Source organism: Emydura macquarii, unplaced genomic scaffold (genome assembly GCF_026122565.2).
Source record: "Emydura macquarii macquarii isolate MOO-44397 ecotype Brisbane River unplaced genomic scaffold, CSIRO-AGI_Emac_v2 contig_1253, whole genome shotgun sequence".
NCBI classification, from domain to species: domain Eukaryota; kingdom Metazoa; phylum Chordata; order Testudines; family Chelidae; genus Emydura; species Emydura macquarii.
The window spans coordinates 36,048,150-36,120,238 of record NW_027131390.1 but is presented as its reverse complement, the minus strand read 5'-3'; the positions used below and the strand labels follow the sequence as shown (position 1 = coordinate 36,120,238).

Below are 72,089 nucleotides of genomic sequence, written 5' to 3'. Positions count from 1 at the left end.
GACTTGTTGATGGTGCACTGATTTGGAACTCAGGAGATCTCAGCTCAGTTCCCAGGTCTCCCAGGTCCTGTGTAAACTTGGTCATATCACTTAATCTGTGTGGCCACAATTTTCCAAATTGGCTAGTGATTTTGGGTGCCTTAGTTTCTGGTGTCCATCCTGAGACACCTTCCAGGGGCCTGGTTTTCAGCAAGTGCTGAATGCCCACCCTTTGAAATCAGGGCCCATTTAGGCATTTCAAGTGGGGAACTCACAGTCACTAGTCACTTTTGTAAATCTTGGCCTTTGTGCCTCAACTCCCCATCTGGGGATAGTGATATTCTCTCCCTCGTGGGGGGCTGTGAGGGTAAATCCTTAATTTTCATTACACGGTGCAATACCATGGTGTTGGGAGCCAGAGAAAAACCCAGAGAGAAAGGAATTCCCAGCTCACTGTGAAAATCATGCAAATACTATAGGAAGCATGAAGCTCTAACACAGTGTGCCAAATAAGCACGTAACATGCCTTTTCCAACTCCAGGTACAAAGCTACAAATTTTGCTCTAAGTTACTCCAAATTTCCCCCGAGAACAGAACGTTGTCCTGTTGTTCAAGGCAAAATTCCACTTGCATTTACACTGGTGCAAACCTGCTGTTACGCTGAAGCAACATTGGTATATCCATGACTCAAAGAGGGCCTGTTAGGGCTAATTCAGCCTTTGGCCAGATGTAAAGTAACTGGAAATGGTATGTGCCCATCAAACAGCAGCTGGAACTATAAATGACACAGTAATCTGCATTGTATTTGATCATTTATTGCAGCAGGACGTTAGTAATAAAAACAATATCAGTAGTTAGCCGGCATCCTGGCCAGTTAGCAGGGATTTTTCCCAGCCTCCTCCTTTGCACTCCGTCCACCATGGTCAATCAATCAGCACTGCAGTCACTCCCTCCTTCTGGACAATCTGTCTTCCCTCGGCTTCTGAGTCGCTAAGCTCCTGATCCTCCTCTACCACCGCTCCTCTGGGGACATTCTCCTGCCTTTTGCTCCCTGGCAGGCTCTGCTGCCAAGCTGTGGCAGCACAGACTTGAGTGTGGGCTAGTCTCTCAAGTAATTACCCAGGGGGTCTGGGCAGGTGAGTAGAGCCCATGCTCCACTGCTCTGGTACCCGAGCTAGCGAGATTAAAATTAGCTCAGTTCTGTCTACACAAGCTGCAGTCACACCCTGACAGCAAGCGTGCTCAGATAGCCAGATATCGCTCTAGATGGTAGCAGTAAAGGAGAGGAAGGATGGTTCAATGGTTAGGGAACAAGTTGTTGCATAAGGTGACCAGGTTCAGTTCCACACTCTACTGCACACTCCGTTTGGCTTCGGGCAGAACTCTTAGGCTCAGCTATTCAAAGGCATTGCAGCACTTAATTTATAAATTTCGATGGATATTAGGTGCTTAGTCTCTCTGGGCCTCAGTTTTCACATCTGTAAAATGGGGCTACTAGGACAGCAGTGGTGTGAGGGCAAATACAGTAGCGTGCGAGGTGCTGTGAGCCTGTAGTAGTGAGAGCCAGATCAGTGTCTCACATAGATAAAGCTAAGTGAGACTGCCCCATGAATGCTGGCCACCGTCGCCCTCCGTAATCCAGCTGCTGGATGTTGTGTTGTCCAGAGTCAGTAGGCCCCGGCACTCCTTCCCCACCCCGTTGCAGGGAGGCCCAGGCGGGCACTCAGCCGAAGAGGCAATACACTGTTTACTGTCTATTACTTAAACATTAATCTTGTTTAAGCACCACTTAGGCGCTGGCTGTGCTGTGCTGCATGGCTGTTGGTATCTTGAAATAAACGACCCTTCCTCCTCTCCCTCACTTTCCCGGGGTCTTTATTGCCCCAAATAAAAACTCACTCTGGCTAATAGTTAACTTTAATTGCCCAGCCCCCGTGTTGGCTGTTGGATATGGCGCCATCTGGGAAGCTTTAGGGATTTATAATCGACAGATAAAGGCCCAGTTAAATGGGCTAAATCTCTAGTTTCTGTGCAAAGACTCTGCTGCTGCTCAGGACGTTGACACTGGTCGTAGTCACCTAGCCATTGTGATAGGCACTGCACAAACATCCACATTGCTTGTGTCTCTCCCCTATCTCCCAGCAGTGGCTGAACTGGGTTTCACACTCTTGGGGTGAAATGGGTCTGAGCCAGCACACTGGAATTTCTCTTTCAGTCCCCCCCCTCAAAGACAAAGGGTTCCATGCTCCTTTGGGCTTAGCTGACCCTAAATGAAAAGCGTGTGTCGTTCAGCAACACACTGGGTGTTGCCAATATTGTCTTCCAAAAATGCAGGACGTGTATGATGGCCCTCTGTCAGCATCCTGAATCAGTACAGGAGGCCTTTCAGCCCACATTTCAATCAGGGGCATAGTGCTGCACCAGACCAGTACAGTGCTGAGTGAGTACAGGACAGGCCATTTTTTATTTAAATAAAGACTCTCTCTTATCAGACAGGACTGTTGGCAAACCTCTTGAGGCGGAAACGTGGAAAGCAGGAGTGATTGCTGTCTTGTGTTAGGAGATTTGGTGAAGGGTCCTAACATGCACACGTTACCATTCCTGGTTGACTAGTGTGGTAGTGGCTTCCCACTGCAATTCCTAGCCTCTTGGTACTGCAGCGCCAGTGACTGGTGGCTCAGGTATAAATAAAACACCCAAGGCCCCATTTGGGACCCGATTGTTCTAGAAGACACTGTACAAACTCCGATGCAGACTCAGTCCTTGCCTGGAAGAGCTTTCGATCTTTAGAAAGTATTAATGCCATGCTGTGAATGATCTCACGGCTATGGGGTTCTGGGCCATCACCTGGTGGTGCCCAGACAGCGGTGTAGCCAGAGCAGCAGTAGCCACCAGCTGATGGCCGTCCCCCACTCAGTTCCAGAGATACCTGAATAACCCGTTAAGCTGCTGTCTCTTCACAACGCAGTTAATTGTGTTTTCCTAAGTCAATGGATAACTTTACAGCCTGGGCCATGAAAACATCAAACAAAGCAACCTTGGGGAGATATTTTTTTGGCCATTCGGTTTGAAAATGAAATTGTCCTAAAATGGTGCATCTGGCATTGCTATCTGGCAGACACCCACAGCCCTGGAATGTAAAAGGGCTGTTAAACAGCGAGCAAGCATCAGAGCACGGCCATAGCTGAACACTTGTACCCTGCTGCCTTCCGCTGGATTCTGCGTTCTGCCAGGCAATGCCCTGTGGGGGTCTCTAAGAAGTTTAAATTCACTTTAGAGCCATGAATCTGGGTGCACTGAGCCTGTATCATGATACCGTGATGATACTAGCAATTTGGCTACATGGGGACATCCAAGAAAGTTAATCCAAATTAACTAAAAATGTGAATTTGAAATGGATTAGTTAAACCGCATTAAATCCCTGTGTGGATGCTGTTATTCAGAATGAAAGTGGCCTTAATTCAGTGCAGCTTAATTCACTTTGGAGGTAAGGCCTGGTATACACCTAAAACTTAGATTGACCTAGTTACATCACTCAAAGCTGTGAACAATTTTGCATCTGTGCAACATAGGTCGACCTAAACCCCAGTTTAGATGTAGATATGTCAATGGAAGAGTTCTCTCTGAGACGTGGGGTCCCTACATCCACAGAAAAACTTGATGTAGGCAACGTCTACACTACAGTAGCACAGTTTCAGCACTGTAGAGCGAATCATAGAGTTGGAAGGGACCTCAGGAGGTCATCTAGTCCAACCCCCTGCTCAAAGCAGGACTAACCAGGACTAACCTCAGCTAAATCATCCCAGCCAGGGCTTTGTCAAGCGGCACCTTAAAAACCTCCAAAAATGGAGATTCCACCACCTCCCTAGGTAACCCATTCCAGTGCTTCACCACCCTCCTAGTGAAAAAGTTTTTCCTAATGTCCAACCTAGACCTCCTCAACTGCAACTTGAGACCGTTGCTCCTTGTGCTGTCATCTGCCACCACTGAGAACAGCCTAGCTCCATCCTCCCTGGAACCCCCTTTCAGGTAGTTAAAGGCTGCTATCAAATCCCCCCTCATTCTTCTCTTCTGCAGACTAGTTGTGCTGCTGTGGTGTAGATATACCCTGACTTAAGATAGACTGAATTAAGGCCACTTTCATTCTGAATGAGCGTATTCCCACAGCAGTTTAATGCAGGGTAACAAATCCACTTGAAATTCACACCTTTACTTAATCTGGATTTATTTTCCTGGATGTTCCCATGTAGATAAGCCCTGAAAGAAAAAAGCGCTGTGCTCAGGGAAGCCAGCCTCATTCCTCAAGGGAAAAAGAGGGGCTGGAGCTGTGTAGAGGAGCCTCCTCTACATCCATCAGCCCCTGAGCAACAGAGGAATGGAGGCTCAGTTTTTGTCATTTGGGCCTGCTGGCCCACCAGCCAGGCCTAGGTCCCGATTTTCCCAGTTCTCGATGACGTCAGGGCAAGCTATAGGTGCTCAGCCCCTCCAGGAAACACACAGCCATGAGAGATGGCATTGTTCAGCGCCTAGAGTGCTACCCTGGAGACCTGGGTTTCATTCCTGGCCCTGCCACTGATCTACTGTTTGACCTTGGGTGAGTCACTTCCATTCCCAGCTTTAGCTGTCTTGGCCACTCAGTCTCCAAGCTCTTTGGGGTAGGGACTGTCGTGTGTGTACAGCACCCAGCACAATGGGGCCCTGATCATAGCTGCAGCCGCTAGGTGCTACAGAAATGCAGAATTACCCTAGACGAAGAGTAGGGTGGATCCACTTGGAAATGAGCCCTCCTTCTCCAAACCAGTCCCAGAGTTTCTGGGCTCTGTCTTCCCCTTGGAATGGATGCCCTAAAGAGTTAACTCAGCTCTGCCAATGCCATGCCGGGCTGTGGTCTTCTGCTGTGCTGCTCTGTCTGCCCCTGGTATTTGCCTTGCTTTTTATGCCTTCTCCAAGCCCTCCCTCCCTGTCCTTGATCGTTCGAGCCCTTGGCATTCCTACAGCTTTAACAGCCTCATAACCGCTCAGATCAGTTAATATTATTGAACTAGGGGTTTTACAGCAAGCGTTGCTTCATCACCGAAGCACAAACAAAGCCAAGAGGGGAGTGCAGCTCAGGCTGCAGATTCACAGCAGGTGGTGAAAGTCGTTGAGCACAGTGGGGGCCATGGGACATCACCGCTGGAGGAAAAAGGCCAAGCGGCCTGTGATGAATTTGCCATCACAATGCTGTGTGCATTGGGGTGCCTAGCCTCTGGGTCACTAGGACACTGCTCTCTGCTGGCTGTGCTATCAACGCACCCTCTCCATAGCGGAGAGGAACCAGAGCTGGGGAACTTGGTGGCGCTGATTGAATCCATGTATCCAGAATAAGGCTTTGTTTAGATTGAGGATTCCAGCCATCAATGGGCTGCGTCTTGCCCCAGTGCAAAACCCTTCTTGGAAATAGGGGAAACCACAGTAAGCTGCTAGTGGCCCCCAGGGGAGGGCTAGAAACCGGGGCAAGTTGCACCAGTGCAAATTGTGGCCGATAGTGGTTTAGCCTGGCTACATTGGGGGGGGGGGGGGGGGTGGACTGGTGTAGCTACACTGAGACCCAGCCCCAGCAGACAAGGCCTATGCATTACCCTGAGCCTTTGTCCCAATTTAAGCCAAGCTTGAAAGGAAACTTTTTGAATTTGAGCTGGGTTTTTTTCTCCCTGTATTTTTCAGTGATGAGCCAAAGCCACAAATGTAGACTCCAGCTCCAGCTCCAAACGCTTCTGTAGCGCAAGGATGTTTGGTTCCAGCCTGTCTCCATTGTTTATCACATAGATCCACCTCTCCTTTTCCTGAGCCCAGCTGAGAATAGAAGCAAAACACGCCCAACACCCCAGCCTGATGTTTTCACTGATAAGCCAGACCACTCACAAAAGAGTTTGTCCTCATGAGATTGTTTTTGGACCAGCTTTCAAGACAAAGAGGCTCAGATTTGAGGCAGTGTCAGCCTGAGGCTAGAAAGGCGCTTTGAGAGCTGTGGATGACATGGCTCAGCTCTTTTTATTTTCCAAATGGCCCCAGACATTTGATGCGATTGAAAGTCACCCATGGTGAGCCCGGAGTTTGAATCCTTTAAAAGCAAAGCACTCCCACAGATCGAGGGGGTGGGCTGCACCGGAAACCCCTCATTTTGCCATTCCTAAAGGGAGCTTATTTATTTCCTGCACCCACTCCACCCCCAACTCTCTGGCCCTATGTGATGAGGTAATGTCCCTTGCTTTTATGACTGTTGTTGAAAGGTGCCAAGGCCACCCTCTTGGAAACGCAGCCTGCTGGGCCTGGCGATGCAGAGAACCACAGATGCAATGGTGCTGAGTGTGTATCACAGTTGCCCGGCTGCCATTCTCCCTTAATGAAGCCAGAGCAGCAGCCGGCTCCCTGAACAGAGGTAACAGCTCCCAGCTGAGCTTCCAGGGAGTTTCCAGCACTCCACAGGTTTGTCCAGGTGACTCACCGTCCAAGCCAATAAGGGGAGCACAGCCCAGAAGGGGCATGTGGGACTGTATGAACCAGGATGTCATGGGACTGCTGGGTGCTAAGCTTCTGGGACTCAGCAGCACATGGGTATGTGGAGAGGAGGTGCAGATCTCACCCTCCTCCCAGTCCAGCACTCACTGAAACAATGGTCTTTGAGTTCAGTAGGAAGAGTTCTTAGGGCTGCTCCTAGAAGGTTCAGCCTCTTACATAGCTGTGGGCCATGCGAGCATCATGGCCGCAGGCACCGGAGTCATGCAGGACAGTTTCAGATCTGGGACTGTGAGGTGTCGCTGCAGCTCTCAGCCTCTAACCCCGTCAACCTGCCCTATCAGCCTCCACATCTTCATCTTCTAGATCAACGGCTCCATGTCTACCTGGCAGCCGGTAACAAGCGGAGTGCCCCAGGGGTCGGTCCTGGGGCCGGTTTTGTTCAACAGCCTCATTAATGAGTTGTATGATGGGGTGGATTGCACCCTCAGCAAGTTTGCAGATGACACTAAGCTAGGGGCAGTGGTAGATACACTGGAGGGTAGGGATAGGATACAGAGTGACCTAAACAAATTAGAGGATTGGGCCAAAAGAAATCTGATGAGGTTCAGCAAGGACAAGTGCAGAGTCCTCCACTTAGGATGGAAGAATCTCATGCACTGCTACAGATTGGGGACCAATGGGCTAGGCAGCAGTTCTGCAGAAAAGGACTTGGGGGTTACAATGGACAAGAAGCTGGATATGAGTCGGCAGTGTGCCCTGGTTGCCAAGAAGGCTAATAGCATATTGGGCTGCATTAGTAGGAGCATTGCCAGCAGATCGAGGGAAGTGATTATTTCCCTCTATTCAGTTTTGGTGAGGCCGCATTTGGAGTATTGTGTCCAGTTTTGGGCCCCCCACTACAAAAAGGATGTGGACAAGTTGGAGAGAGCCCAGTGGTGGGCAACAAAAATGATTAGGGAGCACAAGACTTCTGAGGAGAGGCTGAGGGAACTAGGCTTGTTTAGCCTGCAGAAGAGAAGAATGAGGGGGTATTTGATAGCAGCCTTTAACTACCTGAAAGGGGGTTCCAGGGAGGATAGAGGTAGGCTGTTCTCAGGGGTGGTAGATGACAGGACAAGGAGCAATGGTCTCAAGCTGCCATGGGGGAGGTCTAGGTTGGATATCAGGAAAAAATTCTTCATTGGGAGGGTGGTGAAGCACTGGAATGGGTTACCTAGGGAGGTGGTGGAATCTCCATCCTTAGAGGTTTTTAAGGTGCCGCTTGACAAAGTCCTGGCTGGGATGATTTAGCTGAGGTTGGTCCTGCTTTGAACAGGGGGTTGGACTAGATGACCTCCTGAGGTACCTTCCAACTCTAATCTTCTATGATTCCATGATTCACTTCCTCCCCGTCCCGCTTTCCAGCTTCCCTGACCATCTCATCTGCACCGCCATCCAACTTGCTTGCTGCTGGGGGCAGAGAGGGATGCAATTGCTAAAAGGTGCTGCAACATTTGACAACCTGACAGTGCAAAGCATGATGGGATGGCTGGGCTTTACACCTATAACGGTATAGGCGCTGGGTTCGAATCACTGGGCTTGATTCAATGCTCACTGAAATCAGGGCCAAAACACCCTCTAGCCTTGATGGGAGAAAACCCAGCCTTTTAGTCCACTGCTGTCTGAGACAGAGAATTGGTTATGAACCCTACACAGCAGAGTGAGTGATTGGCCATGAGGGTGGCTGTACTCAAGCGCGACACGAAGAGAGCAGTAGCCCAGGGAACGGTGTAGGAGCCGTCAGCATTTACTGGCACTAGCGCCTGTAACAATAGCGGTCGATAGACAGGCTGCTACACCCTTTGCGTGGCCTCTGGCCCAGAAACAATGATTGATGCTGACAGATAACGCTGACAGCCCTGCACTTTTAGCCGCCAACTGTTGAGCTGCATGCCATGTAGGCTAAACAAACAACCTGGCTGGGTGCACGCACCTGGGCTCAGCTTTCTCATGCCATTGCTGTTCGCGTTCGCTGGTCCTTTCCTGGAAGTTTAGCTGCCAGCTTGCTCTTCCTAAAATAATCTGTGCAATGCCTTTTGTGTGACCGGGTAGCCTGGAGCATGGTTGACTCACGGAACTGTAGCGCCAGCAACAGGGCCGCTGATGGTTTGTACTGGAGACGGGGTTGAGCCACCACATCTGAATTCCTCAGAGCTGGGGAGCTGTTTGGCTCCAGGCATTTGCTTTGGGACGATCTCCAGCTGATATATTTTCAGAGACTGGGGCTTGTCAGCCCTGGTGACTGAAATCTCTATTTAGCCACAGAACAGGTACTGCACAAGCTCCCCCTTCCCCACTTCCATGCCAATGGGCCTCAAACCTGACCTGGAGAGACACCCCACTTTCCCCTCTCCTCCCCTCCCCCACCGCACTCCCTGGGCCTGGGACCAGAGTTCAAGGTTCCTGTGTCTCTCTAGAACCAAAGCAAAGCATGCAGCCATCCAGGGCGAAAACTGCAGTGAACTGAATTCCAGGGAGACTCCTTGGAAGAAGGATCTAAAGGGAGTGTGTGTGCAGTAGGGAATCTGCCCACCCTATTGTTTACTTTGCTTTGTTAGGCCTGGCTTTTAAAGGTATCTGGAGGATGCGCTGCTGCTTGTTGCAGGGCCTATGTGACATAACTGGCTAAGGCCCCTTTTCAAAGATGAAGTAGGAGGAGAGCTGAGCAACTTTTTTCACACACAAATATTTTAGCAAAAACACCGTCAATTCTGCAACACCGAAACATACATTGATTTTGCCGAATTTACTCGGTCAGCGGGAAGAAACCCACAAAAAAGTTCCGAAAAGAGTGACGCCTTTCAATTTTTCACTTTGCAACAACTTTTCGTTTCAAAATGGCCATAAATTTTATTTAAAAAAAACCAACCAAAACTATCAAAGAATGGTTGACATCAACAGAAAACATTTCATTTCGGTCAAAGTGAAACATTTAGTTTAACCCCAAATTTTCTTTTCCCCGATTTGAAGAAAATTACATTTTTTGGTTCAATCTGAAAGCTTTTTGGGTTGGATTTGCCAAGGAACCAAAAAAATCTGTTACTCACCCCTGTTCTCGTTAGTAGCCTTGGCACCTGATATCGGGGTGATGGCACGGCGAACTGGAAGACTGGTGAAGCATTGTGGCAAAAACTGGCATCTCCACTGCCCGTGCTAGGCCTGCTTTGTGGCTAAACAGAGGACAAGAGATGGCCCCCAGCGCTGTTCTCCAGCGTAAAGCCACATTTCCTGTGCTAGTCCTGCTACTCCAGGGCTGGAGTTTTCAAAGGCCATCTTAAACACCCAACGACTTTCAATGAGTTGGGTGCCTATCGCCTGGGGAAACCCCAGCTGGGGCCCTTCAAGCGCCTTTGCTTTCACACAATTATGTGAACATCGCAGCTGCCATTTTCAGCTCCTCCCTAGTGATGCCAGGTCTGGCTGTTGTAGCCTTCCTACATCAGGGCCCAAGGGCTCACATATGCTATTAGAACTGAGGCCTCAGGTTTTTCCACACTGGGGCAGAGGGAAATGTCCATATCCCTGTCTCCAGGCTGACCAGAGAAACGGCTTCGTGGCAGGGACTGCCCATCTCACAGTGGCGCTGTTCTCAAAGGCTCTTTTTGTTCAGCTGCACAGTGAAAGCTGGAGGAAATGTGTGAGGTTTCACCTGCTGGCTCACACACCTAGCCAGAGGGAGCCATTGGCAAGAGAAGGCACAGAAAGCCAGCTCTCCACAGCACAGAGGGCTAGCTTCCCCTGGATGGGCTCCCGTTGTTTTCAATAGAAGGCAGCGGAGCAGGAGCAACTTCATCCATCTCAGTAGGAACTGCTAGATACTTCTGAAAAGCTGGCTTGATCCTCAGCCATTGCCGCTGATTTCAAGGGACATGATTCTGATTATTCTACTCCCTTGGCCCCTCAAGTACACCCACTGACAGGAAAGGGAGACCTGGAAGAAGGACATAGTTCTCAACATCCAAAGTTGGCCCAAACAGGAGCAGAATGAGGTGCCAGCTCAGCAACTGAACACCCAAGCCAAATGTATGCACCCGTACCCTGGGGCATTTGGATCCTTTCCATACATTGCAAGATGGATCTATTCCAAATCCCCAGTAAACCAATCAAGAGCCAGAGGCACACAAAACATTCTTGCCTCCAAAGTGAATGCATTTCCAGGCTTCCCAGGAGGCTCTTCAGAGGATGGAGTGAGTCAATTTCACATGCGATACATTTCACCCTCTAGACTTTCTTTGGGTCACCTCAAACCTTCCAGTAATTTACTGGCCCTTAAGACGTTGCCAGGGACAACTCTGGTTCATAGCCAGAATAAAACCAGCAAAGGATGTGCTGTGGTAAATGTCAGCCTGAAAGGGAGGCTTGATGTAGCACTCGGGAGCATAGGCACGTTAGCGCCCCTTGCTGGGTGGGTCAGACTCAGGCACATATTTACCAAAGATTAACGTGAGCAGCTTGCTCTGGGGGATCATGTCATAACTTGTCTCTGTAAATGTCATAGAGAAGAAAGCTGGCGACCACGTCAAAAAATCACTTAAGCTAAATAGTAGCTTCAGACAGGACAGTGTGGACATTTACCCAGGCTCTTTCCTCCCAGCTGGGTTTATATGATCATCCACACATGGCACCCAGGTGCTTTGCGCCCTTGCTGCCCCATCCTTGCTGCTCACATCAGCCCACTGCATCCTGTTCGCTTCTTCTAGACCAGCACAAGCTGCTTCTCTCCTCTTCTAGCCCCCCCACCACACTTCCTTCATGAGAGACACAGGGTGATAGCGCTCGGCCCCAGAGCCTGCTTTTCCATCCTGGCGTGCCCGGGCATATGCTGCACTGTGAGACACAGAAGCGAAGCAAAGGGCGGATGACACCAGCTGAAGCCAGGCATAGACAGGGGTTGCTGACCATGCCATGCAAACTGTACTCATGCAGCACCTCTGTCCTGCTCTCCAGCAGCCATTGTTGGTCTGCTAATTCAGCTCATTCTTGACATGCAGCCTCCCTGCTCCCCAGCTGCTGGAGTCCTAGGACCTGCCCAGCTCTGGTGAGCTCCCTCAGTCCTGACACACAGCACTTCTTGCTATCCCCCCACCCACCCACGACTCTGCCACTTCAGCTCAGCTCAGCACCCCCTGCTGCTCCTGGCCGGGTTTCCCCTGAGCAGAGTTCGTGAGCAGTGCAGCCTATGGGGGAGGTGTCCAGGAAGTGTATAAATGAGACCACCAGAACACATGGATATAGACTGGCCATCAGGAAGTTTAGACTTGAAATTAGATGCAGGTTTCTAACCACCAGGGGCGGGAAGTTCTGGAACAGCCTCCCAAGGGGAGCAGTGGGGCAAGAAACCTAGCTGGCTTCAAGACTGAACTTGATAAGTTTATGGAGGAGATGCTATGAGGGGACAGCCTAATTTGGCAATTAACTGATCTTTGACTACTAGCGGTAAATATGCCCAGTGGCCTGTGACGGGATGTTAGATGGATGGGTTCTGAATTACCACAGAGAATTCTATCTGGGTGTCTGGCTGGTGAGTCTTGCCCACATACTCAGGGTTTAGCTGATCACCATATTTGGGGTCAGGAAGGAATTTTCCCCCAGGGCAGATTGGCAGAGGCCCTGACGGTTTTTTGCCTTCCTCTGCAGCATGGAGCACGGGGTCACTTGCTGGTAGATTCTCTGTACCTTGAAGTCTTTAAATCATTATTAGAGGACTTCAATAACTCAGTCATATGTTAGGGGCCTATCACAGGAGTGGGTGGGTGAGGTTCTGTGGCCAGCGTTGTGCAGGAGGTCAGACTAGATGATCATAATGGTCCCGTCTGACCTTATAGTCTGTGAGTCTAAGAACCATTGTCACCAGTTCATCCTCCAGTGAAAGGTAAGTGTAAACTCACATGCCACCTCCCCAGGGATTCAGCCCTGTCTGTTGGCCTTTCCAACTCTGAGCACAGATAGAAGCGCTTTCCCACCTTTGCTTTCTTCCAGTTTTTCAGCTTTGCTATGGAATCGTAGGGGGTAGCAGTTCAAAACCTCCACATGATCCTGTGCTCCGTTGAGACCTCTGCCCTAGCCACAGGCAGCCCATGCAATCAAAGAGCCCTGTGGGCTCAGTGGATAGCCTCCAGTTGCACTCTGGTGCTGACTTGGCTGTTGCTTTGGGAACTCCAGGGCACTTAGGAAAAGCAGGCTGGGAAACATTGTTACAGATAAGAGAGGCCATCAGAAAGAGAAGAACTTTGATCATGGAGGATTTTAATTATTCAGATTCAAACAGTGATAGCACAAACACACAGATTCCCATGATGGGACCTTGCCTCTGGAAGGAACTCCATGATTTCTTTCTTATACACTTTGCTGAATAGCTCCAGTCCTCCCGTACCAGCAAAATGAGAGGCTATGTCTCTGCTGTCTGAATGCAGCCAGTTAAGCACAAGCCTCCGTGGTTCCCCTCTCACCAACCAGGACTACTCAGATCCTGAGAAGCAGCCTTGAAACCTACCAAGAGCAGAGCTCCTGGCTTGAACAGAATTCTCTTCAACTGATCTTCTTTGCAAGCTCTCTGGCCAGATGTTGCACCATCACATGGTCTCTTACCGCCAGCTTGTCATGACTTAGCCAATCATTCCAGTTCACACTGCATTTTGCATCTATCTGGCTATGTACGTCAGCAGCCATCCCATGGGACCTAGACACCATGCATATGTCAGAGCCAGAGCACATTCTTTACAAAATAAACAGTAGGATGTAATCTCTCCGCCCCACCCCCATTTTCACAGCTGTCTTGAGTGAGAGCATTTAGGTTTCATCTTCCTAAAGACACAGGCCATTTTCAAGCGCAGAGGCTACGAATCTTGCACCATCTCCTAAATATAGCATCACATTTCCCCACCATTCATATGACCATAGTGAGGCCAACATGACAGAGTAGAACATAAATCATGAGGCTCATTCACTCTGAGATGCTCACACGGGCAGGTGTAAGGACACAACTAGAGGATTTTTGACTCCGATCCCTAGAGGTATTGAGGCATCTAGCTCCAATTGAATTCAATGGAAGTGAGAAGCCTAAATCCCTTTGAGGATCTGGCCCTTTCTGATTCCAGGAAATTGACTGTGCCTGACTTGCCTAGCTCCCCTGCCTACCTTGAACTGAAAGAGGCTCCCTAAATCTTTATTGCATCTCCTTCTCCTGGAGTCACTCTGCAAGTCACTAGTCAATCTGGAAATAATACCAGCAGAAAGGGAAAGACCAGAAGAAAAAAAATAAGGCAACAGAAAACTATAAACAAGACTATTAAAGCCAGAGGTGAATATTCTAAAGCTTCTTTTCACAGCCTCTTAAGAAGGTTTCCTTCTAAAACAACATAAATACTAGAGTGGCTGAAAGTTTTTGACTAAAAAATCGTCCCAGTGCAACAGTGGCTTTTTGGTCAAACATCTACATTTTTGGTAGGCAAATGTTGAGTTTTGACATTGTTTTCTGATTTGTTTTGACAGGCAACTTCAAAACAAAACATTTTGTTCAGAATCAATATTTGGACATTTCACAATGTGAAAAATACCAAAAAATGTTGGCATTTGTAAACCAAACATTTGGCTTGGATCAAAAAGGGAACTGTCGCCTGACCAAGCAGTCCCATCAGCAGGGGTGGATCACAGCTGGATGTCTGTGCACAGGGAGCGGCTCTCCTCCCTTGGGCTGAGGGCAACCAGAGATACAGCGTGCGTCGGGGCTGGACTCCTTCAGGAAGCCGTGAGTGTGTGGCTATGTTTAAAGTTCTTCTATGGCCCCATTGCTGTCGTATCTGAGCATCTCACCAAACGCTAATGGATTTTAGCCGCAGAACTCCCCTGTGAGAGTGGGCTGTGTCAGTATCACCATTTTACAGCTGGGGAAACTGAGGCATGGAGCACTTAATGCTAACATTTTAAAAAACAGTATTTTAGAGGGCCTTCATTTTTGGTCCAGAGCATCCACAGTACCCACCAACTTCAAATTGTGTGGTGGGTACCAAACACCTCTGAAAATCAGGCTGAAGGGGCATCCAGCTGGGCACCCAAAAAATCAAGTGCCCAAAAATCTCTGGAAATGTTTGGTTTAAATGTCTTGCCAAGGTCATGCTGGCAGTCTGCAGCAGGTCTAAGAGGCCGCTGGAGTCCCAGTCTCACCTAGAGACATCCCCTGTGCTTGTTCAGAAATGAAAAAAACAACATTGAAACCATTCCGACATTACCTGAGACCATGGATATGCCTAGAGTGTCATCAGAGGGTGTGATTACCACTTGAGTAGACGTAACGCAAGCAAGCTTTTAGCTAGCTCAGCTTCCAGAGTAGAAAACATGCCCACCCAGAACCTTGTGATTTTGGGTACATACCCAATAGCTCTGCTGTGCTCACTGACTGCAAGCAGCACCGACAGCCAGACCATCTACATTATCTGGGCACTTACCCGGCACCCTGAGCTTGGTGCACCACGCCGTTGGGAAATTGACTAGGAGAGGCACAGAGAGAGGTGCCATCAATAGCATCAGTGTGTTCCAGCCAGACAAAGCAATCACAGAGAACCAGCAGGGGAAGGAAGGCGGCACTCACAGAGGGCATGGTTTATAAAGATCTGTTTATTTCATTCCTTTTTGTAAAAAAAAATAATAATAATGTACAAGTTGCATTTAACATCCAGGACACCCGTTACATCGTACACCCATCAGCTCACGCTTGAGCTCTCTCTTTTTTCCTTTTTTTTTTTTTTCGCTCAAAAGAGGGGTTTTATTCCCTCAAAGCTCCTCCCCGTCAAAATCCCCCAATAAAGAGAGACGCTTGGGAGATGGCTCCTGAAACGTCACCAAAGGGCTTCTAGGAGCCAGGGAGAAGTTATGCCTTGGAGGTCAATGTTAGCAACCATGCTTTGTCTGGGTGGCAGGTGTTTCAGAGGGCTCCAGGAGGGAACCTAGCCTCCCCGCCTATATGCTCACTTCAGGGCACGAGGGGGCCCAAGTCTGGGGTGACAGTAAAATGCTGATTAACCCTTTAGCTGCCTTTCCATGCTGCACATGCTAACAAAAACCTAACAACACTTGTAGCTACACAAACTAGGCTAAGGGTGATCAAGTATCATGTGTCAGGTTGGATGATGATCACCTGTGAAGAGCCAGAGGGAATTCTTTCACTTCCTTTTTCCTACACAGCTGTTGCTCAGGGAGTCACATGCATTGGAGGAGGAAAGCAGTTCCACATTCCTCTGAAGAGTCAACTCCAGGCCATGGCTTAGCCAGCTCAACGGTCTGAGGTACCCTGTGTTTCAAAGGGTTAATCTTTTGCAGCACCAATGCACATCAATTTCTCATCTAACATGATCAAAAGCCCCTTTTGGCTGTATTTTTAATAAAAGGTAAAATCTAAACTATCCTTTGGATCTCCCACTCTACTCATTGCTGGGCCAACATCAATTTGCACTGAGGAAACAGCGACTCCTTTATGTCGCTCCTATTTTTCACCCGGTTGAGTGGAACAGCCCACCCCAACCCACTTGTAGAGAGCAATGAAGTTACTACAAGCCTTAAACTTGCTGTCTCGTAATCCTGGGGACTTGTCCAAGGGGAGACGTGCCAGCAAAGTGGCTACGGTATTTAAGGCAGGTAGCAAGAAGCAGGAGATGGTGCCGGCCTGTGATGGCATTTGGAGTGGGGCTAGATGAATTAACATCCCTCCCTGCAGTATAATTTTATTACAAAATAGCAGATGAATTAATATTTTTTAAAAGTAACAAAAAAATAAACCTTCCACCCCAGTTTTCCAGGTCTCAATTTTGCCTGTGTATTCATATTATACAATAAACAATTGCTTAAAATCCACATACAAAAAGATCTGTACAGCATTCTCTACTATTTACAGAAATCCTCTGCTGTGTTACATGCTCAGAAGCATAAATGCCGATGAAAAAAGGACATTTAAGCCCCAAGATTTTGTTCTGAAGGAAGCTTGGGAAATCTAACCAGTGGGTCCGGTGTCCTGAGGTGCTTAGACTATTGAAATAAAGCTCATCCCAAACTTGCTGTTGATCCACTGTTCCTGATGCCCCATGACATGGCCATAGGTTGCGGGGGAATAATAATAGATGTGCCAGTTGGCTGTGATAGCCAAATACCCTTGATAATGATGCTTAACCTAGCAAGCAGGCACTATCCAAAAACCATTCTGGAGTACGCTGATTCCTCAAATGCTATCAAGCCCCATACAAAGACCCATCACAGCTCTCTTAGGGATCATGCAAAAATGAAGGGTAGCGCATTGTTTTGATTAAAAAAAAATGGCTTTGACCAAAATTTTTAAAATAATAGATGATTTCTATTTTCTTTCACAAAAATAAAAATAATAGAATCCAGCTATTTTTCAATAAAATATTTCAGTTTTCAATTAAAAATTATATTCAGTTTTCTGTTTTAAAAAATGGGTTTGGTTCAGTTCTGAGGGAACACTTTTGATTTTTGAAAAAGTGATTGAAAAAAAAACCCAACAGTTTAAAATCAACAGTTTTACTGACCACCGGTTTTCAAAAACAAAAGCTTTTTTGCCCCAAAAAGGTGCATCAGGAAACTTTGAAAGCAGTGACACTTCCTGCAAAACAAATTATATTGTCAGTTGTTGACCCACTCCAGTGAACTGGTAATTACTATCAGCGTGACGCTGCGTGGGTGTGAGCAATTTAAAAGGGAAGAAGAGATTGGTTCTTATTCAGCTCGAAAGCCGGGAAGTCCAAGGCATAAAATATTTCACATTTTGACCTGCTTTTCTTTTTTTTTGGTGTGAAATTTTCCTTTGAGGCTGTTGAAATTTAGCACTGGAAAAAAAAAAAAAAGAAAAGCACACCATGCAAAGTCCAATGTTAAGCCTGCTACAGCAAAGTCCTTTGCAGGTAAAGACTTATCATTTCCTCCTTGCACTTATGTGGTGCTTTATCAGAGGAGCTGCCACCAGCCTTTCACACTGCACTACATACTCCCAGAATCCAGAGACAGACTGGATCTTCTCTCTGTGTCAATGAAGGTTGCACACACAGCTATGCGGTGGAAGGTGGTCACACATATGGGCCTCAACACATAGGCCCAACAGGGTTGCATTCTATGGGGCTATTGTAACTATAATGCTAATCACTAGAATCCTGTGGTGCAGATTTTTGGGGTGTGTGCACATGGGTGGGGGAGTTTAATGAGCAATGGAGATGGTGGGAAAGAACTTGCATTTGCAATATATCGCAATGCTATGTCCACTGAACCCAAGCCAACAATGTGTGGGTTGAGTTCAACAGGCTCTAACATGACTGATTTGGGTTCCCACCCAATCCATCAATCCAGCCCTAACCGCCAGGAGATGTGACTGGTTAAACATGTGTTGTTGTCCTACAGTGAAATAGCTTCCAGTGTAGATAATCCCAAATGACAGAGCCTGTGTGTGTGTGCACGCACATGCGCACCTGCAGTACTGAAAGCCTGAACGTTCTCAACAATAAGACTTCTCTCAGTGCACAGGAAACGTCCTCACCCCGCAATCACACAGGGAGAGCCACATGGTGAACCGCTCTCTACACACAGATGCATGCTGGCACAGCTGGCAGAGTACAGATTCAGTGGGAAGCATCGTGTTGGTGGATAAATGGCACATCGAGCCCACAAAATGGCATGCCTGGCATTGGGCATACTCCGGTGTGATGGGGAAGAAGGGTGCGCTGGCATAGAGTTGGCCTGAGCTCCGTAATGGGGTTTCAAGGTTAGAATGCTTGGTACAACGCTTCGTTTTAAAGCAAGTCATGAACTAAAAGGGAATGAGCCAGGTACTCAGAGAGTCAGAAAGTTGAAAAGCAGAAGGGACCCCGAGATCTTCTAATCTGACCTCTTGTATACCCCAGGCCCACTAATGCCAGCCTATACACCTGAGCACTGGATAATTAGGACCACCACCTCACTCCCATGGTCCTGTGCACACCAGAATCTGTGCCAATGAAGCAGATGCTACACACACACACACAATACACACATATATATGCACACGTACACACCTATTTGACAAGGTACATGATAAAATAATATATTTGTTACAGCAATAAACATGACACGCGTCAATTCCCCAGGGATCCTTGGTTATAACAAGGGCCTTTTATGAATTAAATGCAGCCTCTGCCAGTGGCACATGGAGGATGAGAAAGGGGCGGGGGAAGTGCACAGAGTTGTACCCTCGGGATCCCTCCCTTGTTTATGATTATCCTCTCGGACTGGCTTTGGAGGCCCTGACTAGGGAGGCTGCCATTTATCAGGGTCCAACCAGAGGAAAAGTGGGGCAGACGGGCATGGAACATGCTGGAGAACCACAGGCACTAGAGCTCCCCGGACCATTTGGCAAGGAACTCAGGCGAGCCAGCAAGCCCAGGGAGTGCAGCTCAACAAGCCAAGACATGCGCCGTATCCCTGTACACAGACCTAGTGCCAAGCTCTGCAGAGACTTCTCCGCTCCCAGCTCAGCTTGCGTGTCTGGAGGTCACTTAAATTTAATCCTAATGAGTCATTGCAGTTGGGTGATTTCCATGGGCTAAATGGTGCCATGCCCCCTGGCAATCTGCTTAGAAAGCGCTGAATTAGGGGCAGCCCAAACACTGAGACACCAGTGAGCTTTGTCAGCAGCTGCCAGGAATCCAAGGGCCACACCTACTGTAATGCATGTGTAAACCTAACTCAGTTACAAGCCCTGACATCTCTCCTCATTTGTATCTTCCTGGACAGACATACAGGGCCAGCTATGTTCACCAGAAGTTTGACTGGCTTCCTTCAGAGGGAAAAGGGCAGCCATGGGCCACATTTGGCTGCAAGTGGGTTTAAAGTTTCCAAAGTCTCCACAGCCTGCATGGTTTTGCCTTGGTGTTGATTTTCTATCACATGTCACCATCTATACATTACTTACATTGGTTTGCCAGGAAAATCACTGTTGACTATGCTAGGCTGATTACTTTTCCTGATTTATTTCTTATCTACTACATTGATGCTGTTTCACTTGGCAAAGCCTATTCTTGCTCTGCCTACGTTTAACTTTTCATATGCTTCAGGGGTATCCCACGTACGCTGCACATCAAGGCATTCTAAGGAAGACAAGTGAAAGCTCCTTAAAGAGCGTGGGGCCATGAACCTGTGAGGTAGGTAACATGATGACAGTTTGCACAGCGGGATTGCGACAAGTTTCTTTTCAAAGCTGCTCTTTTGAACTTGGTAAAATGCACAAATGGCAACTGCACAAAGTGGTTTGGGATGAGCGGTCTCTTGTGTTCGAGGCCTGACGGGGGCCCATTCAATGCAGTCTGGAAAAATCAAAGGCACAATGCATTCTGGGAAACCAGTCTTTTTTTTTTTTTTTTTTTTTCCAATGGGGATTGGCCACTTCCTGCCTCTGAAAGCCAACCTGGTTTTCATAGAGAGCAGAAGCCAAAACCATCATCGAAGCAGAACTGCACAACATTGGAAATGCCTGGCAAAGAAACATAGGAATTCACGACCCAAGCCGACTCACTGCAGGAAACACCAGATGGTCTCAGCGGAGCATGAAGAACAGGTTTGTTGTCTGCTTTGGATCTGTCCCAGTCATGGCGGCACATCTTGGAGGTATATTTTCCTGCCCTTGTTTCTTGCATCCACAGAGATCAAGACTAAAGGACTTGACTTTCCACACAAGCCGTGAGCACTCACTGCTATTCTTCCATGGCACGGATGTCCTGTGTGCTACACAGCTGGTGGCAACTTGGTCCTGGAATAGATCAGTCCATGAAGCCTCCACAAAGAATGTAAGAAAGCCCTCCGGACAGTTGGCTAGCCTAGCAGCCCATCCTCCCAACGTATCTCTGCTCATTCCCAACAAGAGGCAGACTCTGAAAGGGAAGAAAAGGCTCCAAGGAGTTTGAAACACAAGGGAAAATTGCTTTGGAGTGAAAAATAAATAGCAAATTCACTGGACGGGAGAGTTCTGGAGTCTAAGGAACACCTCCTGGTCAGTGAGTGGGATCTTTGTCAGGATAAAGATATAGTTTTAATCATCCTTTAACTAAAAGTACTTTGGTGACAGGGCACAAGGAAGGGAGCGTGCACAGAGCCCACACACTGCCATTTGATCACAGCATGCTTTTGTTCCTATGTACAAGACGAATTATCCATCCAAGAGGAAGGAGTTCCAGCTGCTCCTGAAGGGGAGACAAGGGCAGGGCAGTTCTGCCGCTAGTTCTGGTGTCTCTTCATATGCAGGGCCAGGTGGTCGGAGCGGGAGAAGCAGCGCCCGCAGGCTACGCACTTGAAGGGCTTGGCGCCCGTGTGCTTGCGGTAGTGCCGAGTAAGCTCATCCGAGCGGGCAAAGCGCCAGTCGCAGCCTTCCCAGGTGCATTTATATGGCTTCTCTCCTGCAGGGGCAATGGGCCAGAGGTTACAGTCTGCACCAGAGGCAGCACACCAATGTCCAGTACTTATCCATGCATCCATCCATTCCCCTCTAGCTATCCATCCATCCCTTCCTGCTCACATATGCCCCACTCTATCCAACCATCCACCCTTCCCTACACATACCCCTCTAGTTATCCATCCTCATACATATTCCTCTGTCTATCCATCCAACCCTCTTCCCAAACACATACCCCTCTAGCTATCCATCCATCCCCATATACACACATCATCTATCTATCTGCCTCACACTCTCCAGACTGTGATCTTCCCCTCAGAGATGAGGATCTCCCTCTGGCAGATGGGTCAGACTCAGCCAGATCAGACTGTAGTGCTTTGAGTTTTGGTGAAAAGTCAAAATTTTCCATGGAAAATTCCAAATTTTTTTGTTGTTTTCAGCTAAATTTTCCATGGAACCCTGCCCCTATCCTGCTGCCCCAACCAGCCTGATGTTGGCCCTTAACTCTGTGACATTCTGCTGTGCAGAAAAGCTACTGCAGGTCCTTTTCAGAGTGTTTTTGTGACTCGGTGTCGCCATCCCATATATACGGAAGATCAGATGGTGAAATGTTTCAGCCAGCTGGGAATGTGTACAGAAAAGCCCATGCCAGCCTCACCCAGCCCCTCTCCAAATCCCCACCGGCTGCCCGCACTCTGCAGCGAGCTGAGCTGAACTCTGCACTGAGTGCCAGGCTGCGGCAGGGTGTGGTCCCCTCAAATATTAGTCCTCGCTCTTTAACAGCCTGAACAAGCAGGCAGAGTTCATGGAATGTGCTGACTTTCCCGACCTCAAATATTTACCATTTCATTGGCCAATTATGGAGAACTTAACAACAGCTCAAGTGCACGTACACATGCAACACACATGTGCCTGCCCTGGGGTGGGTGCACATCATATGTGCCCACAGACATAGGCATGCACCCACGAGCATAAACATATGTGTGCATGCACACACACACAAACATGAGTTCACATGCAAAGCTATTGCATGATGCATGCATACACAAAGCTGTGCATGCTAACACACAGACTTGCATCTCTGGGCATATACAATACAAGCTCATAAACATTCCTGTTCACATGCACAGAAAGCTTCTGTATACAGACATACAAACATACATGCCCATTTGCAGGCACCCACATTAACTTTCCATGCATGAGCACACACAAACAGAGGCACAAACGTAGCAGCAAACAGTACATGGAGAAATGCACCTAGCTGTCGGCCAGGTGTGAGAAATATGTTTATGGCTCAGGTAAATAAGAGTTTAAGCTCCATTTACAAGCAGCACACTGGAAATTTTATGGCACTCTCAGGATCACAAGGGTTTGTGGGCGTCTTTATTAGTTTTCTAAGCTGAAAGACAAAGGCAAGGTTTGCCCCGCTCATTGTCCCAGCCAGGTCATCTGGCTGGGTCAGCCGCACCAAGGCCTTTTACTTTCAAACAATAACAGGTTGATCTCCAGATGGAAACAAAATGCTTTCCATTGTCCCACAAGCTGGCTCCTTCCCCCAGGACAGCACGGCAGGCCAGGCTGGAACAATGGGCCCAATTGGCATTCCGATCCCCCGGGAGGTGGGTGAGTGGCCAGTGGTTTATATATTTAATCTCACAATGGCGCCGGGGCAATGAATGGCATCCCCTGGAGACTGAGATGGGCTAGACCATAGCAACGGGCAAACCACAGGGGAAAGTGTTAGTGACTGGGCCCGACAGACTTCTCAGGCTAGATCCCATAGGGTGGTTTATCCCACATGGCTTTATTAACCCTTCAGCTGACTGAGCTAATTCACTGCCAGAGTGCAGTTACTTGTGGGATGCTATGGTTCCACGTGGGTTAATACTCTGGCCTTTCCACTCTAGATTTCTGGATTCTCCTTCGGCTGAGGTTAGAAGCTCAATGACCATGGTGGCCTTGAGCTTGTCAATGGGGAATGTTTGCCTGCCACATAACATTCCACTATAGCTATTAGTATAGGCTCACCAACGGCTTCCCCTCCACCATTCTGTCTTGCCCCCTAGCTGCTTCCAACAATACTCATGCCAGTTCAAGACACATCCTCCTTTGTCTCTCTGCCCAGGAAGCAGGGCATCTTGAGGCGGGTGGTGGTTTGCCTTATTGGGTCACTGCACAATGGCTTAGGCAACTCGTGAGCCTTTCACTTTTCTAGTGCAAAGGGCTAACGGGGAAGGGCAGTGTCCTGATTGGAGTCAGGAGAAGAGATCTTTATTTGTAAAGAGGGGATGGTTGTTACCATTTCCACATCCTGAAGCTCCTTCCCTGGGGACTCAATGCCTTCTGACGGAACCCTTACTACTGTCTGCCCATGGCACAGCTCCCTGCCCTGCTTTCCTGCCACCTCCTTCTGAGGCATTCAATGGTATCTCTATGGTGCACGGCCGAGAAAATACTGCACCTTGTGCATCAAGAGTATGCCTTGTTCAGGGGCCTGATAAGAGGAAATAGGAGCAGAGCCAGGTGGAAGAAATGATTCTCAGGCCTGGGATTTGCTTTGTGTTTTGTTCGTTGCCAATAAAAAAGAAAAGTGACCCCGGGACAGCTTAATTGCACACAGTAAAGATCAACACTTCTATAAAAGAGATTTATGAGGGGAGCTATGGTTCTGGGACTGGCCAAGGATCTGATAAGAGCTCAGGCTGTCCTCAGAAGAGTCCGTAGCCTCCCTGCGTTGGGAGGGGCCAGGGGCTGGTTTTATGCCAGGAAAGCTGGGGCACTGTTGGAAATTTTTTGTTTTAATTAAGTTCATCTCATCTTCATTCGGGGCCCAAGGCATCGAATCCCAGGGATCTCCCCTTGGGGCTAAAGGGAAAACATTTCACAAAAGAGATGGCCCTTTCCCTTCTGTTTTCTCCTCATATGCTGCATATAGGTGACCAGATCACTTCAGGCTGCAATCCCATTGGCTAAGCAGTGTCAGGCCTGGTTAGTGCTTGGATGAGAGACCTCCAGGGAAAAAGCAGGTGGCACAGGATGCAATGGGAGGGCCTCTTCTCTGACTCCGCATTGAAACAATCCCCCAACCGGGTGCAGAAGGTCTGTAAAGGTAACTCAGGGCATGTCTACATAGTGGGGTAATGTGCAGGTATGATTTCCAAAGCACACTGACGTGTCGAGCATTAATTAGTCCTGCTGGTGTGCACTAAAAGCTTCCTAGTGCGCTTTAATGTAGTGCTGTTTGAAACGTTGGGGAACATTTAGTGCACACCAGCAGGGTCTACAAAGACTAATTTTTGTGCAACATGTTAACGTGCTTTAGAAATCAGACTCCTGGTGTGCACATTCCTGCACTGTGTAGACTAGCCTATGTGTAGCAGTTAATGGGCATCACATACACAAGCACGCACAGCAGTGTACAGCTATCGATTTTCTTTTGCAATTGGTATGACTTTTGTTCTCCCAAACACTGCTAGATCTCTGTGATTGGTTCCTGCACAAATGCTGCTAGATCTGTTTATCTAACTGCATTTGTTGTGTTAGTGATCATATTGCACCTAGCATAATACCAGTGAAATTAACAGTTTCCACTCTAATGATGGGTATGGGATAAAAATACCATGGCTAGAGAGATCCTAAGTATTATGCCATACTCAGGTGTGCACTTACCTGTGTGAGTTCTCTGATGTGCCTTCAGGTGGGAACTCTTGGTGTAAACTTTTGTGCAACCTGTAAAAACAGGAGAGAAACCCCTCAGTGAAAAATGTCCCATTCTCATACAGATTTAAAATACATACACCCTGGTTATGGCGAGCTGCAGCAAACCTGAGTTGCCAGAGGGAAAAAGGATTGAAAAGAACTGTGGGTAATAGTTTGCAAATTAGTACATGTGTGAGGCTTCTTTCTACAGCAGCTAAACAAAGAAAATTATTCAGATTGAAGATTGCCTGTGTCAGCTGAGGAGGACAAATTTCTTTTATCCACAAATTGAGAGTTCTTTGCAGCAAGGAATGCACAACAATGGCAAATTATTCAGGCAATAGAACTGTCAACCTTTCTAACAGGACCCCCGTGTGACCGTCCTTAGCATGATCCTCACACTTGTGTGTCTCGACTGGGGATGGGGAACCAATATGAATAAGATCAAATCAGACCCAATGTTTCATCCCAAGCTCAAACTGAACCTTTTATATACGTGGCATAAAAATGTTCACTTTTGCATTGTTAGTTGACGGTTTTGTGTTGCCTCTGACTTTCTGGATTTCAGAGAACCACAGCCAAAATACTGCAAGAAAGGTTCTTTTTTATGGTATTCCCAGCTCCAGCAGAAGATGATGATGTATGAGAAAGCAGAAAGCACTGGCAATTTTGTGACGCGCTAGCCCAGTTTTCAACATTCAAGAGCAGAGCAGATTGAACATTTTTCAGAGGAACAGTTTTCAGTCAGAAAATGCAGTTTCATCTAAATCAACACATTTTGCAGAAATGTGTCAATTTCAATGATATTTTTGAGGGAAAGTGTCAAAATGAATCATTTCAACTTTCTCGTTTCCTTTCTATAATTGCTAAATGTTTCGCTGGGATAAGATTAAAATGTTCCATTTTGGCTTTATTATTTTATTTCATTTCATCTTCTATAGTATAATATTAATTTTAATATCGCATTATATGTATATATTGTATTATAATGTTTTAACGTTATCAAAACACGTCTTTAATTTATTGAGGCAAACTGATGCAACATAATTTAAATGAAATATATTGCTGTTTCTGCATCAAAAGTTTTTTGGAATTTTGATTTCATGAAGAATTTTGAAGTTCAACTTTTCCGAATTAGAACAAAAATTCATTTTGAAATGTCAAAATTTCCCATGGGATGGAAATTCATCTTTCCAACCAGCTTTATTCATGACATTCATATCGTTCAGCTAAACATCAGATTCATCCAGACATTTGGTGCTCATCAGAATTGAAGCCACACTCTAAATTCTTTGCATTTGACCCATCACTAGTTTTCCCAGCTCACAGTTCTTTTATGCTCTCTCTGGAGTTCAGACCTCAGCCTCAGCTTCCCTGAAATTCAGTGGCTATTTTTCCTCTGCTGGGAATCTGTTTTATCAAGATCAGATTGATTCTTCTTTGTTTCAAGTTTTCTATACATAAACCAATATGACTGAGAGAGATTGTTGTTTTGCATGTACCAGCCTGATACTCAGATGCCTGAAGGAAATGTAGCTGATTACAGGAGTCCCCCCCACTCTATGGCTGGAACTCATAGTGCTGTTTACATGAGCCATCATTGCAGCTGAGGTTCAAACCAGGTCTCCTGTGGTCTCTATCAGGTATCAATGGGACGAGATCTAAACACACTTCAACTTTGGGGGAAACTGGATTTATAACTGGAATTTTACTAATGGTCCCTCTATGAGGAGCTAAATCAAAATGCTGGATCTGAACACCCCCTAACTTTGGAGTGTCCTAACCCAGGACACTCATAAAACTCTTGATTGTTTCTGAACCCCTATTATTGTAACTCTGAATATTCTCATCACCGGTATTCCTTTTTGAACCTTGCTAACATCTTGGCCTGAGTGATATCTTGTGGCAATGAGTTCCACAAGGTACTTGTGTGTTGTGTTAATACAAGCATTTCCTTCTATCAGTTTTCAATGTCTTGCCTGTCAATTTCCTTGAATGCCCCCATCTTCTTGTATTATTCATAGATTCCAAGGCCAGACAGGATCAGTGTGATCATCTAATCTGACTGCCTTTATAACACAAACGAGATAAAAGAACTCCTAGAGCAGATCTGTTAGTGAAATATCCAATCTTGATTTAAAAATTGGCAGTGGTGAGAATGTTCCAATGGTTAATTACTCTCACCATTAAAAATTTACACCTTCCTTCCATCCTGATTTTGTCTGGCTTCAGCTTCCAGCTATCAGATCATATTATATCTTTCTTTGCTAGACTGAAAAGCCCATTATTAAATATTTGTTCCCCAACAAGGTACTTATAGACTGTAATCAAGTCACCCCTTAACTTTCTCTTTGCTAAGCTAAATAGATTCAACTCCTTGAGTCTATCACTGTAAGGCATGTTGTCTAATCCTTTAATTGTTCTTGTGACTCTTCTCTGAACCCTCTCCAATTTACAAACACATTTATTAAGACGAGGGGTAAATAGCAGGGCTCAATCTATCTTCTCTTGGGAATCCATGATCCTTTATACTTTTAGCATTCCCCATCTTTTTCAACATACAATCTTCTGCATGGGAAATAGTAGCTCATATGCAGGCTTAATGACCAGCTGCATCAAAAGGAGAATTCTGGCTCCAAACCCTGAAACTGCTTTTTTGTGCTTTCTTTTCATAAAGATGAGCTGTATGTTGTATGGACTGGAGCCAATACAATATTAGTGGTAGGTTATATCATAGTACAGTGCACCTTCTATATAGCGTGCACATAGTATTACTACATAGCCCACCACTAAAATGCATCCACCTCTGAGACAGAGGGTGTCAATCAGCTACATAGCACAACTTTGGGAGGAGGGGATACTGTGGACAAATGCATGGTAAATGTTAAACAGGATAAATCTACACACATCAGGAAAGGATTCCGACACCAAACCAACACAGCAGCCGTGCAGTACCTGGGAAATCGCAGTGATGGATCCTCCTTTTCTCCAGTTCTGGGTTGTTGCGTCTGTTGTATTTGGGGGTTGGCATGATAAGGTGCCCTTGGGAGAGGGTCCCAAGACCGTTTGGGAGTGCGGCGATCTGCGATGACTGGATCAGCTTCAGTCCAAATGTGGCTTCATAGGAGGGTGGGGGCGAGATGGTGTTGATGAGCTCGGGTTGATTCTCTGGGCTGCCAGGCTGTGAGTTTGGGGGTGAAGGAGGCAGGTTCAGTCCTGGGACAGGGTAGAACTGTCCTGTGACGTTGAAGTTCCCCTGACTTTGGGAGATATTTTGGAAGTGCTTCACTTGTCCTACAGGTTGGATGGGTCTGGGGAGCATAGCGCTGCCCGTGGACATGGTGACACCACTGATAGTGTTGATGGCTGTGGTGCTGCCAGTAGAGGGCACCATTGTGGCAACATCAGCATCACCATTGCCGATGGGCATCTGGTAAAGCTGGGCTTGCTGTGGGCCACTGGACAAAGGGATCTCCGAGGGCATCTCCTGCTTGATGAAGATATTATTCACTGCCACTGACTGCGGCATGCTGAAAACACTGGTGAAATCTGGCAGAGTCTGCGTCAAGCCTGCTGCGGATGAGCAGGGCTGGGCAAAGCTGGTGCCGGGCTCTGTTTTGATCTGTGGGAAGGACGTGAGGGGCTTGGCCGGCCGGTAGAGCCCGGTTCGCAGGTGTGTGGTGTCTGGCAGTATCACATTGATGTTCACGCTGTATGGCGTGGAGGAGGGCTTCTCTGTAGAGAAGAACTCATCCACCACGGAGGCGCTATCCCTGCGATACTTCTTGTCTGACACCATTGGGATTGGTGGCACCTGATTTGAGAGGTACTTGTCCATTTCAGAACGTCCCTGCGGGGAAGAACAAAAAAAGAACTCTTGAGTGAAGAGTTTAGACACTATGCTGATGGCTGCTCTAAAAATACCTAAGATAGATGGGTGGCAAAAAGGCAGGAAAGATGGTCTAATGGATAGGGCAATGGATTGGGATGCAGGAGCAGTTCAGCCACAGACATCCCACGTGACTTTAGGCAAATCACTTAATCAAGTCTGTGCCTCAGTTCCCCCATCTGGGAAATGGGCATAACCCTTCTTTACCTGCTGTGAGGATAAAATCTATTAATGACTGTTAGGTGCTTTGATACTACAGTGATGAGGGATGCATAAGTAGCTAGGTAAAGAACACAACAATAGCCAAAGGGATGCAGTCAGATAAAGAAGGGCCAAGATTTAGATTTTTCTTTATAAATATTAAGAGGGGGAGAACTTAAAACTAAAGCTGATGAGCCTAAATCAGAACACCAGATCCAAGTGCCCTCCAACTTTGGAAGTGTTAGGATCCAAGCCTGGATCTGAACTTTGTGGCTCGGGCCCAGCTCTCCTTTAAACTGTATAAAACCTAATGAGAACTGTTTGTTCGTTATTACTTTGTAATTCACTGAAAATCAGAGGTTGAGGTTGGATTTAGATGTCATTCAGAGCTGTGGGAACACATCAGCCTTGTACTAGCTCATAAGATCCTAGATCTGAAACTGAATAGAACAAAACAGAAACTGACTGTTCCATTTTCACCCTCTCCATGAAACGTTCACATCTGTAATACAACATAGCAGAGTTTGCATTTTAGTCCTATGACTTTCTATGTATGTTTTTCCAAATTCAAATATTCCAGGACAGCAGCAGCTCTGGTTATAAATATCATCAAACTCTGGATTCCTTCATGATTCCTATCTGACAGAGCATTTTCTGGACACATTCCCATTGATTCGACAGTCCAAGGGCAGCAGCGTGCTAGGAAATTCAATCCCTGGTATCTGACGACTCAAACTTTGCTCTTTGTGGTTAATGATGCTACCACTAATATTCCTTAATGGAGCTACAGTCTTTAATTATGTGGTTACCCAGGTGTCGTTCTCATTACATAGACCTCACATACTCATTCATATGTAGGAGAGCTGGCAAACCAGTCCAGTTTCCCTGGGCCCTGCAGATATGGGCTGGCAGAGCCGACTGAATAGTGCATGAAAGCATGCTGATCTCATCACCACCCACTGTGCATTCTGCCAGAAGGCTTTGCAGCAGTGAACAACATCACTATATGTCAAAGTCATCCCTGGTGCAATTTGACTGCTGTCAATGGAGATGAATTTGGCTGAAGGTGTTTTATTCACCCTACATACTATAAGACACAAAATACACCTATATTTTGTTCAAAGCGTCCCAAACCTTGCCCAATTGAGAGCCACACTGGCAATATGCCAAGCTGGGACCACACCTAATTTGTATTTAATGGGGCCTGCCCTGCTCTTTAAAATGGAGGCAGCCACGACATGTCCCAGCAGTTGGGCTGGGACCTGAAATCGCCAACAGGCCATTGTTGCAGTACTGTACAGGCTGCACTGGGGCTTTAGGCCACCTTTAGCTGCACCTCGACTAGCAAGAAATGCTTTGCCACCTGTCTGGTGTTATCAGCAGATCATCCCTGTGAAGCCAGATGTGCTGGAAAGCTCCCACCTGTTATTAGGGGGACGTTGTCAAGCAGCAGGGTTTGGGCTCATGGCCCCAACAAGTTCAGCACATGTTAAATGCCTGACCTATTTCCCGAGGTGCCCTGGGCTCAAACACTCCCCTTTGATCGGAGAGCTCCCTGTGCTATGGTGACAGAAGAGATGGACCAGTGCCATGAAGTGCAAATCTAGAATCGGATCAAAATTGGGGTTTGCATTCTGGTATCTGGGCCCATTAAAGACTTGCTTGAGCTGCAGTTTGGATCCGAATCTCAATTTCCACAAGGTTTGGCTCCGTGGTTCCGATGTGAGCGAGGATCACACAGAGCCCTGGGAAAGCGGCCTGCTTTTCCCTGATTCTCTCTGCGCTACGTGCCACTCCAGCCTGTTATTTTTAGACGCAGGAGTCAGATCACTGCTAGGCAGTACCAGGGGCTCTACCACCAGCTCTGAATGCCACACATACCTGAGCAATGAAATGACCCACTCAGCAGGCAGATGGAGGAGGGAAGTGTGGGCGTCAGGTGTATTTTACTTCTAAGATGCCCTTATCTCTGGTATTTTGATTTCTTGCCTTCACTTTACAGGAAAGGAGTTTTTCTAAGAGGTTTCCATAACTTCCAAGGTATTTAGGCACCTGACTCACACTGAAACCAATGGAAGTTAGGCACCTGAATAGCTTTGAAGATATGGCCCACTGTGTCTTTGTGCATGCATTCCATGCTGCTATATTTAATTGTGTGCATTCTCAGACAGGGACTTCCTAACCCCCACCTCACCTCTGCAACCTTCAACAAACCACAACTCATAATAAATAACGTATTGCACCGTCCGCTCCCAAAGGAGACGCAGCCAACTGACTGTACCTCTCCCACTACTGAAATGCAGCCAACTCAGGGATGGGATGTGGCAGCTGATTAGCAGCACGCAGCAAGCCCATTGTGTGGGGCAGGAAGTGAAGAACACTGTAGCTGGAGCAGTATTTATAGGTCAGCAGAAGGGGATGACCCAAGCCCCAATATGGGCAGGATGCCAGGGCTAGTTGCTGCTCCTGTGAACAGTGCAATGGAACCTGGAGTAGTTGTCAGGACACCCCTGTGTGCATCATCTGGAAGACAATCCCCCAGGCATCAAAGTGCCCCCCTTACCCCACTCTTGGACACTGGCTGTATCCTGGTTCTGAGGGAAAGGGGTTTTTACTGTTGTGAGACTAGGCTTGTGTTGTGCCTGGCACTTTACAAACACATCATAAGAGACATTCCCTGCCCCGAAGAGCTTTTGATCAAGCCGACAATACAGGGGAAAGGAGAGGGAAGTAGGTGGACTCCATTTTACAGATGGAGAGCAGAGGGGCAGAGAGATTCAGGGACTTGCCTGTGGTCACACAGGGAGTGTGGTAGAGCCAGGATTTGACCCAGATTTCCCAAACTCCAACTAGTCAGAGTTTAATCACGTGACTCCCCTTCCGCTCCCAATGGTACTCCTACTGAATTGGCAGTGCAACTCAGATACAACAGGTACTGAATGTTTCCCTAAGGCATCAAGTGTGGGGGGGAGAGGGAAGGGGAGCGGAGAATTCAGCACGATCTGTGTACAGTGTCTTGGTCCCTTAATTTGGTTCTTAGTGAACCCCAGGGGATGGATCTGCTCAAGAGAAACCAGCTGCATTGCGTGAAGGCACCCCTTACCCCAAGTTAGTTTTACAAGTGGCAGAAACATGCTTGTATAGAAGAAGAATAAAAACCTTCACCTCCATAGTAAGCTGCATCTGCTGCTCCATCCTCAGTGGGATAAACTGTGGAATAAACACAGCCCGTTACTGGGCAGTCATGGTGCAGTTCATAGTAAACATGGGACTTGGCATCCTCTGAAACCCCTCTTCACCCCCAGAAGGACCAAGGAGTGCACATGACACGTGTATCTCCATCAACACACGTCTCCACTGACACATGTGTCTCCACTAACACTTATCACACTGTACCAAACCCAGTGGCCCTGATGCCGGAGAGCACTGGCCAAGAGCAGCCACGTTTCCGTGTAAGCTGACGCTATGAAGGACGCTGACGCTGCCAGGGGCCAGGCTGTTGTAGAGCAACACTCTGCATTAGGGCCCTGCAGGACTGAGTGCTTTGCATAGGTGGGCACAGAGAATGGGATGGGGCTTTCTTAATGCACACCAGGGCTGCCCCTCCATGCCAGGACATCTCCTGATATCGTGGGCACCAGTGGCTGATCAGAAGCCCCAAACACACACACGAGAGTGAGTGAGCTAGACAGCTGCTGCCTCTGCTTAATAAACCCCACTGGCTGTTGCCTGTGGTTACGCCTGGTCCCAGCGGCTGTCTGCAGGTTCCCCCCAGTCCTGGAAGCCAAGATCCCCAGCCGCTGCCTTCAGCTCTCACCGAGGATGGGGTCTACTTGCCACTGTTGTTTAGTGATAGTTGCTAGGCAACACAGCGCTAACCACTTTTTCTGCCTGCATCCCGGAGAGGGCAGCCGTGGCAACAGCACCCCCACAGCATAGGCAGTGCAACTGCATAGGTGTCTCCTTGGGGGAAGCCAACCAGTCTGCCAAGGCCAGTTGGGACATCTTAGCTCTACCAAGGGCCAGCCAAGCCCAACAGAATCCAAGGGGGGGCATCAGTTTTATTCTGGTGTCTGTCCCTCACTGGGCAGAGCTTGGTGTGTGGGTGGTAATTAAGAGAGCATCACTGGTGGCTGAGTGTCATTATCTTCATTGCGCCATGGGAGAAAACCTGGCACAGAGAAGGTAAGCGAGTGAGTCAATGGCAGAGCTGGGAATGGAGCCCAAGGTTGCTTGCATCCCAATCCCTGGCTCAGTCCACTAGGGGACACTGCTCTATGGGCAAACTAAGACTAACAGCCTTCAAGTACACAAATGCAACCTCACTTCCCACCCCAGGCCGGGATAAATTTGCTTCCCCTAACAGTACATTACCAAGCATGATGGTTTCTGATTCAAACGGCCATGGTGACAGTCAATACCAATGCCCTACAGCAAGGGAACACTTAAAACCACCTCTGAGCCAACTGACTGGGACTGGGAGCGCCCAGAATTAATATAGAAAAATTAAAGAGTATTGTTTGTATTATCATAGTGTCCAGGAGGTGCATTCATGGCCTAAGTGCAAAAAGACAGTCCCTGGCCCCCTCTCTACAGTCCACATGATGGAAGTGGGACTTAGGGGGGATATTGCGAGGATGCTAGGTTTCCCAGCGTTTCATATACAGATTTTCATACACACACCACAAGCTACCATGGTGATGAGAACAGTGTAAACGTGTGAGATGGATAGATTAGATTCACACACAAACACATCCCATGCACATTTTCATACACATACAATTTCTGTCTCTCTCCCTCTCTCTGACACATACTTACTTCAGGGTTCTACAGTGACACCATTTGCTCTGGTACAATTAAAATATTGTTTATATAAAGATGCAAAAGACATGCTGTCTCTTTGGCAGAAACTTTTTTAGTTTCTTTTTTTATCAGCACTGGATATTGCCTCAAGGAAAATTTTACTTCCAGCATCAAAAAAGATCCTAAGACTAGTTTAATTAGGGGGGAAAATCCACCTTTGTAATTTGCCTGGTCTGTTTTTTAACACCTGTTGCTCTGAAACTCCACTCCAAACTGCGACCTGTTTGAATGCATTTGGAATCAGCTTACATTTGTTTTCCCTAATGCTTCTGGTAGAACTGCAAATCTGAGCACATGGAAATGGAAATTGTTTAGAGAAAGGTTTTGTTTGGTTTTGGGTTTTTTTACAAGAAATTGTGAATTTGAGTTGGGGAAATTCTGCAATGAAATCTACCTTGTGACAAAATCACAAACGCCCCTACATTTATTCCTCTTGCAAAATTAACTAAGGAAAATATTTACCTTCTGCAGATACAGTGAAAAATTGAAAATAAAATTATAGTCGTGGGGGAGGTTTCACTGTTCTAGACTCTGGTCAGGAATCCCCTAGATCAGTGGTCCTTTTCCATACCAGGAACACTCCAGAATCACCTTCCCATCAGTAGCATACCAAGGGAGGGACAGTAGGGCACCTGACCAGCCCTTCACGATGCACAGGAGGCGAGGGCCACAGGAGGTTCTGAGGGGTACCCCTCAGCACCTCCCTCCCCTGTGTATTGTGAAGGGCCAGTCCGGTGCCCCCCCACCCTTGGCTGGGGAGGTGAGGCTGCCCCATCCAAACCAGAGGCAGGCTGCGGGGCTGGAGCAGCGGGTAAGTGGGGGGGGGGGGTGCTGGGCCAGCCCTTCACAATGGGAGGGGAATGGGGGAGCGCAAGAGGCTCTGAGGGATGTAGAACCTCCTGTGCCCCCTTCCCGGTGTGAAGGGCTGACCCGGCGCCCCCGTCCCCCCAGGCCGGGGACTGAAGCCGCCCCATCTAAGCCGGCGCCAGGCTGCAGGGCTGGAACAGTGGGGAAGCACTGGGCTGTCCCTTCATGATGGGTGGGGGGCGCAGGAGACTCTGAAGGGTGCCCCTCAGCACCTCCCCCCTGCATGTCGTGAAGGGCCAGCCCAGCCCCCTTCCCTAGGCTGGGGGGTGTGGCCGCCCCCTCCGAGCCGGCGCCGGGCCTTCAGCGGGAGAGACAGGTGCCACGCAGCAGGTAAGTGTGGTGAGACGGGGAGGGTGGAGCCAAGGCCACAGGTACAGGCCCCTCCCTTCCCAGGGCAGCTGGGGGGCGCGTGAGGCCTGGGGGAGTGCAAATGTAGGCTTGGCCCCTGGGCACTGGAGACGCTCAGTAAGCCACTGCTTCCCAGGCAGCCATTTCGTAACATTTGGAATGCAGTGATCATGCGCGCCAGGTTGAGAACCCCTGCCCTAGATTTTTGATGAAGAAGTTAGTGCTCTGTGTTGAAAGCGGTGGTTTAGTGCTCCGAGCATAGACCTGCGAGCTAGAGAGACATTCAAATCCCAGAGCTAACACCAGGAAGGTCATGGGCTCAGAATGGAACAGAAGCAGATACCAGCTCCTCTGAGCCTTGAATTTTTATAGCTATAGATGAGTCACTCAGCATCCCTCCTGTCTCAGTTTCTCCACACTTAAATGTGGGTGATAATATTTACCTTCCTCCAGGGCAGGTGGGGAAGGTGAGGGTTGTGAAAATGACTGTGTAAGTGGTTACTATAGCTGACCTCCCATCCCTATCTATCCGAGGTCATCAACGCTCCATGTTTCTAAGATCCAAAGCCAATCTCATTTCCTCCTTATCAAATGCAGGGAACCGGTTATCCTTGAGTTTGGCGATTGGGAGCAGGGCATGGAATTACGCTTCTTTGCACTGACCTGCCACCTTCAGCACTTTTCTTTCTTTCCTCATAGACAATGCACAGCCAATGGATAAACCAATCCATCGGATGAGCTGGGAGTTGGACAAGAATAGTGGTGTGAGGCCCACACAAGCCATTCCCCAATCCTCATGACCCCCTGTGAGTTTGGGCAGTAACATTGCTCTCATCTTATAGACAGGCAAATAGGAGACAAGTGGTTTGCCCAGGGCCACCGATCAAGTGTTAGATCAGGAACTCACACTCTTTCCCCATCAACCCCACTAGGCAACACTGTCTGGAAGAAAAGAGCCCTTCAAGCCCTCAGCTCCACTGTCCTTTCAAGGAGGCAAGCTGAATAGATGAATGCAGCAAATTCAGGCAATTGTTAGCACCCTGGAAGAAGCCAACTGTGGCTTACCTAGAATGGCTGACTGAATCCAGGGCTGACCTGGCACTAGGCAAATGCAATTACAAGTCCCACATCCAGTACATAATGTGCAGACCTGCCACAGCTCCATCAAAGTACTAATGTAAAGTGATAGCACCCAGGCATCCAACTCCTGAGAAAAGATCTGAAGTATTTTGAACCTTGCAAGGGTTTCCAGGAGGAAGATGAGTGCCCCTTGTATGCTTGGCCTACACAGAAACTGTTTGTTCTTTTTCTGATAGGTTTTCCCTGTAACACTTTCATTTTGAATAAATCAGACTTTGCTTTATATAGGTTGGCTGGTTGCTGGTTAACCCTGTCATTGACCCTGAGACAACAAGACTAAAGTCAGGCCTGCTGAGACGATCACAGTGAATTGCAGGAAGAACTGCACCTGGAATCTAAAGGGAGAGAGTCGTATGACTTTGCTCCAGGAACGGTGACAGCTAGAGGCCTGAGACCAAATTGATCCCCTCCTTGAGGGCCCCCAGAGGTGCAGTGACCTCAGAACTGTGACACCACATCCCTGATGACAAATCCACCCTGTAGAGAAGGAGGTGCCCTATGATAGATTGCAGGGGTGTAGCTAGTCATTTGGTCTCCTTCTAGCACATCAATGCCATTTCCTGCCACCTCTCAGCCTAATTAGCACTCACTGGAGAAAGCTATGGGTCTGAGGAAGCAGCTGTATTGACTGACCCCTTCAAGTGACAAGCATGACAGGTAAGAGTGTAAAATAGCCTAAAAGCCCAAAACATCCTCAGTGCAAAGATGAGAAAGCTAATCTCATGACCTGCTTGCAACACAAATCCCAAGATGAGCACTTGTCACCAACCCAGCATGGGTGTGCAACACGGATCCTATGAGTGTGTATTGACAAGCTGTCACAGGCGTGCAACATGGATCCTATGATGAGTGTGCACCACCAACCTGACGCAGACATGCAGACAGTTTTCATGATGAGCGTGCATCACCAGCCCAGCATGGATGTGCTTCACCAGACCAGCATAGGCATGCAACACGAATCCTATGGTAACCATGCATCACCAATCCGCCAGGGGCATGCAATACAAACCCCACCACATACATGCAGCAGAAATCCCGTAACCCATGCGCACCATGGTTTGGTGTCTGCTTCCTTTTCCTGAGTCTATTCAGCTAACAGATTGGAAGGCAAACAAGAAATTGTCTCTGCTGCTGGGTCAATGAGTGAAACTGATAATGGCTTCTATTAAAGGCAAAGGGAAAACATGGCATGAACCTTTCCTAGTGTAACTGCCCATCCAAACCCATCATCCTATGGCCTATGGGAACGGCACAATTGAGTTGTGTGAAAACCTCTTCCATTCATTTCCTTATCCTTGGTGCTCCATTGTCTGGGAATTAGATGCACAGGACATGCCAGTGAAGACTGGATTTTGAGACCTCCTGGAAGCAGTTCCTTGCTATAATTTTGGATTTGAAGTCAACCAGTTGACATCCCATGGTGGTGTGGGAGAAGGGATGAACTAGCTACCTGATCACAGTCCCATCTGAGTCCCTAGGTATGGATCAGGTATCTAGCCCCATCCTGCCACCCACACTGTCAAAGCTGCATTGCTAATTTTAGCATGCTAGCTCAGTCAGAGTGAGTGAGAATATCTCTATGAAAGCTGGCGACTACACCTTCAGCTCATGTGTAGACACACCCATAGACATAGCAAGATGTGGTGTGAGCGTAACAAAAGCCACCTGGGAGCAGAATGCTTCTGAAAGGGTTCTCTTCTGATACGCTCTGGGAATCCACTGTCCAGGTCTTCCCACAATGCATTCCTGCCTCTCCCACAGCATGCCTACAACCTGCAGTGTAGTGGGAGACACTGGGTCACTCGTAACCCTGCTTATTGAGGGAATATCAGTGTAATGCAGGTCTTCAAAGGACTTCACTCCCTCACTAGAGAGGCCGTTATTGGAAAATATCCATTGGAACCACTCTTCCATTGGGAAATGCTGTTTCTACTACACTGAAATTTTTCATATCATACAGATTATAAAGAAATTGCATTTAAAAAAAAATAGGAAACAGCCATTTTTAAAATGTTGATATTGTCAGAACAAAAAGTTTCCATTTTTCATTTGGAAAAGGGCTTTAGTTTACATGTTTTTTAAAAACGTAAAATTAAGTAAGGGTCAAAATCAAAACTAAGTGTTTTGATTGACCCCGAATGGAATTTTTTCAGAATTTTGTTTTGTGAAAAAATTCAGAACTTTGGCCTTCCCCAGATTCAGATGAAAAAAATTTCAACATCTGGAAATTTTTTGTGGGATGGAAAAGCCATTTTCTAACCAGCTGTAGCTGTTTACATGCATGATTGCTATTCTTGGCTGACTGAAAGGACAGGTGAGAACTCACTGATGTGCTAATCTAGCCACCCATTAGGTTCCTCTCAATGACGTGAAAAGTCAATGACATGGTGCTTTAATGTCAATCATTCCCTCTCTGCTTGCCACAAAGAAAAAAGATTTAACCCTTTCCCTCACCCATTGACAAGTGCTTAGCTTGAGACATAGTTATGGGTAGTAACAATACTTGGGATGTCTAGATACTGCAGGGAGAGACACTCCAGAAATGATTATACTGAGAAAGTCTTTAGCACTTTCTTTTGGGATCACCAAGCTTTTTACAAAACAAATGAATTCATCCCCTCAGCTCCCAGTGAGTAGGTATCAGACCCATTTTTCCAGAGGAAACCGAGGCATGGAGAGTGACTTGACTTGCCCAAGACTGTACAGCAGGTCAGGTGTAGAGGCAGGAGCAGAACCCAAACTTACTGGGCTTTGGCCACCAGATCATAATGTGTTTCGCCCTACCCCCAAAAAAAGGGGGAGTGGGGGGGAACACTTAAGAAGAAAATAATATTTTCTTTTCCCATTTTGTCATAAAAAAAACCCCCAAACATTTTTGTACAAAACAAAAACATTTAGTTTCTTCTGAAATTTTTTACAGAAATTACGTCATTTTTCAGCAACTTGGATGATCTATTGACAGCATGATCCTTAGTTTCTCCAAAAAGAGGGCCAAAAAAAGAAGCAATTACCAGGATGAATATCCACTGTGACCTAGGCTGAAATCTACAATTCAATTTTTGCTGGCCACCAAACAGTAACAACTTGGATACTGCTGTCGTCATGGTCTGGATTCAAGCCAGTGCCCTAGAGGTAGAATGTTTGATAAAATCAAGATCAAATCCTTTCTCCAGGGCCTTCCAGTCTGTCCAATTAAGTCCCTTTTTTAAAAGAAAATTTAAAGCTTTAAATTTAAAGATTTAATCATGAAATCTTTTTTTTTTTTTTTTTTTTTTAAATCTGACTAATTGGGGGGGACCCACATAACAATGGTTTGTGCTCCCCTGCCATTTCAGCAGTGTCAGTAGGTGACTATCACTGTACCTAGAACTGTGCAAGGAAAGATATGCTAGATTGAGGATTAGGTGCTGTAAAAACTGAAGTTGTTAAATAACAAACAGCCATAGCGATGGCAGGTGTTTTCAATACACAGGCAGCGAGGGGGTGGAGGGAATCAATGTCTGCTAAAAATGGGAAGGGATCATTATGTTGGGAGTGGGGTAAAGGAGCAATTCAGCATTCCTCCATATTTCCTATTTTTGACCACTCCAGCCCAACATATTGGCCATCGGGGGCTTGCCAGGATATTAGTTTTGAACCTGGTCCTGCAAACTCTTAGGACCTGGTCTAGAGCCTGGTGAAGTCAATGAAAAGTCGTCAACGGGCTTTCAGTCAGGGGCCTTTACGAGGATGATGGTTTAGTACAGTAATGCCTGTGGCTGACAGACAAGAGGCCCCTTTTGTGTTAATCACTGTACCAATACAGCGTACCACACCCTGCCTCAGAGAGCTTTCAGTCTCAACAGACAAGGAAGACAGAGAGCAGGGGAAAGGGAAATAGCGTACAAGGCCCTTAAACATGTGTATAGCTTTACTCACCTAAGTAGATGCACAGAAGCCAATGGGACTACTTGCGTGAATAAAGTTATATATATGCTAAAGTGTTAGCAGGGGCTCGACCTCTGTGTGTATGAGTGAATGAGGCCGCCCCCTAGTGGCTAGGCCACATACAAGAATCAGCATCAGTAAATAAAGCTCTTCTTTAGTTCCTATAGGAGAGACTTGTTGTTTTGAAGCTCAAGGACCAGAGTTCTAATCCCACCTCTTCAAGGGTGTGTGTGAGACTGCAACCCAAGGTACAGCTCCATAAAGGTATTTAGGCTCCTAACATCCATGGAAATCAACAGATGTGAGGAGCCTCAATACCTCTGTGGCTCCAGCCCCCAAGTCTGTTGTCTACACGCACCTGCTAGAAACACAGTTTCCAAGCTCCTCAAAAGGAATGACCAACAATAGCAAGAAAAGACATCAATCAGAAGCCATGACGAGTTCTTGGCAGCATCCCTCTAAAAATATGTGTTATAAATAGAATGTGTTTATATAGCGATTTGGTTCAGTATCAGCATTTATTGTCCCTCTAGTTAAATATTGACCTGGACAAATATTTGCATCTCTGATCATTCAGTCTTGATATTGACCTCAACTGAAGTCAGTTTCTGTTTGTTGCCTCATTTGTTCTAGAACTCTCTGAGGATAAGAATTAGCGATAGCATGGGCAGCCCTGCCTACCAGGAGAAAAGCCTGAGATTTTTCCTTTCAAGCAAAACACACACACACACACACACACACACACACACACACACACTCTCTCTCTCTCTCTCTCTCTCTCTCTCTCAATATCATCATACTCCAATGCAATCAATGCACCCATATCCCCAGGTGGCATACATTAGCTACAGTTTCATTGAAGTCAGTGGGTCAAATTCTCAGCTGGCATAAATCACAGTCCCTCCACCACAGCCGTGGAGGAGCTTAGTTTCATCCCCAGACAGCTTGCACAACTTTACAGGTGTTAAACTGCGTCTACACTATTTGCTAAGTGGCGATTACAGTGGAGTTATCTACCTACGGGTAGGTAACGTGATATAAACAAAATCACAGTGTTCCCTAGTCAACACAAGACCCCTGAAGGTATATGCACACTATAGTTTTCTACCTTCAGTGAATGGTAGAATGGTAGAATCCAGTTAGCTGGAGGTAGCTAACATGTTTGTAAAGCTTATGATGGGCACCTCACAAAGGTTTGTTCCAGATTTGGGAGTTGGGGGCCTAAATACCTTTGAAGATCTGGGCCTAAGTTTCAGGGTAAACCACAAACGTTTATGTCCTGAAACAAACATGATGGAAGGTCTGTAAAAGGTGTTTTGAGTTAGTTGGCGATGGTAGAAAACCAGTTCATGCCAATCCTGAGAGCCTGAGAAAACTCCTCAAAAGTCAGAAGTCAGGCAGAGAAATTCAGATGTTCGGTTCAGAGAAGCAACCAAAAGTGAGAGGTTTATCTGTATCTCTTTGGTCTAGATACCAGGCTACGAAGTTCCCAGCAGGCTTTGCTGTCAGATTTCTGGCCCACTAGTTCCCATAGGGCCTTACCATCCAAGCTCCTTTGCTGTGTTATCACTTGTCTGTACTGAACCTGGGCTGTGGCCACTGATGGAGTGTGTATCTGTGGAAAACAACCTTGTCTTATGTAATGAATTATTCCAGGTAGGTGACTGGACTATCAGATATTAGGGTAACTGCAGACTCCACTATCCCCAAACTGAAGAGGACTCTCTACCTGTCCAACATTATTCACAGATTATAAAGCCAAATGGGACCTCGGTGACCAATTAGTCTGACCTCTTGTATAGCACAGGCCATGGGGCTTCCCTGAATTAACTCCTGTGTGAACTAGAGCAGCTCTCCTAACTCTCCAGACTTTGTTAAACAAACTTTTTCTCCCCACCTTTATGATTCTTGGGCAACTCCAGGGCTGGCTGTTCGGGCCTTTTCTTAACTGTGTCCCTGCTCCCTGTTATTGCCTTGATCTAAAGCATCTTCTTTCCTCTCACTGTGGGAGATGTCTCTCCCTGACACGCATGGCCCTACTTGGAACGTTTCAGTGCTGGTCCTGTAGATCGAACAAACACTTCTAGCACAATATCTGTGCAGAACAGATACCTGAGGGAGTTGTCAGGCAGGGGGTGAAGTTGGTGAATGGGCCATTCTTCTCAGAATTCATCACTTCCCAGGCTAAGGCCTGGCGGAGGAACCACAGTGTTAAATTGGGTCAATTCTAGGATGAGGCTTGCAATCGGGAAGGAAAGAAATTACAGCTCTGGCGTTTCAAAGGAATCATTTCCAATGTACGTTCAGGTTCTTGTAATCTCTTAGCTAGTAGAAGTCATCATGGGCCTGATACCAGTCAGCCGGCATCTTTGCTGCACTGAACTCCAGCAGAGCATTAGCTAGCAGAGCACTGGCGCAGATGCACTGTGTTGCAGGAGGTTAAAGCTTTCAGATGCCTTCAACTATCTGGGACAGGGAGCGGTTGCCAACGAAAGCACTGCAGCCAGGTGTAGTATACCACGACTCTCTTGTTATTTCTTCTGCAGCACCTAAAAGCCCCAACCAAGACCAGGGCCTCACCATGCTGGGGGCTGTATGTGCACACAATGACAGTTCCTGCCCCCAAGAGCTTACAGTGTAAATAGACAGACACAGACAGGGCAGAGTAACAACATATGCAAAGACTTGCCCAAGAGCACAGTCCAGAACAGAACCCCAGCCTCCTGACACCCACGCCAGTGACCGGCCCACTAGGCTACACTGCTTCCCACTCCAGTAGGACTGCCTCATTGGAAAAGGTATTTACTTCTTTAACACCGGTTTTGAAAGGCAGGTTTCCAAGGGGGCCTTGCAGCATGTCCTTCCACTCTGAAAAGTAGTTCCTTGTGGAAGGATTAATCTAAAATAAACAGTATGTGGGGGAAGCTCAGTAGGAGGCCAGATTCTGATCACAGAGCAAATATGGAGCAACTTCACACTGGTGTAACTGACACCAGAATCTCCCCTTACCCCTTCTTGACAGCAGTCATAAGATCTACTGCAGTTCATTTTTGGTTCAAATTTTCCCCCTCCTTTAGTTCCTCCAGGTGCTTGAGCTCACGTTGCCCCTTGTCTCTTCCACCCCATGAGCCAGGCAGTCTTAGTGGCTCAACAGCCTCTGCCAGCTCCCACTTTGCAAACTGAGAGTACGAAGATAATTCCATAGATGCCGATGAGGATTTGCATTGGAGAGATGGCCTGAAAGAGGCCAGAAAGGGAAGGTTCCTGGGCTGATGGAAGGGGAAGGGAGAGGGAATTTAAAACTGCCACCTCTCAACCCCTTCTTCTGCCTCCACTTGTCAACCCCCAGTAAGAGCTTGATCCAAAGTCCACTGAAATCAGCAGAAAGGCTTCCGGGGCTTCAGTGAGTGTTGGATCCAGCCTGTAGTGAGCTATGTAAGAGCTTTCAAGCAGCCCCTAGTTCATCCTCCTAACGAGACAGCCAAAGGCGCCTGATGCTCCTGCCAGGTTGCAAGGAAAGGCACCGGTTTCTCTTTGCAGCATGGCTGCAAGGGGAGTGCTAGGATGGAGCAAGAATTCATAGCTTTCCCCTGCACGCTAGCCGTGAAGCCTAGCCACAGCAGAGAAGATGATGCTTTTCCTATGAAGGTGATGCTGGGGCATTGGGAGCCATCAAGGTGGGACACAGCAGCACTGCACCAGCCCCTCCGTGCATGGGGCTGTCCATGCCTATCGAAGGAGGGCAAGGCTTGCCCCATAACAGTTGGACAAGTGTGTAAGGTTTGTGATCTGCAGTTTGGCTTGGTGATATTTGAATATGTCTCTGCACTCTATGAATAAACTACATTCATTGTGCTGAATGGACAGAGGCTTGATTACTTCCTCATGGAAATCACCTCCCTCCTCATTCCTGTAAGAACCTGATTCAGATCTGAACTCCTGGGCCTGACTCTCTTTGCATTTAAATCCATCGCTTTCACAGGATTTACTTCAGATTACAGCTGGTTGGGAATGTCTGACAAAACGTTTTTTTATTAAAAAAACCCAAAAAAACCCAACCCAATTTGTGGAAACTGAAACATTTTACAGGAAAGGGGCAGTTTTGACTAATTTTCTGACTTGAAAAACTGTTGCAAAAAGTTCCAAAGTTGTCAGTGTTTCTTGTTTCGACATTTTCTAAACAAATCCTTTTAATTTTCCAGTTCAAAACGACTGCACTTTGAAATTTAAGCTAAGAAGAGAAGCAAAAATAAATTTAAACCATAAGCAAAATGAAATGTTTTGAAACGATCAAAATGAAACATGGCAATTGACCCGAACCAATTTTTTCTAAGATGTTCAGTTCATTAACATTTTCAAAATTTGGACTTTTCATTCCAATTTGGGGACAGGAAACGTTTCCAAAATCTTGAAAACACTTGTAGGATGGGAAAAACATTTCCCACCCAGCTCTACTGATCCACACTAGTATGAGAGGAGAATAAGGCCCATAAACATTTGCCCAGTCCAGCAAAATAAAAAATCAATCTCCATTTGCATTGGCAGGTAACAGGCGGCCCGGTTCTCCCATCCCTTCACAGGTCTTTGTTCCCATCTCTGCACAGCCAAGATCTAATCCAGCACATCTGGGAAGCCCAACAGCCCAGCACCAAGTGAAGTAAGAACTTTACTCATCCGTGGCATATCATGGTAATGCCATGCATATGCCTATCTTGGACTCATGCATGTTTCTACAGCACAGTGCCAGGGTTTGCGTGACCTACATCCCTGCTTTCTCAGCCAGCGAGCACATGCAGTCACACACATTTGCAGCGACCGTGACAAGTACATTAGCAGATTAAATGGCATTTACAAATAAATGGCTGAGACACCAATCCTGTAGACACGAGTCCCGCTGGCCAAATTCTGCTCCCATTTACACAGGTGTAAATCTGTGATTCCAGTGGGCGTGCTAGGGCTAAGCGACCTCCACCCACCCACCATGCAGAGGGAATGGAGTGCTAAAGGGTAACTAAAGACAGCATTTGGCCCTTACAAACCATTATGAATCACTCGTTTATCTAATTAATGCAGGTACAGCTAACTTTTCGTTGCCTCAGCAAGTGGCCACGTTATGTCATGATAAGGCAGTGCAATGGTACCAGGAACTGACACAACGCTGAGACATCTGAAATAAAGCGGTGACTCGTCAACAGTCCTTCAAGCCAGACAGAACTTGAAAATGGGGCTGTCCCATTAATTAATTTCATCCACAGGCTCATCCTACTGCCCCGTCCACTGGGTGGCAGTGTAACGTATTATATAATATGCATTCATTTATTATTATTATTATTATTATTATTATTTTTGCTTTACTATAGCACCAATGGGCCCGGTCCCAGATCAGAGCCCCACTGTTCTGGGTGCCGTACAAACACAGGACAAAAAAAATGGTCCCTATCCCCAAAAGCCTATAATCGATTCCTCACTAAGATACAGTCCAGTTAATCGAAGAGCAGAGCTTGCTGGAGCAGTCAAAGCCAAAGAAAAGCCAGCAGTGCACTTAATGCACATATCAGGGGAGCTGGCGAGAGGGCTACAAAATGATTAGAGAAAGCTGGGACAGGATCGATTGGCTGAGGCCATACTTGTCTCATTATTTACAGTGGCAAAGGACCTGTCAGTTCCCTTTGCACTGAAGTCATCGGCTGGTCAGTGACACCTTGCACACTGCTTTTGTGAAAAGGGCCTGGGAAATCCTGTTATCAGGTGCCTTGATCTGGAGTGCCAATAATGGCTCAGCCCGGCAGCCAAGGAGATAATCGGAGAACATGAACTCCTTGAACTGCTTCCTGCTGCAGCATCTGCTACTTTCTGTCCCATATTTCACAATCCCAGACCTCCTTGTGGAGCAGAAAGAGGATGCACCGAGCAGAGGGGGAAGAAAGTGATACTTATAATGGATCAGACATGGGAAGCTCAGATTAGCTTATGTGGGGGCCAAAGGGAACTCCAAGCACGAAGGTGCTAGGGGCCACGCCGCACCAGATGGATAGGACACGGGCGCAAGCTTCCCACTAGAGCGGGGTGAACTTTTTTCAACAAATTGGTTTTCAGTCAAAGAATGCATTTTCCAGGGTCCAAAACTATTTCCTGAATTCAAGTCAGATTCATCTAATGGTTTTGGTTGGGGAATAAAATTGCAGAAGAGTCACAACGTTTTGTTTCAACTTTCCAATTCAGACTGGTGTTTCGATTTTAAATTGGGCTGGTTTAAAAGAAAGAAAAGGCATAAATACAACATCCAACATGAAGCAAAAAACCCCAAAGAAATGTCAATTAAGGGCGGCTTGAAACATTTCGCTCGAGTCTAAAGGAATTTTTTTCAAGTTTTTTGATTAAAAATAATTGATTTTTTTTTTTTTTTTTTGCTTCAAATTGAACCCGATTTCTAGTGGTTTATTTTCATTTCAGCCTCTGAACCAAAAAAAAAAAAAATCCGTCACTTGCTCTGCTCTACGTACCACGGTGTCACTATGGGATATCACAGAGCACTGGGGGCCTTCTCCTTTATTTCCCTTTGCACCCCACAGCCCGCATCGGCAGTGTCCCTCCCTTACCCAGGGCATGAGGCCCTTTCCATTGACTTCACCAGGTGTTGGATCAGGTGCCCAGAGAGCTGGTTAAGGCCATCACGGCAGAGCAAAGAGAGGTGCTGACTTCCCTGAGAGTGAGAATGCTCCTCTGTAGCACAGGCAGCCTGGCACCCAGCCACACCTCCACACACCAGGGTCTCGCCGTTACCCCACTGCTGTTTGGTGTTGTACATTTCATTGCTTTTACTGCCTGGGTCTTTCTAGCACCAGAGAAATTATTATTGCGGGAGATTGTCAAACCCAATCTCTGATCTCCTGTTGCCCCATTCAGTCATGCTCAGCTCACTGGCTATCATACGCCCAAGGATCTCGCTTTGCCAATGCAGCCCAAAGCTCCCAGAGTGCAATACATGGGCACAGATACTATCGGTGTCTTCTGACAGGAGGCAGGCCATGGCCTGTGCTAACAGCAGGGAAGAGGTTAATAAGACTGGCCATGCCTGGTTCTCTCACAAGGCACGTCTACACAGCAGCTGAGAGGTAAATCCCAGTGCAGGTCAACATACACGCACCAGCCCTGCTTGAGCTAGGGTCATGGCGGCACAAGCTACCCACAAATACACTCCTGTCCAACCCCCTGAATATATGCTGGGGAGGCAAGCCTGAATCACTGGCACAGCCGCACTTCTAGACTTACTCAAACAGAGCTAGCACGTGTGCATCTGCCAGAGCTGGAATTTACACCTCCCGGCTGCTGTGTAGAGCCCATGCCACTACTTATATGGAGCTAAATCCAGAGTGACTCTAGTTAATAACTCCTCCAAGGTCAGTGGAGTGACCCTAGACCTGGTGGAATCTGGCCATTTAACTGTGTGGCCAGCACAAGCCATTGAATTCCAGCCATCACCCAATAATCCTCTGGTCACTAGTAATTGCCACTAGTTTGGTCCAACCTGAACCACATCAATTTAATCCTGGGTCATTAACCCCTCTGTGCCCTCACTTGTGTCCCCAGAAACCTCCAGCCAGGTGATCACAGCCATCCAGGCAGATCAGGAACAGCTACCTGAACACCAAACAGGACCCATCTGCTGTTTGGCATGGAAGGTGTTAAACTCCATCCTTTCCCTCCCATGGCTACGTGTTCACTTCCTCCTGGAAGCCGATGCCTGATCATGGAAACCTGAGCCCTTTTCACATTATCTCATTCCCCCTGGCAGGGGCCCAGACACAGCTGATTTCACTGCAGAATCAGAGCAAGCACACACGGACGGGAGCAAGGAATTACATCAGGCCACAAGGAAATCAACAGGGGCTCCTTGTACGATTTGAGGGCCCAGACCTGTTCCTGTGCAAGACAGTGGCAAAACTCCTGACAAGGAGAAGGTTCAGGCCCACCATACAGATAGGGACGAGGGAAGAGGAAGGGGGTTGGGTGTCTTAGGGGACTGGCAAGGAGATATGGAGCTTTTAACCTACCACCAATTCAAACCCAGCCCAGGGTGGAGATCACCAGCTGGTACCATGTGACTTGTGTCTCAGGCTGATTTCTGGTGGCTTGGTCTCTAGCCACCTCACCAAAACCACCATCGTTCCTGCACTCTCAGCAGGGAGGCCAAGGGCTGACAAGACCATGGAGACTAACATCCCATCTCACTCTAAGGTATGTCTGCACTACAGTGTAAGCTCAAGATGCGAACTCAGGTTCCAGCCTAACCCTCCTTTCATCTACACACAAATCGTAATAACCCAGCACCCCGTGGGGGTGAAGGCTCTGAGCCTGAGTCATGCCAGGACCCAGGGCTCAAGCCCTATTGCTCTGCAGTGTAAAGCAGCCTTGCTGGATTTGTGCCCTGGGAACCCACCAAAAGTATCCCACAATCCTATGGGCTGACTTGGTTTGTCCTCTAGACAATCACATTTTCCCACACTGCACCACAACCAAAGGGCCAGAGCGGCCATATTTTGAGAGGGTGCTAGGCAGTCTGAGATATGGGTGGCTGGACTCAGGTCTGCATAATGCAATGTAGACACTGGAGCCCCAGGTTGGGACCCAGGGTTCAACAATTCCTAACCTGGCCTTACAAAAGACTGTAGACGCTCAAGCCCTAGGTTAAAACACCCAGTGTCTGCTACTCGAGTTCTCCTAACCCTGGGCTTATGTTACAGTGTGGAGACACACAGAGCTGGCAGAGGTGGAGACAGAGTTGCAGCGGGGAGGCTCTACCTAATGTGGGGTGTAAACCGAGTCTCCCGAATTGTTAGCCAACCACCTGATCCGCATTGGCAGGTCATTTATGGTGTAAACCAAAGCAAGGAGGAAATGGAAGAGCAGTGGCAGCCATGCAGATTGCTAAGGGAGTGACTTGACCTGTCTACGTGTGGATTCCTAGGGCACTTGAAATGGGGGTGCTTGCTGTTAATTGCCCAGATATTGTGAGTGCTAAATGCTGAGAAGGGACAGTGGAGTTCCTGACCTGTCTATCACAGGCTACTACCATCAACTGCACGTCAAGTTCCAGGGCCAGAATTAGACCAAAACATCACAGTCCCCGCGGACTAAACTATTAGGGGCCACAGGCAGGACCACGGTGCTCCAGTGCCCAAGGCCCCTGCCGATCAAGAGAGATATATGCAGCCATTCTGCCACCGCAGGGATGGCTGGTGGGTGAAGAAAGAGCCTGGCTGAGAGCACTTTGCTGAGCCTTTCTTTGCCAGCTAGCATAGGCTGCACACCACCGCTGGTGAGGCTGGGCGTGGCCTCGTCCCACTGTCTGCAATCAACACCTGAGATCACACTGCTTGGCAGAAGAACAGGCTCTTCTCCACTTATTCACAAGCTTGCGTACAGACAGGGTTTGCCACTAGAGATGGGCTCAAACCATGAGTTCTGAATGGGGATCTGGACCCTGACCAAACCCCTACCCAAGTTCACAGGAGCACAGATTCGATGCTCCAGGCAGGGCCTCTGACTCGTTGCCTTCTTGCTCACAACTCGAAGGGGTCAGAAAACGGCCATTCTCCCCCTCCAAAAAATTCAAACTGAAGAAACGATTTTCATTGTGTTTCACATTTTCCACAGACTTCTTTGATTTTTCCTCAAAATGATTTTTTTTTTTTATTCAAAAGGAAAAGTTCCCCTTTGATTCTATCTGGCACAAGTTGAAATGAAAAATATCAGGGTTTCTTGTTTAAATTTTGACCGCCTTCTCCCTTTTCTCCCCCCCTTTTTTTTAACTGAAAAAAAGGCAAAGCTGGGGGTGAGGAGAGGGAGGAACAAAATAAGAACATCAGAAATATTTTGGTTCAAAACAAAATTACTTTTTTTGTTTGGATGAAAAAAAAAATCAGAACATTTAGAGTGACCCCAACGTTTTGTGCAAAAGCTTCCATGTTGATCGAAAAGCTGTTTTTTCATGGAGAAAACTTTCCAATGGAAACAAATGGCCACAGCTAGTGAGATCATAACACAAGAAAATTAGCTTCTGTGCAGTGTCAGTAGGAGCGGAGACATGGAGAAGACAAGTTTTGCATGCTCTGAGATGCCCTGTTAGCTATCCCCATGGGTCTGTTATTGTCCTGGTGAATCATTCACGGGGAGAAACCTTTTTAATAAACTCCCATCAAGTAGCTCAGAAAACCCCATTCTCCTGATGCAAGGATCTCCCCGACTCCCATTTATTCAGTCCTTCAGCTATCCTGATGGGACAGTTTTGAACTCTCGCTCTTCCTCATTTAGAACTAATAACCTTGGAAGTGTTTCTCCACCCAGATGGCTGGCTCATGTCATGGGACATCCTGCCCTGGAGATCCCAGGCTGGGGTATTTTATCACCAATAGCTACAGAGGCTGAAATAGGGATGATCAGAAATCCCATCCAGGCTTTAAGACACAAAGTGGATGGTTTGCAGAGGTCAGGAAGGGACCATAATTTCAGTGGGAATTTGAGGAACTCTCCACATACACAGTATTGCATGGGTAACTAGGAATTTGTATATCTAGGTACTTATCTGACCCTCATAAGACCACATTGTCTGAACAACTCACACCCATTAATGGATTTTATCTTCAAAATATCCTTCTGTGGTAGGGAAGCATGATCCCTATTGTATAGCTAGGGAAACTGAGGCATGGGTTAGATGAAGTGATGGGTCCAAAACCGCACTGGAACTGAACCCACAGCTTCTATATGCTAGTGTGGAGCCACCTAGCCCTTACACCTACCACGAGATCACTGAGGGAGAGACACTGGGCATGTCTACGCTGCAAAAAATCCACCCATGGCAGTCAGTCTCAGAGCCCAGGTCTACAGACTCAGGCTCACGCTTTGGCACTACAATTAGCAAAGCAGATGTTCCCATTTGGGCTGGAGCTTGGGTTCTGAAACCCGGGAAAGGGTGTCTCAGAGCCTCAGGTCCAGCCTGAATGGGAACATCTACAGCCCTGGGCTCTGAGACTTGCTGATATGTTTGTTCGTTTTTTGCAGTGTAGACAGATCCACTGGGTTTGATTGCCCAGTGGTCTGACCTGGCATAGGACATCCTACATTCCTGTTAAAGTCTAGACAGGAATATAAGCAAAATGTTCCAAGATTCCTCCTGGCTGGCAGCACTGAAAACGTGCACCAAACTCTACATGCGAGAGTTGACTGGCGATAGCCCCCCAGTGACAGAAATAGCCATGAGTGAGCTGTTGTGAAAGGGGATGCGACAGCCATTCTGCACTGCTCAGCCAGACTTGATACCAGATCTACTGCGAAGAAAGGATGATGAGATTCCATTTAAAACAAGCCAGAGTCGCTAGAGCTGTTTGTCTTGGTAGCTCCCTTGATTAGTAACCTTGAATCCAGCTGCCTAATCATCCTAACACCTGGGTTATGACCATTTAATGAAGAGCAACAGGGGGGGAAGCGAACTCCTCACTAGTTTCAGATCAAGAACAAACCAACCAAGGGCTGATGTCTGTGTTTTCCAGCCTGGCTTTGAAAGACACTCCCGATTGTGAAATGCAGGAACCCCTGGACTAACAGACAGGGTGGATTGGAGCTGCCACCACTGCAGAGTGCTACTTCAGTCACGTTTCAGCACACGAAATCCCTCCCCTCCTCCAGCCAACCAGAGCCTCCTCCTGCAAAGGACCCCATTTGGCTCTGAAAAGCCCTGGGATGCCTCCCGGATCCAGGATCAGTTTGGTCTTTTTAGCTCTGTGCAACTGCTGCTTTTGTCCCCTGGAGCCCTGCCCTGACCGTGGCTGCCTGGCCTATGAAAACAAAAGGCCACGGGCGCGAGGGGTACAGTCAGCAGCTGGAGTCACAGCCTGCCTTCTGCTCAGTGCAATTGAGGGACTCTTGGCGGGCACTTGGCAGGAAGTGAGTCAGGCTGGGAAATCTGAAGCTAGCCCAGCTGGCTCTGGTTCGGCTCGTGGTAGCAAGGTGGCACCATCCCTGTCTTCATGTGCAACAGGGCACCGAGCACGCAAGCAAAGGGCTAAGAAGGTCCAAGTACGTGCATTCACGTGGCTCCCAGGGGCTTGCAACTGCAGGACACCCCAGCTCCCAGCAGAGCTGCATTCTCACAAGCTGACTGACTCGGACTTTCCTGGACTGGGTATGCAGGAGGTGGGCTCTCTGACAGCACTCCCCCAGAATGGACACAGGAAGTAACTAGAGCATTGCAACATAGGGCCCAATCCTACTGACTTCAACAAGCATTGGATCAGGCTACAGTCAGCAAACCATAATGCAAACCCCAGAGACCTGGGAAACGTGGTGTGCTGGAAGTGTGGTACTAAAACAGTGATTGATCACTGAATTCTCTGGGGGATTTTTGGTCCTGTTTGCAGGTCAGGGGCTCTGTAAGGAAGTGTGTGATCAGAGTCAGTTAGCAAACAGCCAGTTTATAGCCAGGGCACATGAGTTATGCCTGTCTGCCTTATGGGAGCAGCCTGCTTTGTCTCTCACTGTTTTGGAGGGAGATCGTGTTCCTGTTCCGAATTCTAAGAAATAAAGCAGTGTTAGGTTCCAATCTTCCAGCAAGAGTACTTCTGTTTTTATCCAACTTCCTTGTGTGCGTGCCATGAATGTCACACGAAATGCATGGTTGGTCCTTATGCAGGAAAAGCCCAATGGGTGTTCTGTGTACAGGTATCAAGTTCCAGTCAACAGAGGGCAGGAGGGCATACATTCCCTGGCTGGGACATTACTGAATGTTTAGTACCAGGGAATGGATAGATGAGAGGGGAGTGGTGTGTGTGGGAGAGAGGTTTCCCTGAATTCCTCCACTACAGCAAATAAATCACTGTTGATATCCCGCCTCCTTCCCAGGCCCCACATTGGAAGATGATGCCAAAAGGAATCAGCCTCAGAGAGCTCATTTCAAAGGAAGAGGTGGTAGTTACACTGGTGCAGATCTGGAGCAGCTCCTGAAACCAAGGGTGTATCTACACTTGGTGCTGGGGTGTGATTTCCAGCTTGAGGAGACATACCCACGCTAACTCTGACTGAGCTAGTGCACTCAAGATAGAGTGCTGCTGTGGTGGTGTGAGCAGTGCAAGGGGCTAACTGCCCAGAGTATGTACCTTGCATCTTAGACAGGACTGTACGCTGGGCAACTATCCCCAGACGCTGTGTGTGCTGCCGCAGCTACGCTGCTATTTTTAGAATGGTAGCTCAATGAGAGCTAGTGTGGGCATGTCTCCTCGAGTTGGGAATCACAGCCCTAGCTTGCAGTGTCGACAAACCCCAAGAGAAGTCAATGGGAGAAGTGAAACTGAAAATCGGAGCACTAATTTGGGTGCCCAACTATGGATCTGAATTTGTAAAGTCTTGGTCTCTGGTCTCACATTGACCGAGATCAGAATCTGCTCCTAGACTAGAGCAATGATGTGCCTTGTGCTTCGTGGCCTTGTTAGTTTCTTGAATGCAAGAGCTTGCACCAGAAGCCGCACAAACCTGGCCTTTTCTTTTCTCAATTGTTGTGTTAATTCCTGAAATCCCTCGGAATGAGCACAGCTATTCCCACACATTCCCGGTGACATCACCGACCTGTGAGGGGAGAAGACCAGTGCCTGGATTTCCTGAGCTTACACCTATGGTGGGGCTTCCTCTGGTGAACTTGGGGCTGGCAAAACTGAATGAAGGCAGCACAGTCACGGTCCTGAGTCACCTCCGTGCATCGCAGAGTGCCTCAAATGGTATTGGGAGGGACTTCAGGCCAAGGGGCTTCCCCATGCTGCACCCCCCCGTCTCTCCCGCTAGAGGTGCTCTAGTTCCCCAGAAGTTATTGGAACCGCTGGGTAAAGTCCTAGGGCTGGTGCTCTGCAGGCTCAGTTATAATAATACAGATCAGAGAGGGAGTGAAACCTAAATGAAGCCTGAGTTAACCCCTCCTCCACAGACTTAAGGGGATACGCACAAGTCCGAGATCCACACTTCTTAGCTGGGGGCCATTGCTTTCAAGATCCCCAAACTGGATCTCTGAATCATGAGCCCCCCTCCCGCCACCAGTTCCCTTAACCAGGGCTGAACTGCCTGGCCCAGGCCTGGCCATACAAAAGCCAGCAAAGTTCTTCAGGGAAGGGAAAGTCAGAAATCGCTCTGTCTGTTGCAGCACAAAGCTGAGATTTCATGGGTGAAATCCTGTTCTGATGGAAGTCAATGCCGAAACTCCAACTGGCCTTCGATGGGGTCAGGATTCACAGCAGACAAGCAACTTTCCCTAAAACTCTGTTGTAAAGAGTTGTATATTGAGTGGACTTGCCCTAGCAAAGCAATCCCATCTGCTTTGGACGGGGAGTGGCGGAGACGGACTAGAAGATGGCCCTGCCATATTCTCTGTGTGTGTGTGTGTGGGAGGGGTGTGTGAATGCATATGCACTGTGTGCAGGAGGGGTGGGTGGGAGTGTGTGTGTGCGCGTGTGCATACATGCGCGTTGTGTATGGGGGGGGGCGGTTTGCACATGCAAATCCTCAGCAGAGAGAGCACCGAGGACAGCATGTCGAACGTAACAGCTAGCCAGGGCGTTGGCTCTGAAGTAGTCTCCTGCTGTCTTTGGGAGCCTCAGGGTCACACAGAGGCTTTCCTTGCCTCCATGTAACTCCCCAGGAGTTTGCTGAGGGATATCACAGAATCTGGGCTGACTCAGGACTCGGAGCAGCTGGTGGTGCCGTTCGGAGTCGGGCGAGCAGGGGCAGGCCAGGACCCAGCCTGCTGCAGAGGGGCAGGGGGACCCCCTGTGGTCTCAGGGCTAGATCAGGTCTCCCTGCACGTTTGTGCAGTGCCCTGCCTGGCTCAGTGGGGTTCTGATCTCAGCCGGGGCCACAATTATAACAAGAGTGAGGCTGGGCCTGCCCAGGGCCTTCTGAGGCCAGAGCGGGAGACAAGGCCACCCCACGATATCCCCTCCTGTCCTATTGCTGTGGGATGAAGTTGCTTCTCCACCCGTCCCATTGCCAGAGTGGGAGATCAGACCAGCTTGCTGTGTCCCCCTCTGGTCTCACTGCTGGAGGGGGACATGGAGCAGCACTTCTCCTCCTCTCCCCTTTCCCCCTGGAGGCCCCAGGCTGGCCTGTGAATTGCTGAGTCCATGCAGGGCCTTAATTGTTACCTAACCCAGCCCTTTGAGGGAATTGCATCAGCAACCCCCTGGTTGGCTCTTCCTGCCCTCTGTGTTCGGGGTCTAAACAGCTCCAGCAGACGCACCCTGCCTCTAAGCCCATTGCTGTGGCACACGTTCTAGTGCTGGTGGCAGCAGTGGTGGCATGGACAGATGGAGCTTCCCCCGCCAAGTCTCCCTCCTGTGGCTACTGAATTGCCTCGCACACCTCTCCAGCCCCACCCTTGCCAGGGGCTCTACCATTACAAAGATGGGGGAGGACTGGACTGCTGGCTGGGTGGCAGAGAAGGGACCTGACAGACGGGCTGCATGCCAGACACGACCACCAGACAGCAGAGGGATCACTGGCACAATGTAAGGGCCGGCGGCAGAACATGCAAGGCAGGTTGTGGGTGGGGCATGCCGCCTAGGGAAAGGGCTGCAGGGAAGGGTCCCTATCACTAGACTTTAGAAACAAAGTGGCCTGAAGTTCCCAAAGCCCCAGGTCACAGCTAAGAGGCCGTGAGTGGAGCACACTCCTCTGAGTAACTTCCTGTTGTACTCCTTTCGAATGCCAGCATCCCTGAGCCAGCCGGAATTCTGGCAAGACCCTAGGATGAGAATCAGCACCTCTCGGGGATCACTGGACCCAGAATGATTTTATCTGGTGGTTCTCCCTTCTCTGTCCTCACAAAGTCAGGTCTCGGGAAACAGCGCGCCACACCCTAAAAGAGCTATGCTCACCCTCCAAACCTAACGACTGCCTTCCCACTTCCCTCCCCCCGCCCCCTTCCCAGGTCCGGCACATAGACCCGATCTACTTCACAGGGCGGGCAACAAGATGGCGCTTGGAAGGCGCGCACTCAGGATTAATCATTAGCCAGCTTAGCGCTCTAACTTAGCAAGACCACAGCAGAGCAACGCCGACCTCGCAGCTTTCTGCACAAGTTCTGGGAGCATCCAGGCAGGCTGCTCTAGGGAACAGGGGCAAATCACTAACAGGAGACACATCACCAAGAAGTGACTTAGCCAAGCATCAACCCGTGAACAAAAGTCACTGAGATCCCAGAGTTCCTTTCACCTTTCATGAAGACCATTCTTTGGGGACAACTTGAGCCTATGTATAACCCCACTGACATCAGGGGAGTTACACCAGGAGAGATTTGCCCCCACTGGGTTTCATTTCTTTGCCAGAACTCCTTGAAGGAGCATTTCTGAAACTCGCATTCATTTACACTTGGACTGGGTGGGGGGAGAAAGGGTGATGCCAACCTGCCTTAAAGGCAACTGAAGGAAATGCTGGCTGGGTACCCTGCATTTCATCTTGCAAGAGCAAGGCAGAAATACAATGACCGTTGTAAAATGGTTCCCTAGCACATAACAGGACACTGCCCATGTTTCACAACCATCCCCGCAGTCAGAGCGAGCAGAGTCATTGCACTCAGAGCTTTCACCCAGGTACTGGAATCTTTTCTATGTCTGGGATCTTTGCTTGTGGCTCTGGGAAGGGGAGCCAGGGGCTGATTTCCCCCACCACAGTTTTTAACAGCTGAAATGCAACTGCAAATGGCCATTCTTCCCCCCACACCACAAAGGGATCGTGTGTGTGTGTGTGTGTGTGTGTAGCAATACACTGCTCACTTAAGGCAACTTATCCAGGGCTTTATCTCTGGCTTTGCTGTTCACAGAGGGAAGCAGCAGAGCTGGGGAATTTCAAGGAGAATTCCATTCTTGTCTCCATGAGTGTGATTTGAAAAATAGGAGCCTGAACTACAGGAAAGTACCCATTCCTGAAGCCTTTCGTAGTGATCTTTTCTGTTTTACAAAACAGGCTTTCACTGTTTTACTCCGAGATGCCTTCATCATGAAAATCAAACTTCTCCAACAAAATCCTATAGACCGTAAATGTTTCCAAACTGGCTTCTTCCTTTCATGCTACAAATGACTGAAACAATGTTCCACTGACTGTTCGCAGCCCATTTGTTTCACACCTGGGAGAAAACATTTTCTAAAATCTCCCCACCAAACTTTTAATAATCTGGGGGTGATAATCTATTTCAATGGCAAAAACTAAACAAAATCCAACAGCAATTATTTCCCTTTAAAATTCAGATCCATGCCTTCACATATCTGGTGACCAACGGATTCTTTCTGACGAAAGGACGTGCTTTAAAAATCTTTCCAGTCTAGCACCCACAGAAGGGGAATTTTCATAACTATACACTGATGGGCCAGATCCTCATCTGGTGTATATCAGGCAGTTCCTTGGACTTCAATGGAGTCACCCTGATTTGCACCAACTGAGGATCTGGCCTTTTCTTTCCACATACTAGGCTTGTTTTACAAGCTGCAATTTCTGGGGAAGGGCCATGTTCATTGGAAACATTCTGCTCTGTCTTTTCTCTGAACATTTATAATATCAATTTTTTAAAATGTCAAATAATGAAAACCACTCTCTAAAATCTATAAGCCAGCACTTCATTTTTCCATGTCAACAAGGATACCGAGGTGTGAGCAGAGCTGTTAGTGTTTCGCTTACCTGTGCCAGGTCATGTTGGTTTTCCAAGATCCTTATAGCAGGCTTGATGTCTTCAAAGACTGAGGTGTCTTCAGCAGACTCCCCAGACATTGTGACTGGTTTTAACTGTGTAAACTCCGTACTTTCTTCAAGATTTGGGGTGCTCAGAACCAGCCCACTGCTGCTCATCCCTCCTGCAGCCCCCTTTACCCCCCTTCTTAGCGTGTTACAAACCAAAATCTAAAAAGAAAAAAAAAGTTTGTGGACAAAGCTGGAAGGGATTCAAGAACTCGGAAGCAAACCCGTTGCTAATCCTTAGGAATCCAGGTGCACTGTAGCCTTAAGAAGTCTGATCTGTTACAGAAAAGTCTTACCTGTCCTGAAGTAGGAGGCACTAACCTGGCAAACTTCAGTGACAGGCTGGCTGAGCCAATCAGGACTGGAGCTAATGCTGCTCTGGCCAATAAGGCAGCTGACATCTCCTTAAAGCAACACAAGATACAATACAGGGTTGCCGGGACTCTTTCCACCAGCCATGTTACCTGTAGCAGACCTACCTAGAAAGAGAGAGAGATTAAAAAGGGGAGCGAAAATTATAGACAGACTTGCACGGGACTGTATAGCCAGGGCTAGTTGAGAAACTTTTGCCTGTATAGTAATGGCAGTTAGGGGTATGATTCTTCACAACATTTTTATACCAGCAAAAAGCCCTAGTATAGATGCCGCCATGTCAGCAAAAATTTCCTTTTACGGGTACAGCTTATTTCATTCAGGGAACTGCTCTGAGCCACACCAGCTCTTTTGCCAATATAAGCTGCATCTCCACCAGGGGATTTGCCAGTACAGCTAAACCAGTATATAGCAAACCCTTTCTAGTGTAGACAAGTCCTAAGTGACACAGTTGTAGGTGTGTTCTATTATCCCCTATCAGGGCCTGGAGGATCACATTGGTTTGATACTCCCTACATACACACTGCCTGGTCCAGCATCACAGCTCTACTCTTTTGGCCAAGACAAGAGTCACTTTGCTACTCCTTGAGCGACCAGAGATAGCAGAGCTAGGCAAGGCGCTCCTTCCGTGGGCACGGAATGCTGCACCAGGTTGGAGATCTTGAGACTATAGCCCAAGGACTTGAAACTTAGCTTCCTGCACAGCAACGCTCTAAACCGCCAGGCCATCCTGCTCTTGAGAGATTCAGGGAATATCAGATCTTGTGAAGTAAAGTAATCTGCTAACTAGGAGCGGTCAACGATTTTTGACTACACATTTCTTCATCGAAAAATGGGGCTTTGTTGAAAAGGAATTGAGGGAAGGGGGTTAAAAGAAATATTTTGTTTTCCAAAAAAAAATTCTCACTGAAAATTTTCAAACAGAATGACAGACATGGATTCTAGGTAATGTGAAGTCTTTAAACCAAGATCTGAGGATTTCAGAAACTCCATCAGAGGTTATGGGTCTGCTGCAGGAGTGGGTGGTTGAGATTCTCTGGCCTGTGATATGCAGGAGGTCAGTCTAGATTGACATGATGGTCCCTTCTGGCCTTAAGTTCTACAAAAGTCTACAAAAAGATTTGGAATATTTTTTAAATAATGGGAAAATTCCCACTTCCAGTTTTTTTCTACTCCCTACCTTTTTCCTACTGGAAAAAAGAGGGGAAAGGTAAAAAAAAATGAGGAAAGAACACTCTTAGTTTAATTCTTACTCTGGGGGAAAAAAAGTATCACCCACTATTGTTTACTTGTGCTCCCCCATCTGTCTATATTACCTGTCTCTTGTCTTACATTTTGACTGTAAACTAACTGGGGCAGTCTTTTTGTTGTGTTTGTACAGCTCTTAGGGCTCTGATCCATGACTGAGGCTCCTTGGAACGACCATAATTACAAACATTCGGGATGAAGCCAAGTCTCTCATTTGAATAACATTTCCTATTTTGCTGAGTCTAGGTGCAGAAGCAGGAATGGCCGAACTAACCACAAGGACAAAGGCCGTTATTCTCCATTTCTGGCTCACATGGAAGTAGGAAGCTTCAGAATTCCCCCAAGAAAAGAGGAAATCCTGTTCTCATAAGGTTTCTAGCTTTGCAGACCTGCAAGGTTTGATCATCATGAGCATTTCTGAGGACTTCTCCGAATAACCTCTCCAAATCTTTGTGATTTGGTCCTCTCTGGCCATCAAAACGTTTGGGAACTATCACCATTTTCATACTTCTGTGCCCTGTCCCATAAGCTGAGCTCTCTTGGAAACTAGAGGTTTAAAAGGCCTTGCATCACAACGTTGCATCAGGCAACACGTCCCAATGATATTGCAATGTGTATCCCCCGGCCTCATGGATGAAAGAAAAGCAGCTGCGGGTGTGGCATGATGAGACAGTGGGTATGTCTATACTACAGCTGGAGGTATAATTTCCAGCTCAGGTAGACATATCTGTGCTAGCTCTGATCACGCTAGTGGACTAAAAATAGCAATGTAGTTGCTACAGTGTGAATGGTGGGATGAACTAATCACTCTGAGTACAATCCCGTCTGAAACCCTGGGTACACACTTGGGTCCATAGTACACACTTGGGTCCTGCCATCCACGCAGCCATAGCTACACTGCTATTTTTAATGCATTCATTCGGTCACTGTTATCGTAGGTATATCTACCCAAGATGGAAATTGTCCTTCCAGCTCCAGTGTAGACATATCCACAAGCCAACTACAAATTGTTGGCAGCCTTACCTATATCCCATTGGTCAGACTCTCCAGTCCTCTTAGACAGCTTTGGACTGTGTGAATCAACATAATTCATTTGAAATCAAGGGAGCTACGCCTATTGACACCAGCTGAAGATCAGTCCAGGTTATTTCAATAGAGGAGTCAAGACCCAAAAGCTCTGTTTTCAGCTGTCAAACTTAGGAAGGGAAGGTAGAAGAAGACCCTTGTTACTTTGCATCTGATATGGATAGGAGACTGATCCCAGACTGGGATCACTTCCGTGCTGCAGGCAAAAACGTCCATGGGAGCTGAGAGCATTCAGCACTTCACAAGATCAGTCCTTTAACGCAAACACTGATAAAAAACGTTTCCAAAAAATGCAAGCAATCAGTCAGTCTTTATTAGTGCCCCGGGCTTTCGCCAGCAGAACACATGACAAATATGCAAAACAAATAGCTTATATCAGATGCAAGACTTTGGACTTCAGTACACTCAGCAATGTACTCATATCCTCCTAAAGAACTGCTCTGAATCCAGTTTGCTGAACAAGTCAAAGTTCTAATATTAAAGAGACAGTGTTGGACAGTCAAAACATTTTAAAAAGCAGCAAGTTGCATAAAACCCATTGTTCTCAGAAATGTTTTCAGGCTGTTTTTTGATATCAATGAAAACATTTATTTTTAATCAAAACCTCCTACTGCAGAATTTGCGATTATTGTAATTGCAATAATAATAATAACAATGTGTATAGCTATAGCGCCTAGCAAACTCAAGCAGCGACCAGGACACCAGTGTGCTAGTCTGACAACTCCAGAACTGAGCTGTGCACAAGACATAAACCTGCTGGCAAAAGGATGAACATTTTCCACAACAGATTTTTTATCCTTTTTGTGAAAAACTTTCATCCAAAGGTTGAATTTTTGAAAAATGTTGGATGGCTCAAATAAGAATTTCAGGCAATGAAACTGACTAGAAGGAGAAAGTGAAAGTGACCAGTCACTTCCCTTGTCCATGAGAAATGAAGTGCACACAAATAAATAAACAGCATAAAGCAAATTTGGGTTTTAAAATTTCTTCCATTACTAATAATAATTGTATTATTATTGCATTGTATGTTTATTATAACACAGCTAACGACACTGTTCTGATTTTAAGGTATCATTCCTCGGGTTTAGAGACTAAATGACATTGTGGTATGCAGTGAAATTGATCTTTTATTGCTATTTTTTCCCTGCAGACACATCTGGGGCCCTCTAGGAATTCAAAAAGACCTCCAGGCATTTCCCTGCAGTAATCATTTGGTCAGATTCTAGCCTCATTTAGGACCACACTATTTTCTGTAAATGATTTTCCAGCAAAAGGATCTTTTGATTTTAGCATTAAAACAAATCAATCTGCAAAGCTCTCATCTGCGTCAAGTCCACTTGTAAGGAAATGGCCTTGAGTCTATAAATGATCTATGCCACTTCATTTGCTCAACACCTTTCCAGCCAAAGGCAGATATTACCTCTAAGGAAGCCCTGATATATTTAACCCAAGAAGAAGATGATTCTTGGAAGTGTTGTTCTATAAGCCTTTTATCTTTGTGTCTCATACAGCACTGAGGACAATGTCTCTGCTCAACAAAGAACAAACACTAACAGTCTCTCGTGACTGTTATATGGACACCTTCTTCCTGTACTCCATCTGGCACCCTGCAGTGCTATTAAAATGCCTTCAGTGCAAACCTGATTCAGAAATGCTGGAGGATTTTTAGACCAAGGGTGTGGGTGGTGGAGGCTTATCCACACCTACAATGTAAGAAGATTTGCCTGGTACTTAGAACAGGAGTCATGACAACCAGTGCCCTGAATTATATTCAGAGATGGACCAAAGCTAAGATCCCATACCTGAAGTCCCACCTCTAAGATTCATTTAGGAGAGGCATGTTGTCTAGTGATTGGGGTGGGGAGATCTGGGGAGCAGAATTCCTGGGTTTTATTGCTGGCTCTCAGAGGTATGGAATCTAGTAATCAGAGTAGAGGACTCCTGGATTCTCTCCTCCACCACAAATTGTTGGATTAGACGCAGGAATTACTGGGTGACGTTCTCAGGCTGTGCTATGCAGGACAATGCACAGCCAACCTGGGGAACGCATTGCCATGGGATGTTGTGATGGCCAAAAGTATAACTGGGTCCAAAGAAGAACTGGATAAGTTCATGGAGGATAGGACCATCCATGGCTGTTAGCCAAGATGGCCAGGGATGCTCAGGACAACCCTAAACCTCTGACTACCAGAAGCCAGGAATGGAAGACGCGGGTTCCTCAGTCCACAACTGCTCTGTTTTGTACGCTCCCCATGAAGCTCAGGGATGGGCCACCACCAGAGACAGAATACTGGGCAAGAAGGACCATGGCCTGACCCAGAATGGCAGCTCTTATGAGGTCAGAATAGATTATCATAATAGTCCCTTCCGGCCTTAAAAATCTATGAATCCATGAAGTTCCCCCAAGTTTTGAGGAATTATGGATTTGGATCTGAACAAGAATTTTGTGGCTCTGGGCCCACTGCCCATTCAATTGAGAGATGTACCTGGAATCCCTGCTGGGATGCTGGGATTAGGGACAGGGGAAAAGCTCTCGCAGGAGAGAGGATTTAACCTACATCTAACAGGATACACACCCTTCAGATGTTGGCCCAGTCAGTCGCGTCTAAGACCGTTCCTCCTTCAAGTAGCTAGACAGGGAGCTCCTGATACAGCTTTTCCCCACCCTGCCATAAAACTCCCGGCAGCCACACATCTTATCCTGGGGAACACATACACCCTGGGGTGCTCTTCTTCAAGGTGAAGCCACAGCACCCCATGGGACGGATCCATCTCCCCACACACACGTGCCCACAAGTCATGTTTCCATTGACTTCAATGAGAGTTTGATCAGGCACCAAACGGGCCTGGTTCTCTTTCCTCCTGCACCTCGCACAGTCATTTGTGTGGGGTGTAGGGTGCAAAATGGGTGTCACGTGCTCCCAGCTCAGGATAAAAATGCCTTACAAACAGTCTGCTCAGGAGTGAAGGCTGAGCCCAAGGTCAAGGCACTGGAGAGGAAATGTATTCCCCTTTCACCCATTCCCTTGACCGCTTGCTAAAAGCAGACAGCAATAGGGTAGTATCCCTTTAAACAAACTGGGAGCCTTTTAGTGGTGCTCACCTTGTACTGTGTTAGAAGCTGCCACAAACCAGTCCAAGCTGCAGTGTGTGCGTAGCCAGGCCTGGCGTGTTGTGTATGGTTAAGTAAAAACAGTTATTTGGGATCCAATCAGGCCCTGTGATTTCTTCATGGTGTTTGTGTTGGGTAAAGAAAAAAACCCACACAACAGAGAGCTACAGAGTACAGGTGAGGCTCTCGCCTGAGATATGCAGATCCTTGCTTCTGACAGGACAGGTTTCCTGAATGGCTCGGCTTGGCTGCAGCCTGAATATTGTGCGCGTGTTTTAGTCAATGAAAAGCCCTTGAGGTTCTGATTTGTTCCTCGCTCTGGTGATGAGGACGGTCTCACAATTCTGCATAAACACGGGAATGTGCTCCACGCCTACACGGGGGCCTCTCTGCTCAAGGGGGGCCATCCAGATTGCAAACTTAGCTCTGCCCCCTAAATCCTGATATTGAGACAGACAAGACTCCAGCTTCTCTTGTGTGAAGCTGCTGTAATCCATGGCACTCTGATGAATGGTGCTGGATTTACACCAGGGTAAAAGAGAACAGACTTTACCCGCCTGGTCTTTCAGAGTTCAATTTTGGGCTTCCATGAGAAGTAAGTGGTACTCGACCCTCGTGCGAGCCCTCAACCCAGGGAGAATTTCACCCCTAGAGCTTTTATTTCATCACTGCTATAAAACCAGGGTTCCTAACGCTTACAAAACAAAACTAGTGAGACCCCCGCCTCTGCCCCAGCTCTGCCACAGAAATGCAAAGCCACTTGGCTCCCCCCCGGCCCCTCTCCCTGCATCCCCGTGAAATTTGCATCCAACAAATCCTTCCCTGGATCCCTTCAAAAGGATACTACTTCCCCCATCTCCCTCCTGCACCAATACAGTCACCAAACCAGTCCGATCACTCTGGGAATTCGCTTTGAAAAGAGTCAGGGAGGGAATGTAAACCCGCACACCTGCGCTGACTTGTGCAATAAGGAGCAGCAGTACTGCGGGACAGAGGGGGGTGAGAGTGGACAAGCAAAACACAAAGATCTAGACACTCAGCTTGTGCAAATCAACTCTAAACCCAGCTTTGTGCCAGGCTCACTTGTTGATCCCAAGGGAAAAGAGGACCCTCCAGTCCCTGAACACCAGTGAAGTATCTGCAGCCGCAAAGGCCAGCCTGTAGGTAGTGTGAAATCCTGTGAACAGTGAGTTAGCAGCAGCAGCAGTAGGATTCATGTTAGTAATACAACAGCATGAGCAATATACTAGGAGTATTAGTATTCACCCAGAAGTGCTGTTGCACCAGGGACTGCATAATCACACAAGAAGACACGGCCCCTGCCCTGAAAATCTTCTGATCTAATTAGAAACAGGATGCAGCAAGTAAGAGTGAAAGGAAAGGGCCATGGTGAAATGACATTGAGGTGAGTACAGAAGCTAGAGGTGTGCGTGACTAGGGGATCCTGAATGGGAAGTACTGTAAGATAAAAACAATGAGTTATTAGTTGAGGGAGTGACTGAAATCAGGTCTCCCTGACTGCCATTAAATCCAGCCATTTTTGGCAGGCCAGTCTTTGCAGATGTCACACCAGAAGTGGGGCTGGAGGAGGGATCCGAAGGAGGCAAGGGTAGTGGCTGTGAGGATCAGCTCAAGAAGGGGACTCCGTGTACCAAAGAGATACAGAGAAATGGCTGAGGGAAGGAGACAGACATTCAGAAATGCCATCATGGGTGGAGTACAGGGGAAAACAACGATAGGAGACAAAAGTGCTGAGGAGCCAGGGCCAGGGCTAGGGCAGGCCCTGGAGATGTGGACAATAAACTAGACTCAGATGATGTGGGAGATGGGTGGAGGGACAGAAAGAAGAGGGTATTGTGGTGTACATGGTTTTTTTTCAAACAGGGAGAGTAAATAACCATTGGAACAATTCACCAAGGGTCCTGGTGGATTCTCCATCTCTGACAACTTTTAAATCAAGACCGGGTGTTTCTCTAAAAGATCTGCTCTGGAAATACTTTGAGTGAAGTTCTGACCTGTGTCATACATGAGGTCAGACTGGATGATCACAATAGTCCCTTTCGGCCTTGGTATCTCCAGTCAGAGAGACAACCCACGCGTCTCAGTGCCAATGGCCTTGGTGGGTTACGGCTAGCCTGCTTCACCACCTCACACTGACTCTGCACAGGGAGCCTTGTCAGCCTTTGTTGTAACAGGAGATATTGGCAAGGGCTCTGCTTAGTGGCTGGGCTCCAGTAGACATAACAGTTGTTAGCAGAGTACAGCTCAGCGCTCACTCCCTAGGACAATGAGTGCCTCAGGCTTATGAGAGGAAGGAGATCATAGCTCACTGTGTTTTAACCCATTACATGCCACATTTCCTCCAACACAAATACTCTTCCCCAAGAGTTGACTGGGACTTGGGGCAAAATTTTCAAATGTCCTTAGTGGCTGAAGGCCCAGATCCTCAAAGGTCTTTAGGCACCTAACTCCCACTGAAATCAAAGCCGCCTAAATACCTTTGAGATCTGGGCCTAAGAACCTTAGTCCAATTTGCAAAAACGACTTGGACACTTAGGAGCCTAAGGAGCACTGAGAGTAAAATCACAGGAAAAAGCCCATATGACTCTAGAAGTGTCAGGGACTTCCTCTCCAGATTGCCGACCAAGAGCTTGGCACAAGTAAAGAAGAAACCAAAGAATCCATTCCAGGACTTTGGTCCAGGCTGTGCAGCTGCCCACGCTGTGTCGCCATGATCCATGAAGCGCCATTATGCTCCTCATTCTCAAGAGTCAGCACTTCTATTTGATGCACTCCTGGGGCCTGGGACATAACCTCAGGCTCGCTGATTTCAGTACGTCAACCACAGGACACGCACACACAACCTGGCAAGGACCAGGCCTCACTGGCACACAGTCATGTATTTTATGGCTGTGGGTCCCAGATGCCCATGGTCCTGATACACTTAAGCTCTTACTGCCATGCTGAAATGGTAACCCGGGGTGCAGCACCTCCCATGGGTCATAGAGACGGGGTACCATCAAGTGGAAGTAGCTGGGAGTGGGGGAAGGAACTGATGGCACAGCAATTCCTGAAGGACATGGGCATCCACCAACCTGTCAGTTGCATGCTAACCCAGGAGCTCAAAGCATTTTACAAGGATTCAGTAAGCAAGGCTGAAATTTTCAAAGCTGTCTAAGAGCTCTGGACACTCTATCCCCATGAAAACTAAAAATTAAGCCTCAGCTTCCCAGTGCCCCATGAGACAGATAAGTGTTATCACTACCACAGTACAGACAGGGAAAGCAAAGGCATAGAGAGGGGAAGTGATTCACAGCAAGCCAGTGATGGCTACAGAACCCAGGTATCCTGATCCCCGGTCCCCTGCTCTAACCATTAGACTGAGCTTCCAAATTACTTGCCCATAAGAGTCAGTGGCACAGCTAAGAGTGGAGATCTGGGGTCTTGCCTCCTGGGCATGTGCTCTAATTGCTAGGCTGTGATCTTCTACAGCTAAGATAGGATCCGTCCATCAGCAGCCTCTGACGTTACATCCTAACTAGTTCTGGTCAATGCCAGTTGAGTTTGGGTCACCATTTGACCATTTCATGAAGAACAACTGGGTATGTGACAGCAACATAAGAAGCAGACATATTCTGGGTGTCTGTGCATTGAAGGAAAATACAAGGACATGCCTAGGCAAGCATCAATGGGGAGAAACCAGCAGCCAAGCATGAGAAATGACTGAGCCAGATGCCTCCGAAACCCCTGCGTTGCACAATAACGGTTCCACGGTTTGCGAACGGTTAATTCCGAGCATGTGTCATGCCATCGGAATGTGCTTGTTGCTTCATTCACCTATTGCCTCCTGTGTGAGGTGTATCCGCCAAGCTGGTTTCTCATAGAAACAATTCTTTAAAAGCAGTGAAGCCACAAAACAGCTACATGACATTTCACTCTGCTTGTTCATCACCGCAGCCTGAGCGATCCTGAGCCCAGCTGGTCTCAGCTACTAACACACCTTGCCTCAACATTCACCGCCTTTCCATTTCTCCATCTCCATTCTTTTTCTGCATGTCTTTCTCCCGCCCTCCCACCATCTGCCTCTCTTTTCTCCTGTCCTGAATGTAATCTGTATATTCACTGGTGTTCCTTTTCTACTGCATCCTATACTGCTCTCTCTAACTATTTTTACATCATTTTCTCTGCTTCTGCATGAACATTTTTGTTTCGGTTTGTCTACATACAAGTTATGTCACCTTTAGTACACCATTATAGTTAGTGGTACAATACCTCTAATATGGATGCAGTTATATCATACAAAATTCTTTAGCTACTCGCATACAGGAAGGGGATTAAGCTATAAACTATACCAATATAACTGTGTCCCCACTTGTGATTGGACCAGTATAATTATACGGGTTTATTAAAAAAATAATCACACCCCTAACTGAAATAGTTCTACCAGTACCAAACCTATGTTTAGACTAGGCCTTAAGACCTGGACTACATGGGGAAGATTTTTTTTTATCTAACCTAAGGTGTGAATTTAAACTAATATAATTATACCATGTGGATGCTTATACCAGAATGTGTGTCACAAGAGGTATTATACCAGCATAACTGTATTTGTACAACTCGTTAAAAAACCTTTCCCATGGAAATTAGACCATAGCTGTTGGGGGGGGGGGAGAGAAGGGAACCACTCAGTTGATTGGAGAATTTTGTAGAAATTTCAGTGACATTTTTCTCACCCCCACCCAACTTCTCAAAATTCCATCCAAATGTCAAACTTGGACATGGCCCTGGTTGGGTCAGTTGGGTTGGTGGCAGAGCATTGGCATGACCAAAATTTTCCATGGTCATGGCTTCTCTGTGCCTCAGTTTCCCCAACTGTGCATAATATTATTAGACTATTAGTCAATAGGAATAATTATGCCTATGGGGGAGTTTTGAGGTTCAGTTCCTTAATATCTACACAACTGCTTTGAGATCCTCAGATGGCAGGGATAGTTGGGCCAAGAGATAGCTGGCTCTAGTTTGGGTTTAGCCTGAGGGTTGGCCCAAAGTTTGGGCTCCACAGAGAGCACTCTAACTGTTGTGCTTCCAGTCCGTTCCGAATTATGTTTCTTTCATGCTTATTTTTAGAAGCTTCTTTATGTTCAGGTGTCAGATGGGAAAAAACAATAGTTGTGCACTCAGCCTATGGCTGAGTATGTGTGTGTAAGAACATAAGAACGGCCGTACTGGATCAGACCAATGCTCCATCTAGCCTAGTGTCTTTCAGCAGAGGCCAATGCCAGCTGCTTCAGAGGAAATGAACAGAACAGGCGATCACTGAATGATCCATCCCCCTGTCCTCCACTCCTAGCGTCTGGCAAACAAAGGCTAGTGACGCTCAGAGCTTGGTATTGCATCCCTGACCCATCCTGGCTAGTAGCCATTAATGGACCTATCCTCTATGAACTTATCTAATTCTTTTTTGAACCGTTATAGTTTTGGCCTTCACAACATCCTCTGGCAATGAGTTCCACAGCTGGACCGTGCATTGTGTGAAGAAGTACTTTCTTTTGTTTGTTTTGAACCTGCTGTCAATTAATTTCATTGTGTGACCCCTAGTTCTTGTGTTATGTAAAGAAGTAAATAACATTTCTTTATTCACTTTCTCCACATCAGTCAAGATTTTATAAACTGCTATCACATCCCCTCTTAGGCGTCCATTTTCCATTCTGAAAAGTCCCAGTTTTTTTAATCTCTCCACATATGGAAGCTGTTCCGTACCCTTAATAATTTTTGTTGCCCTACTCTGTACCTTTTCCAATTCTAATATATCTTTTATGAGGTGGGGTGACCAGATCTGCACGCAGTATTCAAGATGTGGGTGTACCATGGATTTATATAGAGGCATTACATGATTTTCTGTCTTACATTCTATCCCTTTCCTAGTGGTTCGTATCCTTCTGTTAGCTTTTTTGACTGCTGCTCACACTGAGTAGATGTTTTCAGAGAACTATCCACAGTGACTCCAACATCTCTTTTTTGTCTGGGAACAGCTAATTTAGATCCCATCATTTTGTATGTATAGTTGAAATTATGTTTTTATGTGCATTACTTTGCATTTACCAACATTAAATTTCATCTGCCATTTTGTTGCCCATTCACCCAGTTTTGTGAGACCCCTTTGTAACTCTTCACAGTTTGCTTTGGACTTAACTATCTTGAGCAGTTTTGTATCCTCTGCAAATTTTGCCACTCACTGTTTACCCCTTTTTCCAGATCACATGAATATGTTGAACAGCACTGGTCTCAATACAGCTGCTTGAGGAACACCACTATTTACCTCTCTCCATTTTGAAAACTGACGATTTATTCCTACCCTTTGTTTCCTCTCTTTTAACCAGTTACTGATCCAGGAAAGGACCTTCCTTATTATCCCATGACTACTTACTTTTCTTAAGAGCCTTTGGTGAGGGACCTTGTAAAAGGCTTTCTGAAAGTCTAAGTACATTGTATCCATGGGATCACTTTTGTCCATATGCTTGTTGACATCCTCAAAGAATTCTAGTAGATTGGTGAGGTATGATTTCCCTCAAGTTAGGCTCACCAGCCTGTAATTGACGGGATCCCCTCTGGAGGATTTTTTAAAAATTGGCATCACACTGGCGATCCTCCAGTCATCTGGTACAGAGGCTGATTTAAGCGATAGGTTACATACCATAGTTAATAGTCCTGCAATTGCATATCTGAGTTCCTTCAGAACTCTTGGGGGAATCCCATCTGGTCCTGGTGACTTATTACTGTTTAGTTTATCAGTTTGTTCCAAAACCTCCTCTAATGACACCTCAATCTGGGACAGCTCCTAAGATTTATCAGCTAGAAAGAATGGCTCAGCTGTGGGAATCTCCTTCACATCCTCCATAATGAAGACTGATGCAAAGAATTCATTTAGTTTCTCTGCAATGGCCTTATATTGAGTGTGTTTGTGTGTGTGTGTGTTTGTGAGAGAGAAGTTTGCTGCTGGTGAGGACTATAGTTGCTCAGCTAACAGGAGGCAAAAATAGTCAAATGCTCAGGTTAAAACATCACAGGGCACATCTACACTGCAAAAAAAAAAAAAAAAAATCCCATAGCAGAGAGTCTCAGAGTCCAGGTCTACAGATTCCGGTTCTCATGAGGAGGCTAAAAGTAACAGTGTAAATGTTCCCACTTAGACTCTGAAACCTGGTGAGAGGCATAATCCTGAGTGGGAACGTCTACGCTGCTATTTTTAGCACTGTAGCATGAGCCAGCATCTGCAGATCTGGGTTCTGTGACTGGCTGCCATGGGCTGGTTGGTTGGCTTTTTGTAGTGTAGACATACCCCCAAAGGCCTCATTTTGGAAACTGCTCCATTGCAGAAGTTAGTAATGATTATAGCAAAGAAATACTAAAGTCCTGTGGATCCCTGATGCGTGCTCATGTTGTGTCTGGAGAGAAAAAGTAACAAAGTGTGAAGCAGAGGGATCTGAGGTCTCCTTTTAAGGCTGGGGATTTCAGTGATGTTTAAGGGAATTAGCTGCCCAGATGCCACTGAAATTTCAATGAGATTTTGGTATCTAACTCCCTTGGGACCTCTTGAAAACCCCAGCCTAAGTGCAAAGCCATAGATTTTTAAGGCCAGAAGGGACACTTTGATCATCTGTTCTGGACTCCTGCATAGCACAAACCAGAAAATTCCAACCAGCCAAGCATTTCCTCCAGAAAGGCATCCAGTTTGGGTCTGAAGACTCTAAGAGATGGAGAATCCACCAGTTTCCTGTGTCATCTGCACCAAATCTCAGTGCAGCTTCACTCTGGAGTCATTCCTGACACCTGCATAATCTGTCTGTCTGGTTCTGTCTGTCAGATTTTGATCGCCCCTGTAAGCATCTGTCATATTTTTAATCCCTATAATAGGCACAAACCTTTACCCCTCCTTGCTTGCTAATTCACCAGTGGTCTCCCAATGGAGTTCAGAGGTGCTGTGTTTGCTCACCCTTTTGCCTCGAGAGCTGGCTGGATGATTGGCAGCTGGGAGGTGGCGAGGAGCAGTGAAAGCCAAAGCAAAGCATTTGAAAAGCTCAGTCTCATTTGTTGCTGGTGTGAGGTACAATCATCTCCCACTGTACAAATACAGCTAATCCCTACTGCCTGCCAATCGGATGCTGATTCATGCAGCGTCGCCCAAGCACCTAACTAACCGTGCAAGCGCTCAGTTCCTCCTCCTATCTAAAGGGCACAAAGCAGACTAACTGTGGGTAAAGTAAAGGTGAACGTAGTGCTTACAAAGGTGAGTGACTAATAACTGTGGCAAAAGCCGGGTATAGTTCAGGCTGTTACTCAGAAAGCTTTCCCCATGTGGTACTGCCAATACACCCCAGTCTAACACCCAAGGCTGTGTCAGTCCTAAAATCCCCCTCCCCCACACAGCTCTGTCAATGCATCTCAGTGCACCCCCTGCTATGCCAGTTTTGGACTGCACGTATACCCCCACCACCCAGTGCATGTCAGGGCTGACCTTCAATAGATCACTCATTGCTATGCCAGTCATGGGCCCCTCACCTCCACCCCCTCACCCCCATGTACCTCAGACGTGGTGTTTTTTGGGCCTTGGGCAGGGGCTGGATTGAAATAAATTAAAC

At 47.2% G+C, this 72,089-nt stretch overlaps 1 protein-coding gene across 1 annotated transcript; it reads right to left on the bottom strand.

Moving 5' to 3' along the window:
* Positions 1-20,608: 20,608 nt before the first annotated feature.
* LOC137153295 (Krueppel-like factor 5) lies at positions 20,609-57,898 on the bottom strand. Its single transcript, XM_067548464.1, has 5 exons — positions 57,576-57,898; positions 31,890-31,934; positions 27,590-28,484; positions 24,605-24,664; positions 20,609-20,939 (listed from the first exon to the last, which is right to left on the bottom strand). The coding sequence occupies exons 1-5, from the start codon at positions 57,741-57,743 to the stop codon at positions 20,761-20,763; spliced, it is 1,347 nt and encodes a 448-aa protein (XP_067404565.1). The 5' UTR covers positions 57,744-57,898; the 3' UTR covers positions 20,609-20,760.
* Between the last annotated feature and the right edge of the window lie 14,191 nt (positions 57,899-72,089).

What these genes read in the sequence shown, in the direction of transcription:
- LOC137153295 (XM_067548464.1), bottom strand. Translation starts at nt 57,743, where the DNA reads ATGAGCAGCAGTGGGCTGGTTCTGAGCACCCCAAATCTTGAAGAAAGT. An exon ending in AGATGCAGCTTACTATGGAG is followed by an intron (nt 28,485 to 31,889) that starts GTGAAGGTTTTT and finishes TCTTCCCCGCAG; the next exon opens with GGACGTTCTGAAATGGACAA. An exon ending in ACATCAGAGAACTCACACAG is followed by an intron (nt 20,940 to 24,604) that starts GTAAGTGCACAC and finishes TTGCCCCTGCAG; the next exon opens with GAGAGAAGCCATATAAATGC.